Source organism: Tachysurus fulvidraco, chromosome 13 (genome assembly GCF_022655615.1).
Source record: "Tachysurus fulvidraco isolate hzauxx_2018 chromosome 13, HZAU_PFXX_2.0, whole genome shotgun sequence".
In the NCBI taxonomy this organism is placed as follows: domain Eukaryota; kingdom Metazoa; phylum Chordata; class Actinopteri; order Siluriformes; family Bagridae; genus Tachysurus; species Tachysurus fulvidraco.
The window spans coordinates 4,000,287-4,054,839 of NC_062530.1; the positions used below are offsets into that span (position 1 = coordinate 4,000,287).

The 54,553-nt window shown below is 35.1% G+C and overlaps 3 protein-coding genes across 13 annotated transcripts; 1 reads left to right on the forward strand and 2 right to left on the reverse strand.

The window, feature by feature from the left end:
- The first annotated feature begins 389 nt into the window (after window positions 1–389).
- LOC113650788 lies at window positions 390–32,922 on the forward strand. Of its 11 annotated transcripts, none has more exons than XM_047822624.1 (94): window positions 390–681; window positions 831–899; window positions 1,022–1,110; window positions 1,224–1,422; window positions 1,521–1,631; window positions 2,432–2,500; window positions 2,810–2,898; window positions 3,012–3,210; window positions 3,310–3,420; window positions 4,571–4,639; window positions 4,931–5,019; window positions 5,133–5,331; window positions 5,430–5,540; window positions 6,646–6,714; window positions 7,007–7,095; window positions 7,209–7,407; window positions 7,506–7,616; window positions 7,725–7,829; window positions 8,000–8,088; window positions 8,207–8,405; window positions 8,500–8,613; window positions 8,755–8,868; window positions 9,035–9,123; window positions 9,793–9,991; window positions 10,090–10,203; window positions 10,334–10,447; window positions 10,569–10,657; window positions 10,827–11,025; window positions 11,104–11,217; window positions 11,335–11,448; window positions 11,568–11,656; window positions 11,827–12,025; window positions 12,106–12,219; window positions 12,344–12,457; window positions 12,577–12,665; window positions 12,835–13,033; window positions 13,110–13,223; window positions 13,348–13,461; window positions 13,584–13,672; window positions 13,843–14,041; window positions 14,121–14,234; window positions 14,353–14,466; window positions 14,586–14,674; window positions 14,844–15,042; window positions 15,119–15,232; window positions 15,357–15,470; window positions 15,593–15,681; window positions 15,852–16,050; window positions 16,129–16,242; window positions 16,361–16,474; window positions 16,594–16,682; window positions 16,852–17,050; window positions 17,127–17,240; window positions 17,365–17,478; window positions 17,601–17,689; window positions 17,860–18,058; window positions 18,137–18,250; window positions 18,369–18,482; window positions 18,602–18,690; window positions 18,860–19,058; window positions 19,137–19,250; window positions 19,375–19,488; window positions 19,608–19,696; window positions 19,867–20,065; window positions 20,144–20,257; window positions 20,376–20,489; window positions 20,609–20,697; window positions 20,867–21,065; window positions 21,142–21,255; window positions 21,374–21,487; window positions 21,607–21,695; window positions 21,866–22,064; window positions 22,141–22,254; window positions 22,390–22,503; window positions 23,003–23,091; window positions 23,258–23,444; window positions 23,566–23,679; window positions 24,846–24,959; window positions 25,084–25,172; window positions 25,338–25,524; window positions 25,647–25,760; window positions 26,913–27,026; window positions 27,151–27,239; window positions 27,404–27,590; window positions 27,713–27,826; window positions 28,978–29,091; window positions 29,216–29,304; window positions 29,468–29,654; window positions 29,777–29,890; window positions 31,043–31,156; window positions 31,281–31,369; window positions 31,534–31,720; window positions 31,841–31,954; window positions 32,041–32,922. In XM_047822624.1, the coding sequence occupies exons 1-94, from the start codon at window positions 451–453 to the stop codon at window positions 32,056–32,058; spliced, it is 11,856 nt and encodes a 3,951-aa protein (XP_047678580.1). In that variant the 5' UTR covers window positions 390–450; the 3' UTR covers window positions 32,059–32,922. The 11 variants fall into 11 exon arrangements, with proteins under 11 accessions (XP_047678580.1, XP_047678581.1, XP_047678584.1 ...); XM_047822625.1 differs by having other exon boundaries at window positions 390–669; XM_047822628.1 differs by lacking the exons at window positions 21,374–21,487; window positions 21,607–21,695; window positions 21,866–22,064; window positions 22,141–22,254.
- A 1,290-nt stretch (window positions 32,923–34,212) lies between these two features.
- LOC113650741 (cytochrome c oxidase subunit 5A, mitochondrial-like) lies at window positions 34,213–37,083 on the reverse strand. Its single transcript, XM_027159231.2, has 5 exons — window positions 36,925–37,083; window positions 35,876–35,992; window positions 35,188–35,309; window positions 34,672–34,789; window positions 34,213–34,323 (listed from the first exon to the last, which is right to left on the reverse strand). Exons 1-4 carry the CDS (start codon window positions 36,995–36,997, stop codon window positions 34,676–34,678), a joined length of 426 nt encoding a protein of 141 aa, XP_027015032.1. The 5' UTR covers window positions 36,998–37,083; the 3' UTR covers window positions 34,213–34,323; window positions 34,672–34,675.
- A 6,935-nt stretch (window positions 37,084–44,018) lies between these two features.
- On the reverse strand, window positions 44,019–46,074 carry LOC113650804 (ribonuclease P protein subunit p25-like protein). Its single transcript, XM_027159344.2, has one exon. It carries the CDS (start codon window positions 45,236–45,238, stop codon window positions 44,549–44,551), a length of 690 nt encoding a protein of 229 aa, XP_027015145.1. The 5' UTR covers window positions 45,239–46,074; the 3' UTR covers window positions 44,019–44,548.
- Between the last annotated feature and the right edge of the window lie 8,479 nt (window positions 46,075–54,553).

Consider the following 54,553-nt stretch of genomic DNA (forward strand, 5'->3'; position numbering starts at 1 on the left):
CAAAAACAACTCAAATATGCAACTGATAAAAAAAATAATAATTCACACTAAAGTGAATACATATCTGTTAAGCAGGTTTTAGATTTGTTTTCAGATTGAAATAATTTTGGGGACAGTGTTCAGTATTTTACAATAATCCCCAACACACATTTATATACAACATTATATGTTACTGAAGTTCCACTATGGTATTGTGTAAGAAATGAATTATATTTTGACTTTTTTTTTTTTTTACTGTCAATTAAATGAGGTTTCTGGAGTTTCGTGCAAATGTCAGATTTCTTGCCAAAGAGCTAACAAGTTTAAACAAGGTTATACAATTAAATGCCTTGGGGAGTTCCAACCCATCAGTGGTACACTATAAAACTCTGTACACACTCTCAGGCAATTGTTCTGTTCTCACAGAATTTTGCCTGGTGTGTGCATCTTCCCATCCTGCTTATTGCCAGCATGAGTTGTGGAGGACGAGGAAGGGGTCACCATGGCCATCATGAACACCATGGCCATCATGAACATCATGAACACCATGGACACCCTGGCCACCATGGCCACCCTGGCCACCCTGGCCACCCTGGCCACCCTGGCCACCCTGGCCACCCTGGCCACCATGGCCACCATGGCCACGGCCATCATGAGCATCATGGACACTTTGGACTCCTCCAACCTCAGGTTGTGATTTGTGTAAGTACTGTACTGAGAGTAATATATTTTTTGCTTTGGTTTGTAATAGCCAATTATATATAGACAAAAGTCCAGAATTATACTGTCTAATGAAAACCTTTCAATAACGAAGGCAGTAAAAATATCATTATATTCTCTCTTTTTTTCAGGGCTCGAAGCAAACAACCACAACCAGCTTTAAGATTCCAGCTGAGGTTTCAAAAGCAATCATGCAGCCTGTGAGTTAAACAGCACACTATATATATATATATATATATATATCATCTCCATCATGATGCTAAATATATATAAATTTGTCAATCTGTGTCTTGATAACTGTAATTGATTCAATGTACTGCAGAGCATTCCCTATGTCGGACCAATAGCTGGAGGTTTAAAACCAGGGACTCGTTTTCATGTCGAAGGAACTGTTCACCCTAATGCCAAAGAGTAAGCTATCATTTATTTGTTAAAGAAAATCATACAGAAGTCAACACATTTTTAAAAGACTAACAATATTAAATTGCTTATAATACTGTATGATCTACTTTTTTCCTACACAGGTTTCAAATTAACTTCAAAACAGGGGTAAACCCTGCCGATGATGTCGCCTTTCATTTCAACCCCCGGATCGGTCAATATGTTTACATGAACATCTTCAAAAATGGGAAATGGCAGAAGGAGGAATTGGGTCCTGATAAGCCCTTTATTAGGGGAGCATCCTTTAAATTACTGTTTCTCATTAATACGGATTTCTATGAGGTGGGTTTCTTAAAATAAATCACTAATCATTGATGAACAAAGTATTCAAGAAAAGTCTGAGAAAATGCATGAAACTATGAAATGAATCTATTCTGCAGGTTCATGTGAATGGACAGCCTCTCTACAAATTCAAACACCGTATTCCTTTCCAGAGCGTTACCACACTTGGAATAGTCGGAGATGTTATAATACACTGGATGGGTTTTGAAGTAAGTAAATCAGTTTATTGGGATGTCATGATGAGTTCTGTTTCAAATGTCAATTTTTTTGGTGTAACGGGATAGAGAAAAATAGCCCTGTTTTATGTTAAATAAAACTTATTGAAATTGTTCCCATTCATTCATTCATTCATTTTCTACCGCTTTATCCGAACTACCTCGGGTCACGGGGAGCCTGTGCCTATCTCAGGCGATAGTTCCCATTATTTTCAACAAAAATAATATAACAAGATTACTCACACAGGACATCTGGCATTTCTTAAATTTTCTGTTGTCGATCGTTTTACTTGGTTTTCATTTTTATGTCCATTTCTGTTGTTGAAAATGACCATCTTTAATGGATATGCTTTTGCCATTTACATAGATAGATAGATAGATAGATAGATAGATAGATAGATAGATAGATAGATAGATAGATAGATAGATAGATAGATAGATAGATAGATAGATAGATAGATAGATAGATAGATAGATAGATAGATAAGCAAAGGGAAATTATGTAATAACACTGTAATTATACAAAAGCCTTTTCATTAATTCATTCATTTTTAAAATTTCATTGAAATGAACAGTTAGCACACACATTCACACTCCAACCACTCAGTGTTCAACATAATCTACCCCATGTCTTTACTCAGTATAACATATTATGTTAGATACATAGTTATACACACATGAGAGGCGCCACCTTTGTTATAAACTATAACATGTTCTCTTTCCAGTGATATCTGATCAATAATGAAGGCAGTAACAATGCAAATCATCCTAATGTCTTTTTTTTTATTAAATAGGACTTTAGACAAATTGTCACAACCACCTTCACCATCCCAGCTGAGATTTCAAAACCAGTCATGCAGCCTGTGAGTTAAACAGCACGCTATAAATAAAATTATTATTATTATTATTATTATTATTATTATTATTATTATTATTATTATTATTATTATTATTATTATTATTAGTAGTAGTAGTAGTAGTAGTAGTAGTAGTAGTAGTAGTAGTAGAATGAGTAATATTAGTAGTACAGTAGTATTAGTAGTAATAGAATGAGTAATATTAGTTGTAGCAGTTATTTTAAATAATGCTAATCATCTCCATCATAATGCAAAATAAATGTGAATTTTGTCTTTCTATGTCTTATTAACTGTAATTGATTCAATGTACTACAGAGCATTCCCTATGTCGGACCAATAGTTGGAGGTTTAAAACCAGGGACTCGATTTCATGTTGAAGGAACTGTTCACCCTAATGCCAAAGAGTAAGCTATCATTTATTTGTTAAAGAAAATCATACAGAAGTCAGCACATTTTTAATAGACTAACAATATTAAATTGCTTACAATATTATATGATCTACTTTTTTCCTACACAGGTTTCAAATTAACTTCAAAACAGGGGTAAACCCTGCCGATGATGTCGCCTTTCATTTCAACCCCCGAATCGGTCAATATGTTTACATGAACATCTTCAAAAATGGGAAATGGCAGAAGGAGGAATTGGGTCCTGATAAGCCCTTTATTAGGGGAGCATCCTTTAAATTACTGTTTCTCGTTAATACGGATTTCTATGAGGTGGGTTTCTTAAAATAAATCACTAATCATTGATGAACAAAGTATTCAAGAAAAGTCTGAAAAAAATGCATGAAACTATGAAATGAATCTATTCTGCAGGTTCATGTGAATGGACAGCCTCTCTACAAATTCAACCACCGTATTCCTTTCGAGAGCGTTACCACACTTGGAATAGTCGGAGATGTTATAATACACTGGATGGGTTTTGAAGTAAGTAAATCAGTTTATTGGGATGTCATGATGAGTTCTGTTTCAAATGTCAGTGCTATACGTAATACTGAGAAAACTTTTGACACGTGCATTTTTATGCCACGATCAACTGAATGATATTTTGGATTTATTTATTTTGTAACATCATTTGTGTTCCTAATTGACTGTGGAGTTTATAAATCAGCTAAAATAATAAAATCCCCTCTCCTGTTGCTCAAGACTGAAAGAGGAGAGCGCAGGTAGGTTGGAAAAGGATGAGAATTATTGGTTAGAGAGAATGTGAAAAAGTATTAATAATTAATAAAAAAAATAAGTAAAAAAACAATAATAACAACTTGTGCTTAGAAGAAGGTACGATAGTATTGTGTAATTCAGCTAACGCCACTACACATTTAATGTAGCTAGCTTGCTAATTTATTCAAATTTTTTCCATTTTTTTGGTGTAACGGGTTAGGGATAAATAGCCATGTTTTATGTTAAATAAAACTTATTGAAATAGTTCCCATTATTTTCAACAAAAATAACAAGATTACTCAGACAGGACATCTTGCGTTTCTTAAATTTTCTGTTGTCGTTCATTTTACTTGGTTTTCATCTTTTTGTCCTTTCTGTTGTCGAAAATGACCATCTTTAATGGATATGCTTTTGCCATTTACATAGATAGATAAATAGATAGATAGATAGATAGATAGATAGATAGATAGATAGATAGATAGATAGATAGATAGATAGACAGATAGACAGATAGATAGATAGATAGATAGATAGATAGATAGATAGATAGATAGATAGATAGATAGATAGATAGATAGATAGATAGATAGATAGATAGATAAGCAAAGGGACATTATGTAATAACAATGTAATTATACAAAAGCCTTTTCATTAATTCATTCATTTTTAAAATTTCATTGAAATGAACAGTTAGCACACACATTCACACTCCAACCACTCAGTGTTCAACATAATCTACCCCATGCCTTTACTCAGTATAACATATTATGTTAGATACATAGTTATACACACATGAGAGATGCCACCTTTGTTATAAACTATAACATGTTCTCTTTCCAGTGATACCTGATCAATACTGAAGGCAGTAACAATGCAAATCATCCTAATGTCTTTTTTTTTTTTTTTTTTTAAATAGGACTTTAGACAAACTGTCACAACCACCTTCACCATCCCAGCTGAGGTTTCAAAAGCAGTCATGCAGCCTGTGAGTTAAACAGCATGCAATAAATAAAATTATTATTATTATTATTATTATTATTATTATTATTATTATTATTATTATTATTATTATTAATAGTAGTAGTAGTAGTACTAGTAGTAGTAGTAGTAGCAGTAGTAGTAGTAGTAGTAGTAGTAGTAATAGTAGTAGTAGTAGAATGAGTAATATTAGTAGTAGTAGTTATTTTAAATAATGCAAATCATCTCCATCATAATGCAAAATAAATGTGAATTTTGTCTATGTCTTATTAACTGTAATTGATTCAATGTACTACAGAGCATTCCCTATGTCGGACCAATATCTGGAGGTTTAAAACCAGGGACTCGATTTCATGTTGAAGGAACTGTTCACCCTAATGCCAAAGAGTAAGCTATCATTTATTTGTTAAAGAAAATCATGCATAAGTCAACACATTTTTAATAGACTAACAATATTAAATTGCTTAAGATATTATATGATCTACTTTTTTCCTACACAGGTTTCAAATTAACTTCAAAACAGGGGTAAACACTGCCGATGATGTCGCCTTTCATTTCAACCCCCGGATCGGTCAATATGTTTACATGAACATCTTCAAAAATGGGAAATGGCAGAAGGAGGAATTGGGTCCTGATAAGCCCTTTATTAGGGGAGCATCCTTTAAATTACTGTTTCTCGTTAATACGGATTTCTATGAGGTGGGTTTCTTAAAATAAATCACTAATCATTGATGAACAAAGTATTCAAGAAAAGTCTGAAAAAATGCATGAAACTATGAAATGAATCTATTCTGCAGGTTCATGTGAATGGACAGCCTCTCTACAAATTCAAACACCGTATTCCTTTCGAGAGCGTTACCACACTTGGAATAGTCGGAGATGTTATAATACACTGGATGGGTTTTGAAGTAAGTAAATCAGTTTATCGGGATGTCATGATGAGTTCTGTTTCAAATGTCAGTGCTATACGTAATACCGAGAAAACTTTTGACACGTGCATTTTTATGCCACGATCAACTGAATGATATTTTGTATTTATTTATTTTGTAACATCATTTGTGTTCCTAATTGACTGTGGAGTTTGTCATAATAAATCAGCTAAAATAATAAAATCCCCTCTCCTGTTGCTCAAGACTGAAAGAGGAGAGCGCATGTAGGTTGGAAAAGGATGATAATTATTGCTCAGAGAGAATGTGAAAAGTATTAATAATTAATAAAAAAATAAGTAAAAAAAAATAATAATAAAAACTTGTGCTTAGAAGAAGGTACAATAGTATTGTGTAATTCAGCTAACGCCACTCCACATTTTATGTAGCTAGCTTGCTAATTTATTCCAATTTAGCCAATTTTTTTTTGTGTGTGTGTAACGGGTTATAGAAAAATAGCCCTGTTTTATGTTAAGTAAAACTTATTGAAATAGTTCCCATTATTTTCAACAAAAATAACAAGATTACTCACACAGGACATCTTGCGTTTCTTAAATTTTCTGTTGTCGTTCGTTTTACATGGTTTTCATCTTTTTGTCCATTTCTGTTGTCGAAAATGACCATCTTTAATGGATATGCTTTTGCCATTTACATAGATAGATAGATAGATAGATAGATAGATAGATAGATAGATAGATAGATAGATAGATAGATAGATAGATAGATAGATAGATAGATAGATAGATAGATAGATAGATAGATAGATAGATAGATAAGCAAAGGGACATTATGTAATAACACTGTAATTATACAAAAGCCTTTTCATTAATTCATTCATTTTTAAAATTTCATTGAAATGAACAGTTAGCACACACATTCACACTCCAACCACTCAGTGTTCAAACTAATCTACCCCATGTCTTTACTCAGTATAACATATTATGTTAGATACATAGTTATACACACATGAGAGACGCCACCTTTGTTATAAACTATAACATGTTCTCTTTCCAGTGATACCTGATCAATAATGAAGGCAGTAACAATGCAAATCATCCTAATGTCTTTTTTTTTTATTATTAAATAGGACTTTAGGCAAACTGTCACAACCACCTTCACCATCCCAGCTGAGGTTTCAAAAGCAGTCATGCAGCCTGTGAGTTAAACAGCACGCTATGAATAAAATAATAATAATAATAATAATAATAATAATAATAATAATAATAATAATAATAATAATAATAATTATTATTATTATTATTATTATTATTATTATTATTATTATTATTATTATTATTATTTGTAGTAGTAGTAGTAGTCGTAGAATGAGTAATATTATTAGTAGTAGTTATTTCAAATAATGCTAATCATCTCCATCATAATGCAAAATAAATGTGAATTTTTTCTTTCTATGTCTTATTAACTGTAATTGATTTAATGTACTACAGAGCATTCCCTATGTCGGACCAATAGCTGGAGGTTTAAAACCAGGGACTCGATTTCATGTTGAAGGAACTGTTCACCCTAATGCCAAAGAGTAAGCTATCATTTATTTATTAAAGAAAATCATACAGAAGTCAGCACATTTTTAATAGACTAACAATATTAAATTGCTTATAATACTGTATGATCTACTTTTTTCCTACACAGGTTTCAAATTAACTTCAAAACAGGGGTAAACCCTGCCGATGATGTCGCCTTTCATTTCAACCCCCGGATCGGTCAATATGTTTACATGAACATCTTCAAAAATGGGAAATGGCAAAAGGAGGAATTGGGTCCTGATAAGCCCTTTATTAGGGGAGCATCCTTTAAATTACTGTTTCTCGTTAATACGGATTTCTATGAGGTGGGTTTCTTAAAATAAATCACTAATCATTGATGAACAAAGTATTCAAGAAAAGTCTGAGAAAATGCATGAAACTATGAAATGAATCTATTCTGCAGGTTCATGTGAATGGACAGCCTCTCTACAAATTCAAACACCGTATTCCTTTCGAGAGCGTTACCACACTTGGAATAGTCGGAGATGTTATAATACACTGGATGGGTTTTGAAGTAAGAAAATCAGTTTATTCATATTCATTTGATTATTTGTCATATTTAGTTATGTTTAGGTGGCTGCATATTTAATGATTGTTCTTGGTTTAATAATTTTCTTTCTAGAAATGGACAAGTCCTTATTTGTTCAAAGAGAGCAAAGTCATACTAATGGGATGTAGAGGCTGGACATTTATTCCATTACAGATTTCCTACCTAATCAGTAACCCAGTGAGTAAAATAGCCTTGGACAAACAGGATTAGAATATGTCTGAAAGTTTGTGTTTATTTCACACATGTGGATTTATAAAATTGGAAAATATTCATTTTATCCATAAATCTTGGAATATTTCTTAACTGACATGATGGGTAGATTTTTACATTGTCTGTTCTCTCTCAAGGTACTTCCCTATGTGGGTGGATTCCCAGGAGGAGTAAAACAAGACAGAGCTGTAGTTTTTCAAGGGACTGTTTCTGCAGATGCAAATTGGTACAGTATGCTCCTAAAACACTTTGAATGAAAAAGAAAAGAAAAAAAAACACCATAGTACTACTTCTCCAATTATAAAAAGAGCACCTTAAAATTCATGGAATTCTTTTTCTTGAAGGTTTGTAATAAATTTCAAAGCGGGTCCATCTGATGGTGATGACATTGCTTTTCATTACAACCCTCGCTTTGGTGATCTTACCACCATGAACAGCTTCAGAAACGGAAACTGGGAGATGGAGGAAAAAACTGCCCATAATCCCTTCACCAAGGGAGGAGCCTTCATAATTCTTGTAATCATCAATTCCGAGGGCTATGAGGTATGTTTATTTTTTATTTTTTTTAGAATTTATAGAGGATTGTTGTAATTATTGTAATGTTTTAGTCAAAATCTAATTCATCATCTTTCTGCAGGTCTTCGTGAATGGTTTAAGACATTGCACCTTCAAGCACCGCATTCCTCTGGAGAAAGTATCTACTATTAACGTTCGTGGAGACATTTCCCTCCTCGCCTGGGGTTTCATTGATGTATGTTTACAATTTCAGTGTTATTAATGGTGTAGTTGCAAGCTAAATATATGTTTTATGTTTGCATGTATTTATTTATTTTCTTACAAACATATTTCCTACATTTCAGTAACATGCCTGTTATCTTTATTTTATCTTCAGGGCTGGAGTACTACTTCATCCTCAAAGGAGCTCAAGAAAATCACAAGCACACAGAGCTCAACCTCGAGTTTCAAATCTTCACATTTAGAGATTTCACATCCAGTCATTAGCCCTGTAAGAAAAAACTTTATACCATAGAAAGGAAAGTCACATGACAGAAGGAAGCTTTTGTCTCAGCCAGCTTTACTCTTTGATAGAAGTCTTTTATATATATTTTTTTCATTCTATCTAAGAATATTTGTTCTGCTAGTATCTGATGCGACACATGTTTTGTCACCAGGCACTTCCCTATGTGAGTCAAGTACCTGGAGGCTTACATCATGACAGGGCTATATTCCTCCAAGGCACGATTCCTGCGGATGCTAAAGGGTATGCTTCCAAATTAAGACAATTCACTTATAGCAATTGTTATGTACAGTGGTATGCTTATGTATTTACTCTTATTGAACATATTTTGTACTTATGTTGCAGCCTACATTTGAATATAAATATTTTACTCTTAAATTTACACATCTATTAAATTTTTAATTAAATGACACATTTGAAGGTGAAAAATACTAGACATTGCAAAATTATTTGTCTTGCATACAAATAAGCAGATATGTATTGTTTGCATTATTATTATCTTTAATTTTACAGGCCATGGTTTGGTAAAACCACTATTTGCACCTATTACGTCCACTAAGTTTGTGTCAAATTGTCACCCCTCCATTTATGTTTTTTGAAGTGCTAGATGTTACATCATTCACTGAATCAGGTTTTAAGACCTTAGCCTATTTAGCTAAGAATTTTGTTAGCGACTAGCTATGGGATAGGCAGCATGTGCAAGAGATGTGAAAGCAAGCCTCATCTAAAACCAGTCATGTAGCTGCATCCTGAAATGTCTGCACGTTTTACTTTACAAAGTAAATATCTAAGATTTATATACAGACTCAGATTCTTACTCAGACAAATGTAAGAAGGGTACTATATACATACTATAACTATAAAACATGATAAACAAATGTATATGTTATATACTTTTGTTTTTCTTCACAGCTTTACTATAAATTTCAAGACAGGGCCTTCTAATGGTGATGACATCGCTTTTCAATACAATCCTCGCATTGGTAATTATACAGCCCTAAACAGCTTCAGAAATGGAAACTGGGATAAACAGGAAAATGCACCTGATGAACCATTTACCAAGGGAGGAGACTTCCAAATGATTGTAGCCTTCAACTCTGAGGGTTATCAGGTATGTAATTTATTAATAATTTCAAAAGATTATTGTCTATGTAATTCAGTAATTGACCAAAAAGAGTTGAAATAATCAACGACAAATCCTGCCTGCAGGTCTATGTGAATGGATTAAGACACTGCACATTCAAGCACCGAATTCCTCTAGAGAAAGTATCAACACTTGAAATCCGGGGTGATGTTTCTCAACTCCTATGGGGTTTTCTAGATGTATGTTGAACAATGTTATACTATTATTGGCATAGATACAAACTGATTACATTTTTTTAATGTTTTTTTGTTTGTTGAAGATGTATTTCAAGATGTATGTGAAGGACAAATTATTTTATTCTGCATTCAGGGCTGGAGTACTTCTTCATTCTTTATAGAACTTCAGAAAATGCCAATCACACAGATTGTATCCACAATGTTTGGATCTTCACCTATCCAGATTTCACAACCAATCAGCAACCCAGTAAGTTGAACAATATAACACATCAAAACAAAAGCTGGATTTCAGGAAATACCATTTAAAGTCTACCAACACTATAACAACAGGCAAGAGTAATGAATTTTTTAATACCTGCTCTCTCCAGACTTTTCCCTATGTGGGTAAAATACCAGGAGGGATTAAACAAGATATGGCTGTATTCTTTCAAGGGACTGTTCTTCCAGATGCCAAAACGTAAGGTTTGATGCTCCAGTGATTTGAAATATAGAAATCATAATGGACACATATTCCAACCACAAAAGAGTGAAGAGTTAAATCTTTGATAGTGAGCACATGCATGTTTTGTTTGTCTTACACACTGTAGTTTAGTTTAGACATTTGAAAGGTTTGTTTTTCTCAACAGCTTTGCTATAAATTTCAAAACGGGGCCGTCTGCTGGTGATGACATCGCTTTTCATTTCAATCCTCGCATTGGTGATTGTACCGCCCTGAATAGCTGCAGTAATGGAAAGTGGGATAAAGAGGAAAAGGCACCTGATCAACCCTTCACCAAGGGAGGAGACTTCCAAATGATTGTAGCCTTCAACTCTAAGGGTTATGAGGTAATTTATTTGCTAATCTACAGATATTCATTTAAATAAAGGAACAACATTAACTGTTTTTTCCCCTCCTTTCTGCAGGTCTATGTGAATGGAATAATGCATTATGTGTTTAAGCATCGCATACCTTTAGAGAAAGTTTCAACAATTGAAATCCCTGGAGGTCTTTCCAAGCTCATGTTTGGCTTTTTATATGTATGTTTACCACTTTTATTGGCATAGATACAAACTACTTATATGGTCATTGTTCATTATTATTTTTTTCTGCTGAAACTCAAAGAACTTGATAATTTTTTTTCATTTTATTTCCAGGGCTGGAGTACTTCTTCATTCTTTACAGAACTTCAGAAAATGCCAATCACACAGAGTGTATCCACAATGTTTGGATCCACACCTTTCCAGATTTCACAACCAATCAGCAACCCAGTAAGTTGAATACATGAGATGAAAGCAAAAGCTGGATGGAAGGAAATACCCTTTAAAGTCAACCAACACTATAACAAAAAGTTAAAGTCATAAATGATTTTCATACCTGCTCTCTCCAGAAATTTCCCTATGTGGGTAAAATACCAGGAGGGATTAATCAAGATATGGCTGTATTCTTCCAAGGGACTGTTCTTCCAGATGCCAAAACGTAAGGTTTGATGCCCAGTTGATTTGAAATATAGAAATCATAATGTACACATACTCCAACCACAAAAGAGTGAATAGTTAAATCATTGAATAGTGAGCACATGCATGTTTTGTTTGTCTTACACACTGTAGTTTAGAAGAGACATTTGAAACGTTTCTTTTTCTCAACAGCTTTGCAATAAATTTCAAAACGGGGCCGTCTGCTGGTGATGACATCGCTTTTCATTTCAATCCTCGCATTGGTGATTGTACCGCCCTGAATAGCTGCAGTAATGGAAAGTGGGATAAAGAGGAAAAGGCACCTGATCAACCCTTCACCAAGGGAGGAGACTTCCAAATGATTGTAGCCTTCAACTCTAAGGGTTATGAGGTAATTTATTTGCTAATCTACAAATATTCATTTAAATAAAGGAACAAAATTAACTGTTTTTTTTTTCCTCCTTTCTGCAGGTCTATGTGAATGGAATAATGCATTATGTGTTTAATCATCGCATACCTTTAGAGAAAGTTTCAACAATTGAAATCCCTGGAGGTCTTTCAAAGCTCATGTTTGGCTTTTTATATGTATGTTTAACAGTTTTGTCCCATTAATAGCATAGATTCAAACAATTTATATGGTAATTGTTCATTATTATTTTTTTCTGCTGAAACTTATGGAACTTGCTAATTCTTTTAATCTCATTTCCAGGGCTGGAGTACTTCTTCATTCTTTACAGAACTTCACAAAATGCCGATCACACAGAGTGTATCCACAATGTTTGGATCTTCACCTATCCATATTTCACAACCAATTAGCAACCCAGTAAGTTGAATACATGAGATGAAAGCAAAATCTGGATGGAAGGAAAAACCATTTACAGTCAACCAACACTATAACAAAAAGTTAAAGTCATAAATGTTTTTCATACCTGCTCTCTCCAGACATTTCCCTATGTGGGTAAAATACCAGGAGGGATTAAACAAGATATGGCTGTATTCTTCCAAGGGACTGTTCTTCCAGATGCCAAAACGTAAGGTTTGATGCTCCAGTGATTTGAAATATAGAAATCATAATGTACACATACTCCAACCACAAAAGAGTGAAGAGTTAAATCTTTGAATAGTGAGCACATGCATGTTTTGTTTGTCTTGCACACTGTAGTTTAGAAGAGACATTTGAAAGGTTTGTTTTCTCAACAGCTTTGCAATTAATTTCAAAACGGGGCCATCTGCTGGTGATGACATCGCTTTTCATTTCAATCCTCGCATTGGTGATTGTACCGCCCTGAATAGCTGCAGTAATGGAAAGTGGGATAAAGAGGAAAAGGCACCTGATCAACCCTTTACCAAGGGAGGAGACTTCCAAATGATTGTAGCCTTCAACTCTAAGGGTTATGAGGTAAGTTATTTGCTAATCTATAGATATTCATTTAAATAAAGGAACAACATAAACTTTTTTTTCCTCCTTTCTGCAGGTCTATGTGAATGGAATAATGCATTATGTGTTTAAGCATCGCATACCTTTAGAGAAAGTTTCAACAATTGAAATCCCTGGAGGACTTTCCAAGCTCATGTTTGGCTATTTATATGTATGTTTACCACTTTTATCCCATTAATGGCATAGATACAAACTACTTATATGGTAATTGTTCATTATTATTTTTTTCTGCTGAAACTTATGGAACTTGCTAATTCTTTTCATCTCATTTCCAGGGCTGGAGTACTTCTTCATTCTTTACAGAACTTCAGAAAATGCCAATCACACAGAGTGTATCCACAATGTTTGGATCCACACCTTTCCAGATTTCACAACCAATTAGCAACCCAGTAAGTTGAACAATACTTGAGATTAAAGCAAAAGCTGGATGGAAGGAAATACCATTTAAAGTCAACCAACACTATAACAAAAAGTTAAAGTCAGAAATGTTTTTCATACCTGCTCTCTGCAGACATTTCCCTATGTGGGTAAAATCCCAGGAGGGATTAAACAAGATATGGCTGTATTCTTCCAAGGGACTGTTCTTCCAGATGCCAAAACGTAAGGTTTGATGCCCAGTTGATTTGAAATATAGAAATCATAATGTACACATACTCCAACCACAAAAGAGTGAATAGTTAAATCATTGAATAGTGAGCACATGCATGTTTTGTTTGTCTTACACACTGTAGTTTAGAAGAGACATTTGAAACGTTTCTTTTTCTCAACAGCTTTGCAATAAATTTCAAAACGGGGCCGTCTGCTGGTGATGACATCGCTTTTCATTTCAATCCTCGCATTGGTGATTGTACCGCCCTGAATAGCTGCAGTAATGGAAAGTGGGATAAAGAGGAAAAGGCACCTGATCAACCCTTCACCAAGGGAGGAGACTTCCAAATGATTGTAGCCTTCAACTCTAAGGGTTATGAGGTAATTTATTTGCTAATCTACAAATATTCATTTAAATAAAGGAACAAAATTAACTGTTTTTTCCCCCTCCTTTCTGCAGGTCTATGTGAATGGAATAATGCATTATGTGTTTAATCATCGCATACCTTTAGAGAAAGTTTCAACAATTGAAATCCCTGGAGGTCTTTCAAAGCTCATGTTTGGCTTTTTATATGTATGTTTAACAGTTTTGTCCCATTAATAGCATAGATTCAAACAATTTATATGGTAATTGTTCATTATTATATTTTCCTGCTGAAACTTAAAGAACCTGCTATTTCTTTTAACTACAGGGCTGGAGTACTTCTTCATTCTTTACAGAACTTCACAAAATGCCGATCAGACAGAGTGTATCCACAATGTTTGGATCTTCACCTATCCATATTTCACAACCAATTAGCAACCCAGTAAGTTGAATACATGAGATGAAAGCAAAATCTGGATGGAAGGAAAAACCATTTACAGTCAACCAACACTATAACAAAAAGTTAAAGTCATAAATGTTTTTCATACCTGCTCTCTCCAGACATTTCCCTATGTGGGTAAAATACCAGGAGGGATTAAACAAGATATGGCTGTATTCTTCCAAGGGACTGTTCTTCCAGATGCCAAAACGTAAGGTTTGATGCTCCAGTGATTTGAAATATAGAAATCATAATGTACACATACTCCAACCACAAAAGAGTGAAGAGTTAAATCTTTGAATAGTGAGCACATGCATGTTTTGTTTGTCTTGCACACTGTAGTTTAGAAGAGACATTTGAAAGGTTTGTTTTCTCAACAGCTTTGCAATTAATTTCAAAACGGGGCCATCTGCTGGTGATGACATCGCTTTTCATTTCAATCCTCGCATTGGTGATTGTACCGCCCTGAATAGCTGCAGTAATGGAAAGTGGGATAAAGAGGAAAAGGCACCTGATCAACCCTTTACCAAGGGAGGAGACTTCCAAATGATTGTAGCCTTCAACTCTAAGGGTTATGAGGTAAGTTATTTGCTAATCTATAGATATTCATTTAAATAAAGGAACAACATTAACTTTTTTTTCCTCCTTTCTGCAGGTCTATGTGAATGGAATAATGCATTATGTGTTTAAGCATCGCATACCTTTAGAGAAAGTTTCAACAATTGAAATCCCTGGAGGACTTTCCAAGCTCATGTTTGGCTATTTATATGTATGTTTACCACTTTTATCCCATTAATGGCATAGATACAAACTACTTATATGGTAATTGTTCATTATTATTTTTTTCTGCTGAAACTTATGGAACTTGCTAATTCTTTTCATCTCATTTCCAGGGCTGGAGTACTTCTTCATTCTTTACAGAACTTCAGAAAATGCCAATCACACAGAGTGTATCCACAATGTTTGGATCCACACCTTTCCAGATTTCACAACCAATTAGCAACCCAGTAAGTTGAACAATACTTGAGATTAAAGCAAAAGCTGGATGGAAGGAAATACCATTTAAAGTCAACCAACACTATAACAAAAAGTTAAAGTCAGAAATGTTTTTCATACCTGCTCTCTGCAGACATTTCCCTATGTGGGTAAAATCCCAGGAGGGATTAAACAAGATATGGCTGTATTCTTCCAAGGGACTGTTCTTCCAGATGCCAAAACGTAAGGTTTGATGCCCAGTTGATTTGAAATATAGAAATCATAATGTACACATACTCCAACCACAAAAGAGTGAATAGTTAAATCATTGAATAGTGAGCACATGCATGTTTTGTTTGTCTTACACACTGTAGTTTAGAAGAGACATTTGAAACGTTTCTTTTTCTCAACAGCTTTGCAATAAATTTCAAGACGGGGCCGTCTGCTGGTGATGACATCGCTTTTCATTTCAATCCTCGCATTGGTGATTGTACCGCCCTGAATAGCTGCAGTAATGGAAAGTGGGATAAAGAGGAAAAGGCACCTGATCAACCCTTCACCAAGGGAGGAGACTTCCAAATGATTGTAGCCTTCAACTCTAAGGGTTATGAGGTAATTTATTTGCTAATCTACAAATATTCATTTAAATAAAGGAACAAAATTAACTGTTTTTTTTCCTCCTTTCTGCAGGTCTATGTGAATGGAATAATGCATTATGTGTTTAATCATCGCATACCTTTAGAGAAAGTTTCAACAATTGAAATCCCTGGAGGTCTTTCAAAGCTCATGTTTGGCTTTTTATATGTATGTTTAACAGTTTTGTCCCATTAATAGCATAGATTCAAACAATTTATATGGTAATTGTTCATTATTATATTTTTCTGCTGAAACTTAAAGAACCTGCTATTTCTTTTAACTACAGGGCTGGAGTACTTCTTCATTCTTTACAGAACTTCACAAAATGCCGATCACACAGAGTGTATCCACAATGTTTGGATCTTCACCTATCCATATTTCACAACCAATTAGCAACCCAGTAAGTTGAATACATGAGATGAAAGCAAAATCTGGATGGAAGGAAAAACCATTTACAGTCAACCAACACTATAACAAAAAGTTAAAGTCATAAATGTTTTTCATACCTGCTCTCTCCAGACATTTCCCTATGTGGGTAAAATACCAGGAGGGATTAAACAAGATATGGCTGTATTCTTCCAAGGGACTGTTCTTCCAGATGCCAAAACGTAAGGTTTGATGCTCCAGTGATTTGAAATATAGAAATCATAATGTACACATACTCCAACCACAAAAGAGTGAAGAGTTAAATCTTTGAATAGTGAGCACATGCATGTTTTGTTTGTCTTGCACACTGTAGTTTAGAAGAGAAATTTGAAAGGTTTGTTTTCTCAACAGCTTTGCAATTAATTTCAAAACGGGGCCGTCTGCTGGTGATGACATCGCTTTTCATTTCAATCCTCGCATTGGTGATTGTACCGCCCTGAATAGCTGCAGTAATGGAAAGTGGGATAAAGAGGAAAAGGCACCTGATCAACCCTTTACCAAGGGAGGAGACTTCCAAATGATTGTAGCCTTCAACTCTAAGGGTTATGAGGTAAGTTATTTGCTAATCTATAGATATTCATTTAAATAACGGAACAACATTAACTGTTTTTTCCTCCTTTCTGCAGGTCTATGTGAATGGAATAATGCATTATGTGTTTAAGCATCGCATACCTTTAGAGAAAGTTTCAACAATTGAAATCCCTGGAGGACTTTCCAAGCTCATGTTTGGCTATTTATATGTATGTTTACCACTTTTATCCCATTAATGGCATAGATACAAACTACTTATATGGTAATTGTTCATTATTATTTTTTTCTGCTGAAATTTATGGAACTTGCTAATTCTTTTCATCTCATTTCCAGGGCTGGAGTACTTCTTCATTCTTTACAGAACTTCAGAAAATGCCAATCACACAGAGTGTATCCACAATGTTTGGATCCACACCTTTCCAGATTTCACAACCAATTAGCAACCCAGTAAGTTGAACAATACTTGAGATTAAAGCAAAAGCTGGATGGAAGGAAATACCATTTAAAGTCAACCAACACTATAACAAAAAGTTAAATCCATAAATGTTTTTCATACCTGCTCTCTCCAGACATTTCCCTATGTGGGTAAAATCCCAGGAGGGATTAAACAAGATATGGCTGTATTCTTCCAAGGGACTGTTCTTCCAGATGCCAAAACGTAAGGTTTGATGCCCAGTTGATTTGAAATATAGAAATCATAATGTACACATACTCCAACCACAAAAGAGTGAAGAGTTAAATCATTGAATAGTGAGCACATGCATGTTTTGTTTGTCTTACACACTGTAGTTTAGAAGAGACATTTGAAACGTTTCTTTTTCTCAACAGCTTTGCAATAAATTTCAAAACGGGGCCGTCTGCTGGTGATGACATCGCTTTTCATTTCAATCCTCGCATTGGTGATTGTACCGCCCTGAATAGCTGCAGTAATGGAAAGTGGGATAAAGAGGAAAAGGCACCTGATCAACCCTTCACCAAGGGAGGAGACTTCCAAATGATTGTAGCCTTCAACTCTAAGGGTTATGAGGTAATTTATTTGCTAATCTACAAATATTCATTTAAATAAAGGAACAAAATTAACTGTTTTTTTTCCTCCTTTCTGCAGGTCTATGTGAATGGAATAATGCATTATGTGTTTAATCATCGCATACCTTTAGAGAAAGTTTCAACAATTGAAATCCCTGGAGGTCTTTCAAAGCTCATGTTTGGCTTTTTATATGTATGTTTAACAGTTTTGTCCCATTAATAGCATAGATTCAAACAATTTATATGGTAATTGTTCATTATTATATTTTTCTGCTGAAACTTAAAGAACCTGCTATTTCTTTTAACTACAGGGCTGGAGTACTTCTTCATTCTTTACAGAACTTCACAAAATGCCGATCACACAGAGTGTATCCACAATGTTTGGATCTTCACCTATCCATATTTCACAACCAATTAGCAACCCAGTAAGTTGAATACATGAGATGAAAGCAAAATCTGGATGGAAGGAAAAACCATTTACAGTCAACCAACACTATAACAAAAAGTTAAAGTCATAAATGTTTTTCATACCTGCTCTCTCCAGACATTTCCCTATGTGGGTAAAATACCAGGAGGGATTAAACAAGATATGGCTGTATTCTTCCAAGGGACTGTTCTTCCAGATGCCAAAACGTAAGGTTTGATGCTCCAGTGATTTGAAATATAGAAATCATAATGTACACATACTCCAACCACAAAAGAGTGAAGAGTTAAATCTTTGAATAGTGAGCACATGCATGTTTTGTTTGTCTTGCACACTGTAGTTTAGAAGAGAAATTTGAAAGGTTTGTTTTCTCAACAGCTTTGCAATTAATTTCAAAACGGGGCCGTCTGCTGGTGATGACATCGCTTTTCATTTCAATCCTCGCATTGGTGATTGTACCGCCCTGAATAGCTGCAGTAATGGAAAGTGGGATAAAGAGGAAAAGGCACCTGATCAACCCTTTACCAAGGGAGGAGACTTCCAAATGATTGTAGCCTTCAACTCTAAGGGTTATGAGGTAAGTTATTTGCTAATCTATAGATATTCCTTTAAATAAAGGAACAACATTAACTGTTTTTTTTCCTCCTTTCTGCAGGTCTATGTGAATGGAATAATGCATTATGTGTTTAATCATCGCATACCTTTAGAGAAAGTTTCAACAATTGAAATCCCTGGAGGTCTTTCCAAGCTCATGTTTGGCTATTTATATGTATGTTTACCACTTTTATCCCATTAATGGCATAGATACAAACTACTTATATGGTAATTGTTCATTATTATTTTTTTCTGCTGAAACTCAAAGAACTTGATAATTTTTTTCATTTTATTTCCAGGGCTGGAGTACTTCTTCATTCTTTACAGAACTTCAGAAAATGCCGATCACACAGAGTGTATCCACAATGTTTGGATCCACACCTTTCCAGATTTCACAACCAATCAGCAACCCAGTAAGTTGAATACATGAGATGAAAGCAAAAGCTGGATGGAAGGAAATACCCTTTAAAGTCAACCAACACTATAACAAAAAGTTAAAGTCATAAATGTTTTTCATACCTGCTCTCTCCAGAAATTTCCCTATGTGGGTAAAATACCAGGAGGGATTAATCAAGATATGGCTGTATTCTTCCAAGGGACTGTTCTTCCAGATGCCAAAACGTAAGGTTTGATGCCCAGTTGATTTGAAATATAGAAATCATAATGTACACATACTCCAACCACAAAAGAGTGAATAGTTAAATCATTGAATAGTGAGCACATGCATGTTTTGTTTGTCTTACACACTGTAGTTTAGAAGAGACATTTGAAACGTTTCTTTTTCTCAACAGCTTTGCAATAAATTTCAAAACGGGGCCGTCTGCTGGTGATGACATCGCTTTTCATTTCAATCCTCGCATTGGTGATTGTACCGCCCTGAATAGCTGCAGTAATGGAAAGTGGGATAAAGAGGAAAAGGCACCTGATCAACCCTTCACCAAGGGAGGAGACTTCCAAATGATTGTAGCCTTTAACTCTAAGGGTTATGAGGTAATTTATTTGCTAATCTACAAATATTCATTTAAATAAAGGAACAAAATTAACTGTTTTTTTTCCTCCTTTCTGCAGGTCTATGTGAATGGAATAATGCATTATGTGTTTAATCATCGCATACCTTTAGAGAAAGTTTCAACAATTGAAATCCCTGGAGGTCTTTCAAAGCTCATGTTTGGCTTTTTATATGTATGTTTAACAGTTTTGTCCCATTAATAGCATAGATTCAAACAATTTATATGGTAATTGTTCATTATTATATTTTCCTGCTGAAACTTAAAGAACCTGCTATTTCTTTTAACTACAGGGCTGGAGTACTTCTTCATTCTTTACAGAACTTCACAAAATGCCGATCACACAGAGTGTATCCACAATGTTTGGATCTTCACCTATCCATATTTCACAACCAATTAGCAACCCAGTAAGTTGAATACATGAGATGAAAGCAAAATCTGGATGGAAGGAAAAACCATTTACAGTCAACCAACACTATAGCAAAAAGTTAAAGTCATAAATGTTTTTCATACCTGCTCTCTCCAGACATTTCCCTATGTGGGTAAAATACCAGGAGGGATTAAACAAGATATGGCTGTATTCTTCCAAGGGACTGTTCTTCCAGATGTCAAAACGTAAGGTTTGATGCTCCAGTGATTTGAAATATAGAAATCATAATGTACACATACTCCAACCACAAAAGAGTGAAGAGTTAAATCTTTGAATAGTGAGCACATGCATGTTTTGTTTGTCTTGCACACTGTAGTTTAGAAGAGAAATTTGAAAGGTTTGTTTTCTCAACAGCTTTGCAATTAATTTCAAAACGGGGCCGTCTGCTGGTGATGACATCGCTTTTCATTTCAATCCTCGCATTGGTGATTGTACCGCCCTGAATAGCTGCAGTAATGGAAAGTGGGATAAAGAGGAAAAGGCACCTGATCAACCCTTTACCAAGGGAGGAGACTTCCAAATGATTGTAGCCTTCAACTCTAAGGGTTATGAGGTAATTTATTTGCTAATCTACAGATATTCATTTAAATAAAGGAACAAAATTAACTGTTTTTTCCTCCTTTCTGCAGGTCTATGTGAATGGAATAATGCATTATGTGTTTAAGCATCGCATACCTTTAGAGAAAGTTTCTACACTTGAAATCCCTGGAGGTTTTTCCAAGCTCATGTTTGGCTTTTTATATGTATGTTTACCATTTTTGTCCCATTAATGGCATAGATGCAAACCACTTATATGGTAATTGTTCATTATTATATTTTCCTGCTGAAACATAAAGAACCTGCTATTTTTTTTAACTACAGGGCTGGAGTACTTCTTCATTCTTTACAGAACTTCAGAAAATGCCGATCACACAGAATGTATCCACAATGTTTGGATCCTCACCTATCCAGATTTCACAACCAATCAGCAACCCAGTAAGTTGAATGCATGAGATGAAAGCAAAATCTGGATGGAAGGAAAAACCATTTAAAGTCAACCAACACTATAACATCAAGTTAAAGTCATAAATGTTTTTCATACCTGCTCTCTCCAGAAATTCCCCTATGTGGGTAAAATACCAGGAGGGATTAAACAAGATATGGCTGTATTCTTCCAAGGGACTGTTCTTCCAGATACCAAAAAGTAAGGTTTGATGCTCCAGTGATTTGAAACATAGAAATCATAATGTACACATACTCCAACCACAAAAGAGTGAAGAGTTAAATCTTTGAATAGTGAGCACATGCATGTTTTGTTTGTCTTACACACTGTAGTTTAGAAGAGACATTTGAAACGTTTCTTTTTCTCAACAGCTTTGCAATTAATTTCAAAACGGGGCCGTCTGCTGGTGATGACATCGCTTTTCATTTCAATCCTCGCATTGGTGATTGTACCGCCCTGAATAGCTGCAGTAATGGAAAGTGGGATAAAGAGGAAAAAGTACCTGATCAACCCTTCACCAAGGGAGGAGACTTCCAAATGATTGTAGCCTTCAACTCTGAGGGTTATGAGGTAATTTATTTGCTAATCTACAGATACTGATTTAAAAAAAAGAACAACAGTAACTGTTTTTTCCTCCTTTCTGCAGGTCTATGTGAATGGATTAAGGCATTGTGTGTTTAAGCATCGGATACCTTTAGAGAAAGTTTCAACACTGGAAATCCCTGGAGGTCTTTCCAAGCTCATGTTTGGCTTTTTATATGTATGTTTAACAGTTTTGTCACATTAATATCATAGATGCAAAATATTTACATGGTAATTGTTTTTTTTTTGTTTGTTTGTTTGTTTTTTTGCTGAAACTTAAAGAACTTGCTAATTTTTTTCATTTTATTTCCAGGGCTGGAGTAGTTCTTCATTCTTTACAGAACTTCAGAAAATCCCAGTCCCACAGAGTGTATCCATAATGCTTGGATCCACACCTTTCCAGATTTCACAACCAATCAGCAACCCAGTAAGTTAAACAATACAAAAGATGAAAACAAATGCAGGGGGGCACGGTGGTTTAGTGGTTAGCACATTCGCCTCACACCTCCAGGGTTGGGGGTTCGATTCCCACCTCCGCCTTGTGTGTGTGGAGTTTGCATGTTCTCCCCGTGCCTCGGGGGTTTCTTCCAGGTACTCCGGTTTCCTCCCCCAGTCCAAAGAAATGCATGGAAGGTTGATTGGCATCTCTGGAAAATTGTCCATAGTTTGTGATTATGTGAGTGAATGAGAGTGTGTGTGCCCTGTGATGGGTTGGCACTCCGTCCAGGGTGTATCCTGCCTCGATGCCCGATGACGCCTGAGATAGGCACAGGCTCCCCGTGACCCGAGAAGTTCGGATAAGCGGTAGAAAATGAATGAATGAATGAAAACAAATGCCACAAAATGGCAGGAAGAATTCAGTCATCTGACATAATCTATAACAACAGGCAAAAGTAATTTGTTTTTTTAATGTGTGCTGTCTTCAGGCAGTTCCCTATGGGTGTAAAATACCAGGAGGGAGTAAAACAGATATGGCTTTGTTCTTACAAGGGACTGTTCTTCCAGATGGCAAAGGGTATGGTTTGATGCTAAGTTTAATGGAAATATAAAAATGATGTACACATACTGCAACCACAGAAGAGTGAAGAGTAAAACTTCACATGCATGTTTTTTTCTGCCTTACACACTGTAGTTTAGCCTAGATTGTTAGATATTTGAAACATGTTTGTTTTTCCTTCCAGATTTACAATAGATTTCTCTGTTGACAACGACGTCGCTTTTCATTACAAACCTCAAATTGGTCAACATACCACTCTGAACAGCCTTAGAAATGGCAACTGGGACAAACCTGAAATGGCCCCTGATAAACCCTTCACCAAGGGAGGAACCTTCCAAATGATTGTAGCCTTCAACTCTGAGGAATATCTGGTGTGTTTTTAGGATAATTTCAATTTACCAGTCAGTTTTATTGTATTTAAATCAAAAGGTTATGAGGTCTATTGCATAATTTATTCAAAATATACTTTAAAACATTTCCATGGTCTTACAGGTTATTGTGAATGGAATACGCCACTGCACATTTAAGCATCGCATTCCTTTAGAGAAAGTTTCTGCAATTTTAGTTCATGGAGATGTTGCCATTCAGCTCATTGGTTTTGTTGAAGTAAGTAAAACATGTTTGTCTCTTGAAAATGTTCAATCTGGTAGTTTCATTAATTAGCACATTTCTATTTTTCTTTTTATTAAAACTAGGGAATTGCATAAATAATAAATGAGCAAAGCACACATGGGCGAGATGTTCCAGAGGCTGAAAGTTTTGCAGCAATAATTTTTTTGAAAGTGTGGATCGATGTCAAAATAATCTCTTGTGAAATTTGATATTACCTTGTTATCATTGTTTTTGTACAAACTATACAATTTGGGACATGACGCGATCCCTATTTGAGGCTCTGAGGTAGACAGGCCTCGCAGCAAATTTATTTTGAATCAAAAATCGTAAAGTAAATATCTGAACATGAGATGTTATAGTATTTAAAAATTACCTTGGATTTTTATTTTCTGGACATTTACAGACAATTATAATCATAAAATTATTTGCTAATTACACTTACATGTAACAATTATACAATAACATCTCAGGTTCAGATATTTACTTTACCTTTTTTGATTCATAATAAATTTACTGCGAGGCCTTTTTGGATACTTCTCGTGACAATGGAGACAATAAAAAAAAAAAAAAAAATCCTATGCAGAAATGCAGAATGTTGTGATAAGGCCGTCCATAAGCTACAAATTACCTTCCGGGCAGATATTTGTTGAAGAGTAGCTTGTCTGTGCAACACTACACTAGAAAAGCTTTAATATTTTTTAGCTTGCTTTATGATTCTCAGTTAGAGAGACTCAATGGAGGGATTCGGAGGAACATAATGTTACTTTTCTTACACTTATCTTATGGGCTAAGGGTCAAACATTGGTTATTCATATTTACTCCTGTTTTTGATTAGAGTACCTTTTAGGAGGTATGGTGCTTTTTACCTTCTTCTGGATTACAGCTTAATTTGTGCTGGAAATGGAAATCTTTGTTAAACTGATTTACTGCTGAATTGTGTGTTTAAGCATCGCATACCTTTAGAGAAAGTTTCAACACTTGAAATCTCTAGATGTCTTTCCCAGCTCATGCTCATGTTTGGTTTTATATATATGTATGTTTAACAGTTTTGTCCCATTAATGGCATAGATGCAAACTAATTATATGTTTACTGTTTAATATCATTATTTTTTCTGCTGAAACTTCAACGAACATGCAATTTTTTTTACTTTTATCTCCAGGGCTTGAGTACCTCTTCATTCTTTATGGAACTTCAGAAAATCCCAGTCCCACAGAGTGTATCCATAATGCTTGGATCCACACCTTTCCAGATTTCACAACCAGTCAGCAACCCAGTAAGTTAAACAATACAAAAGATGAAATCAAATGCCACAAAATGGCAGGAAGAATTCAGTCATCTGACATGATCTATGACAACAGGCAAAAGTAATTTGTTTTTTTAATGTGTGCTGTCTTCAGGCAGTTCCCTATGGGTGTAAAATACCAGGAGGGAGTAAAACAGATATGGCTTTGTTCTTACAAGGGACTGTTCTTCCAGATGGCAAAGGGTATGGTTTGATGCTGAGTTTAATGGAAATATAAAAATGATGTACACATACTGCAACCACAGAAGAGTGAAGAATAAAACTTCACATGCATGTTTCATCTGCCTTACACACTGTAGTTTAGACTAGATAGTTAGATATTTGAAACATGTTTGTTTTTCCTTCCAGATTTACAATAGATTTCTCTGTTGACAACGACGTCGCTTTTCATTACAAACCTCAAATTGGTCAACATACCACTCTGAACAGCCTTAGAAATGGAAATTGGGACAAACCGGAAATGGCCCCTGATAAACCCTTCACCAAGGGAGGAACCTTCCAAATGATTGTAGCCTTCAACTCTGAGGAATACCTGGTGTGTTTTTATGATAATTTATATTTACCAGTCACGTCTTTTTGTATTTAAATCAAAAGGTTATGAGTTCTATTGCATAAATTATTCAAAATATACTTTAAAACATTTGCATGGTCTTACAGGTTATTGTGAACGGAATACGCCACTGTATATTTAAGCATCGCATTCCTTTAGAGAAAGTTTCTTCAATTTTAGTTCATGGAGATGTTGCCATTCAGCTCATTGGTTTTGTTGAAGTAAGTAAAACATGTTTCTGTCTCTTGAAAATGATCGATCTAGTAGTTCAATTAATTAACACATTTCTATTTTTCTGTTATTTAAAACTAGGGATTTGCATAAATAAAAAATGAGCAAAGCACACATGAGCGAGATGTTTCAGAGGCTGAAAGTTTTGCAGCAATAATTTTTTTGAAAGTGTGGATCGATGTCAAAATAATCTCTTGTTAAATTTGATATTACCTTGTTATCATTGTTTCTGTACAAACTATACAATTTGGGACATGATGCGATTCTACACTAGACATTTTACCTACCAGTCTGATCAACAGAAATCTTAACAATTTAAAGCACACTGTCTCCACCTCCTTAGTTTTCAGACATTTACAGACAATTATATTCATAAAATTATTTTCTAATTATCCTTATACTGTATGTAACAATTATACATCAATGTCCAGAAAACAAAAATCCAAGGTAATTTTTAAATACTATACCATTTCAGGTTCAGACATTTACTTTACCATTTTGATTCATAATAAATTTGCTGCAAGGCCTGTTTGGATACTTCTCGTAACAATGGAGACAAAAAAAATCTTTTTTTTTTTTTTTTTTTATGCAGAAATGCAGAATGATGTGATAAGGCTGTCCAGAAGCTACAAATTAACTTCTGGGAAGATATTTGTTGAAGGGTAGCTTGTCTGTGCAACACTACACTAGAAAAGCTTTAATATTTTTAAGCTCAAAGGAGGGATTCGGGGGAACATAATGTTACTTTTCTTACACTTGTCTTATGGGCTAAGGGGCAAACATTGGTTATACATATTTACTCCTGTTTTTGATTAGAGTACCTTTTAGGATGTATGGTGCTTTTTACCTTCTTCTGGATTACAGCTTAATTTGTGCTGGAAATGGAAATCTTCGTTAAACTGATTTACTGCTGAATTGTGTGTTTAAGCATCGCATACCTTTAGAGAAAGTTTCAACACTTGAAATCTCTAGATGTCTTTCCCAGCTCATGCTCATGTTTGGTTTTATATATATGTATGTTTAACAGTTTTGTCCCATTAATGGCATAGATGCAAACTAATTATATGTTTAATGTTTACTTTCATTATTTTTTTCTGCTGAAACTTCAACGAACCTGCAATTTTTTTTACTTTTATCTCCAGGGCTTGAGTACCTCTTCATTCTATATGGAACTTCAGAAAATCCCAGTCCCACAGAGTGTATCCATAATGCTTGGATCCACACCTTTCCAGATTTCACAACCAATCAGCAACCCAGTAAGTTAAACAATACAAAAGATGAAATCAAATGCCACAAAATGGCAGGAAGAATCCAGTCATCTGACATGATCTATAACAACAGGCAAAAGTAATTTGTTTTTTTAATGTGTGCTGTCTTCAGGCAGTTCCCTATGGATGTAAAATACCAGGAGGGAGTAAAACAGATATGGCTTTGTTCTTACAAGGGACTGTTCTTCCAGATGGCAAAGGGTATGGTTTGATGCTGTTTAATGGAAATATAAATAATGATGTACACATACTGCAACCACAAAAGAGTGAAGAGTAAAACTTCACATGCATGTTTTATCTGCCTTACACACTGTAGTTTAGACTAGATAGTTAGATATTTGAAACATGTTTGTTTTTCCTTCCAGATTTACAATAGATTTCTCTGTTGACAACGACGTCGCTTTTCATTACAAACCTCAAATTGGTCAACATACCACTCTGAACAGCCTTAGAAATGGAAATTGGGAAAAACCTGAAATGGCCCCTGATAAACCCTTCACCAAAGGAGGAACCTTCCAAATGATTGTAGCCTTCAACTCTGAGGAATACCTGGTGTGTTTTTATGATAATTTATATTTACCAGTCATGTCTTTTTGTATTTAAATCAAAAGGTTATGAGTTCTATTGCATAAATTATTCAAAATATACTTTAAAACATTTGCATGGTCTTACAGGTTATTGTGAACGGAATACGCCACTGCACATTTAAGCATCGCATTCCTTTAGAGAAAGTTTCTGCAATTTTAGTTCATGGAGATGTTGCCATTCAGCTCATTGGTTTTGTTGAAGTAAGTAAAACATGTTTCTGTCTCTTGAAAATGATCGATCTAGTAGTTCAATTAATTAACACATTTCTATTTTTCTGTTATTTAAAACTAGGGATTTGCATAAATAAAAAATGAGCAAAGCACACATGAGCGAGATGTTTCAGAGGCTGAAAGTTTTGCAGCAATAATTTTTTTGAAAGTGTGGATCGATGTCAAAATAATCTCTTGTTAAATTTGATATTACCTTGTTATCATTGTTTCTGTACAAACTATACAATTTGGGACATGATGCGATTCTACACTAGACATTTTACCTACCAGTCTGATCAACAGAAATCTTAACAATTTAAAGCACACTGTCTCCACCTCCTTAGTTTTCAGACATTTACAGACAATTATATTCATAAAATTATTTTCTAATTATCCTTATACTGTATGTAACAATTATACATCAATGTCCAGAAAACAAAAATCCAAGGTAATTTTTAAATACTATACCATTTCAGGTTCAGACATTTACTTTACCATTTTGATTCATAATAAATTTGCTGCAAGGCCTGTTTGGATACTTCTCGTAACAATGGAGACAAAAAAAATCTTTTTTTTTTTTTTTTTTATGCAGAAATGCAGAATGATGTGATAAGGCTGTCCAGAAGCTACAAATTAACTTCTGGGAAGATATTTGTTGAAGGGTAGCTTGTCTGTGCAACACTACACTAGAAAAGCTTTAATATTTTTAAGCTCAAAGGAGGGATTCGGGGGAACATAATGTTACTTTTCTTACACTTGTCTTATGGGCTAAGGGGCAAACATTGGTTATACATATTTACTCCTGTTTTAGATTAGAGTACCTTTTAGGATGTATGGTGCTTTTTACCTTCTTCTGGATTACAGCTTAATTTGTGCTGGAAATGGAAATCTTTGTTAAACTGATTTACTGCTGAATTGTGTGTTTAAGCATCGCATACCTTTAGAGAAAGTTTCAACACTTGAAATCTCTAGATGTCTTTCCCAGCTCATGCTCATGTTTGGTTTTATATATATGTATGTTTAACAGTTTTGTCCCATTAATGGCATAGATGCAAACTAATTATATGTTTAATGTTTACTTTCATTATTTTTTTCTGCTGAAACTTCAACGAACCTGCAATTTTTTTTACATTTATCTCCAGGGCTTGAGTACCTCTTCATTCTTTATGGAACTTCAGAAAATCCCAGTCCCACAGAGTGTTTCCATAATGCTTGGATCCACACCTTTCCAGATTTCACAACCAGTCAGCAACCCAGTAAGTTAAACAATACAAAAGATGAAATCAAATGCCGCAAAATGGCAGGAAGAATTCAGTCATCTGACATGATCTATAACAACAGGCAAAAGTAATTTGTTTTTTTAATGTGTGCTGTCTTCAGGCAGTTCCCTATGGATGTAAAATACCAGGAGGGAGTAAAACAGATATGGCTTTGTTCTTACAAGGGACTGTTCTTCCAGATGGCAAAGGGTATGGTTTGATGCTGTTTAATGGAAATATAAAAATGATGTACACATACTGCAACCACAGAAGAGTGAAGAGTAAAACTTCACATGCATGTTTTATCTGCCTTACACACTGTAGTTTAGACTAGATAGTTAGATATTTGAAACATGTTTGTTTTTCCTTCCAGATTTACAATAGATTTCTCTGTTGACAACGACGTCGCTTTTCATTACAAACCTCAAATTGGTCAACATACCACTCTGAACAGCCTTAGAAATGGCAACTGGGACAAACCTGAAATGGCCCCTGATAAACCCTTCACCAAAGGAGGAACCTTCCAAATGATTGTAGCCTTCAACTCTGAGGAATACCTGGTGTGTTTTTATGATAATTTATATTTACCAGTCATGTCTTTTTGTATTTAAATCAAAAGGTTATGAGTTCTATTGCATAAATTATTCAAAATATACTTTAAAACATTTGCATGGTCTTACAGGTTATTGTGAACGGAATACGCCACTGCACATTTAAGCATCGCATTCCTTTAGAGAAAGTTTCTTCAATTTTAGTTCATGGAGATGTTGCCATTCAGCTCATTGGTTTTGTTGAAGTAAGTAAAACATGTTTCTGTCTCTTGAAAATGATCGATCTAGTAGTTCAATTAATTAACACATTTCTATTTTTCTGTTATTTAAAACTAGGGATTTGCATAAATAATTAATGAGCAAAGCACACATGAGCGAGATGTTTCAGAGGCTGAAAGTTTTGCAGCAATAATTTTTTTGAAAGTGTGGATCGATGTCAAAATAATCTCTTGTTAAATTTGATATTACCTTGTTATCATTGTTTCTGTACAAACTATACAATTTGGGACATGATGCGATTCTACACTAGACATTTTACCTACCAGTCTGATCAACAGAAATCTTAACAATTTAAAGCACACTGTCTCCACCTCCTTAGTTTTCAGACATTTACAGACAATTATATTCATAAAATAATTTCCTAATTATCCTTATACTGTATGTAACAATTATACATCAATATCCAGAAAACAAAAATCCAAGGTAATTTTTAAATACTATACCGTTTCAGGTTAAGACATTTACTTTACCATTTTGATTCATAATAAATTTGCTGCAAGGCCTGTTTGGATACTTCTCGTAACAATAGAGACAAAAAAAATCTTTTTTTTTTTTTTTTTTTTATGCAGAAATGCAAAATGATGTGATAAGGCTGTCCAGAAGCTACAAATTAACTTCTGGGAAGATATTTGTTGAAGGGTAGCTTGTCTGTGCAACACTACACTAGAAAAGCTTTAATATTTTTAAGCTCAAAGGAGGGATTCGGGGGAACATAATGTTACTTTTCTTACACTTGTCTTATGGGCTAAGGGGCAAACATTGGTTATTCATATTTACTCCTGTTTTTGATTAGAGTACCTTTTAGGAGGTATGGTGCTTTTTACCTTCTTCTGGATTACAGCTTAATTTGTGCTGGAAATGGAAATCTTGGTTAAACTGATTTACTGCTGAATTGTGTGTTTAAGCATCGCATACCTTTAGAGAAAGTTTCAACACTTGAAATCTCTAGATGTCTTTCCCAGCTCATGCTCATGTTTGGTTTTATATATATGTATGTTTAACAGTTTTGTCCCATTAATGGCATAGATGCAAACTAATTATATGTTTAATGTTTACTTTCATTATTTTTTCTGCTGAAACTTCAACGAACCTGCAATTTTTTTTACATTTATCTCCAGGGCTTGAGTACCTCTTCATTCTTTATGGAACTTCAGAAAATCCCAGTCCCACAGAGTGTTTCCATAATGCTTGGATCCACACCTTTCCAGATTTCACAACCAATCAGCAACCCAGTAAGTTAAACAATACAAAAGATGAAATCAAATGCCGCAAAATGGCAGGAAGAATTCAGTCATCTGACATAATCTATAACAACAGGCAAAAGTAATTTGTTTTTTTAATGTGTGCTGTCTTCAGGCAGTTCCCTATGGGTGTAAAATACCAGGAGGGGGTAAAACAGATATGGCTTTGTTCTTACAAGGGACTGTTCTTCCAGATGGCAAAGGGTATGGTTTGATGCTGAGTTTAATGGAAATATAAAAATGATGTACACATACTGCAACCACAGAAGAGTGAAGAGTAAAACTTCACATGCATGTTTTTCTGCCTTACACACTGTAGTTTAGACTAGATAGTTAGATATTTGAAACATGTTTGTTTTTCCTTCCAGATTTACAATAGATTTCTCTGTTGACAACGACATCGCTTTTCATTACAAACCTCAAATTGGTCAACATACCACTCTGAACAGTCTTAGAAATGGCAACTGGGACAAACCTGAAATAGCCCCTGATAAACCCTTCACCAAGGGAGGAGCCTTCCAAATGATTGTAGCCTTCAACTCTGAGGAATATCTGGTGTGTTTTTATGATTATTTATATTTACCAGTCAGTCTTTTGTATTTAAATCTAAAGGTTATGAGGTCTGTTGCATAAATTATTCAAAATATACATTAAAACATTTCCATGGTCTTACAGGTTATTGTGAACGGAATACGCCACTGCACATTTAAGCATCGCATTCCTTTAGAGAAAGTTTCTTCAATTTTAGTTCATGGAGATGTTGCCATTCAGCTCATTGGTTTTGTTGAAGTAAGTAAAACATGTTTCTGCCTCTTGAAAATTGTTCGATCTAGAAGTTTCATTAATTAACACATTTCTATTTTTCTTTTTATTAGAACTGGAGAATTGCATAAATAATAAATGAGCAAAGCACACATGGGCAAGATGTTCCAGAGGCTGAAAGTTTTGCAGCAGTAATTTTTTTGAAAGTGTGGATCGATGTCAAAATAATCTCTTGTTAAATTTGATATTACCTTGTTATCATTGTTTCAATACAAACTATGCAATTTGGGACATGATGCGATTCTACACTAGACATTTTACCTACCAGTCTGATCAACAGAAATCTTAACAATTTAAAGCACACTGCCTCAACTTCCTTAGTTTTCAGACATTTACAGACAATTATATTCATAAAATTATTTCCAAATTATCCTTATACTGTATGTAACAATTATACATCAATGTCCAGAAAAAAAAATCCAAGGTAATTTTTAAATACTATTTACTTTACCATTTTTGATTCATAATAAATTTGCTGCAAGGCCTGTTTGGATACTTCTCGTGACAATAGACACAAAAGAAAATCGCTTTTTTTCCTATGCAGAAATGCAGAATGATGTGATAAGGCCGTCTAGAAGCTACAAATTAACTTCTGGGCAGATATTTGTTGAAGGGTAGCTTGTCTGTGCAACACTACACTAGAAAGTCTTTGGTGTCTTTAAGCTTGCTTTATGATTCTCAGTTAGAGAGACTCAATGGAGGGATTCGGGGGAACATAATGTTACTTTTCTTTCACTTGTCTTATGGGCTAAGAGGCAAACATTGGTTATTCATATTTACTCCTGTTTTAGATTAGAGTACCTTTTAGGAGGTATGGTGCTTTTTACCTTCTTCTGGATTACAGCTTAATTTGTGCTGGAAATGGAAATCTTTGTTAAACTGATTTACTGCTGAATTTGTCTGTTAATTCTAAATAAAAACACAGGTATTCTGAAGGTTCAGTCTGATGATTTTTTGTTTTTCACCAAAAAAATTCAATAACTAAAGCTTCTCTATTCCAATCATTTGAATTCTAAAAAACAATACACCATTATTCACGTAAAATCTTTGTGAATAATTGCTCCTAGTGATGAAATTCTGCAACATGTGGGCATTTCCCCTTACAATTAAAGAGAAAATCCTAGTAAAGATAAAATTTATTTATAAAGCATCTGTGCCTGTTGCATTTAGAGATATGCTAACATTACAGAAATGGAGCCGAATTGCCATAGCAGAAGAAATCGTATAATTTGGTGCCATTACATTTCTCCGCTGTCAAAGATTTTTAAATTCACATTATATTTTGACAATCAGTCTTCAAAAGAATGTGTCACCTAGTAATGAGTTTAAGCCCCACCTCCTCTCTACGATAAAAGTTGTACTTTCCTTGCTCAGAGATGCTCTAAGATTGGTCCTTAATCATTCTTAAGAATAGATTCTTAGTTAGACCTTTTAATCTAATTAAGGAGCTCTCTAAGATCATTCTTAGAATATTTGTGAACACAGGCTCTGGATGACTGAATACTTACTATGGTGCCAGACTCACACTTGCTCTCTGCAGATTTCTCTGTGGATGGTCCCACATGGATCCATGTCCAATCTTAACCACAAAGAGTTGGTGTGAGTGCAGTTTTTCATTCCAACCGAGCAGAAGCCACACCTGATTCCACCTGTTTAATCAGTTCTTCTTGGCTTTTAATATACTCTGATGTAGCTTCTGCTTGGTTAGAATGAAAACATGCACCCACACCGGCCCTTTGTGGATTGGACATGGATCCCCTAAAGATTTCTGTGGGTGATTCCACATGGATGCTTTAAAGATTAATCCATGTTCATGCCCAAGTCTCACCCTTTCATCAAGTAATAGCTTCATCTGTATACAGAAGTCTTGGACCTGAGTAATATCATTGTATTCATACATAACTCCTTTTCAACAAGCTTACTAACTTGTGTTTTGGTAAGTTAGTGTACAAGGTAAGTTAGTGTACCAGTGTTTTGGTAAGTTAGTGTACAAGTTTGGCTTGGAAGTGGTTATATGATTAATATGTATTCCATATCTACAGATGGATTTCCAGTAATATAAATATAATAAACAGTAATAATAATTAAATACATTTTTAATGTTTTGTAATAATAATTTAGGATAACCCATGATAGCAAACATCAAACTGCTCAGTATGGTATATGATTTGAATGCACTTTTGGAAGGGTGTCAACACATGAACTAAGAAAAAGCCCAAACCAAGTTAAATATTGCTCTGTTTATTAAGTCAAAAGTTTGAGGTATTAAACATCATAACTTCATGAAACCAGGACATTAGGAAACAAGTGCAATGACTTCAGACGTGTCTCAAGACCTGTAAAGGATGAGATTAAGATATTACCAACCATTTGTTTAAAAAAAAAAATAGAAAATTGAAAAGGAAAAAAAGAAAATTGCTTGTATCTTTAGTGTTTATCTTGTACCAGGATACTCCTATGTTAAAATACATTGGTCCTACAAAAAATGTGCATAAGCTGGAAAGTCTGAGTTTCATGCTACTCCAGAGAGCAAGTGATCATACAGTCAATAAGATTAAATAGCAAAAGGTGTTTTTTTTTTGTTGCTGATGAGGCCAAATGTTAAAACAAATAAAAAAAAATAATAATTAATGAAGCACGATTCAGGCAACAAAAGACAATGCAAATGACATTAATAAATGCACCTGTTTAGGCTTTATCAATGCCAAGTTCCTCAGGGGTCGAGATGCCCAGCTCCATAAGGGTGGGGCGAAGCTCTTGAATCATGTATGGATAGATCTCTTTATGTGGTCCAGATTTATCCTGAGAAAGCGATTAATAAAGACAAGTTGTGAGTGGAGCAGACAGAAAAAAAATATGCTTTAGAATTTCTAAAGCTTAATCTGTATTTCCATCCAAACACTTCAACACTCAGATCTTAATCTCAATTTGCCCTCAGTGTACTAAATTCCTAATTATAAATGTCCTAATATAGAAAAACTCTCAAGCCGTTAACAGTAGATTAATTCCTTCGAAATCATATTAATCATTCTTGAAATGCAGTCACGGAAGTCCGGAGTGGTTTGTGGGAGGATTCTTCAAAAAGAAAAAAAAATCTTACAATTATTTAAAAGATTAAAACAAGACATACTGAAAAAGATTAGTCCTGTTTAAATCTGGTGATAAAAGGACATGAACGGTGCTTGATTTCACACACCCACCTTCACTGCTTCTAAGATGCGGACCGCACTGGCCAAGTCATTCAGCCTTCTGCAGGCTCTCAGTGCAGAGTCAAGGATCTTTGGTTCAGGGACCAGGTCATAGCCGATCAGTGTGTTCACACCTGAGAATCAAAATTTAAAAGAAAATAAACTTTATTATTAATGCATACATAAAGGGAAGTCGTGGCCTAATGGTTAGAGAGTTTGACTCCTAACCCTAAGGTTGTGGGTTCGAGTCTCAGGCCAGCAATACCACGACTGAGGTGCCCTTGATCAAGGCACCAAACCCCCTCTCAATTGCTCCCCGAGCACCACAGCATAAATGGCTGCCCACTGCTCCGGATGTGAGTTCACGGTGTGTGTGTGTGGGTGTGTGTGTGTGTGTGTGTTCGCTGCTGTGTGTGAGCACTTTGGATGGGTTAAATGCAGAGAACGAATTCTGAGTATGGGTCACCGTACTTAGCCCTATGTAACGTCACTTATCACTAGTGTTGCATTATTTGAGGAAATGTGGATAATAAGGTCATGGATCGAGATGACAGGCTAATTATTTTTGTAAAACTAGCAAATAAATGCTTTTACAAACTGAGTAAAGCCTTAAACTAAAATTTGCATAATGTTTTTCTCCTCTTATAATACAGCAATCTGCAAAAAATTAGGCCACTGACCAAAGCAGCATGCACCTTACCTTTCCTAAGTTCCCAGTCATCAAGGTTGGGCTTGTTGAAGTAAGTGACCCAGCGAGCGTCAAACTCCTCATCTGTCTCCGCTTTGGCATGAGAGTAGCATCGGGAGGCCAAAGGGGCTGAGGAAAGAGAAAATAAACACACAATAACAACATTCAACACCTAAGATGCATTATAATCAGTATACTAATAAAATATGAAGGAGGATCCGTTAGAGGACCGTCACGTTGTGCATGACCAAAAGGTTACTCACGGTTGACTAAGGACTAGAATTCCTTAGGTTTATTTTAGGGCGTAAACATTAGTTTGTCTCCTTATGCACAGAGTCAGGAGAAGCGATAGGATGTGTACATTGTTCTGAATTGACATAATAATCACTAATACTATTATTATTCTTTTATATTCATGTAAATTCCCATGCGAATGAATCCTATATAGTCTTCAGAATACTTACACAGACAAGACAAAGATATGACATGGAAGATTTTTGGAAATTTTACTTTCGTTTTAATTCAAATTTTAATCCTGTGATATCTAGAAACCGTGCTGTATTTAAACAACGGGTGAAACCTTTAAAGTTTTACAGCTTTGTTTAAGAAAATCCAGAATGTACAAAAAAAAGGCTCTTTGTTTTCACTGATATTAAATAAATAACTTAGAAAAAAATGAGTTAGTGCACAGTGTTATACTAGTGCAGTATTAACACACACACACATTCAAACACTTTTACTCACTTATAACAAATAAATTTAATTACAGATTATTTGGTTATTTTATGTAAATAAATAAAGAGTTAAGTGGAACTCATTGCTCGGTCATCACAAGGGCATGGACTGGTATGCTAACATGCTAACTACAGGATGTGACGTGATAAACACGTTATTTTGAAATACACAGACATTAATAAAAGTTTATTTGATATAAAGATGAAGTTATCTGGACAGAGTTAAAGGTTTTAAACATTTAGCTTCTCTGGAATCCTAGCAACAGAGAGGAGCTAAGAAACAATGAGCTTAATAAACATCCATATAATCACTTACATTACACTTACCTGTGCACTGAGGACCTGCTCGTGCTAAACTCCTGATGCCGGCCGCAGAAACACGGATAACGGCAGAAAACATATTAATGCTCGCCTGCCCTAAAGGTTGAGTACTCGGGCATACAGGTTAGGGGAAGATATTATGGTGTGCGCATGCGTAGTGCACATTCAGGAATGGGCGGCACGTGGTAGCAGACGCTCGAGTTGCCAGATTTGCTATTTTCGATCCTATGAAAACGGAGGTTTTTTTTTTGACAATTTACATATTTTTATTATTACCGTGTTTGGGGAAGGATATAAATATGAAACAATTTGCACAACGATGATCCGTTCACACGTGGAATTTAATTAAAAACGCAAATAAATTATTAATTAATGATTCGTTCACTGTTTACGTTTTTTAAAACTGTCTAAGAAGCAATTTAGCTCATTTTCTTGCGTATGTTATAGCCACAATAAACTGTCATTCCTCTACCACATTTAACACCAACATGAAGAAAACAAACAAATTAATTTATCATCGATTATCCAAAGATCAATGATTCACTGTATTTATTAGCATCTCGGCTACAACGGACATTTTCCCCACAAGACCACCAGAGGGCAACCTTGTGCATATGTTTTCTTTAATTTACTTTTCTGTGCATAACATTTTTGTCTTACGGTTTATTGTTTCCTTTGCACTCTAAGCAATATCATTACGAATATCAATTATATAGTATGTATTTTAAAATAAATATAGATTTTTTTTAAATAATAGATTAAAATTACTTTTAAAAAAGGAGTAAAATGCCTTATGGTCTGTATATATATACACACACACACCATAAGGCATTTTAATATATATATATATATATATATATATATATATATATATATATATATATATATATATATATATATATATATATGTATGGTATGTAAATATGGTATTTACATACAGTAACGGGAAAAAAACGTTTATACACTTTATATATATATATATATATATATATATATATATATATATATATATATATATATATATATATATATATATATATATATTAAAATGCCTTATGGTGTGTGTGTGTATATATATACAGACCATAAGGCATTTTACTCCTTTTTTAAAAGTAATTTTAATCTATTATTTAAAAAAAATCTATATTTATTTTAAAATACATACTATATAATTATGTACATACCATATATATGTATGGTATGTAAATATGGTATTTACATACAGTAACGGGAAAAAAACGTTTATACACTTTATATATATATATATATATATATATATATATATATATATATATATATATATATATATATATATATATATATATATATATATATATATGTGCAACTGTAGTTTAGAATTACCCAAATACAGAAAAAAACATATGTATGTAAAACTTAAACATATAAACATTTTTTCTCATGCATGAAATAATATTGAAATCTTTGAACTATTTAGTAAAATTGTTTATTATTAATAAAATAAAAAAAAATATTATTCATTCATTCATTTTCTACTGCTTTTCCGAACTTCTCGGGTCACGGGTATTATTATTATTATTATTATGATTATTATTATTGTTAGGGGGTGCTGTATATTACTCGTTACTTCAGTCTTTTCACCACCAGATGGCAGCAGTGAGTACGAATTCTGTCATTGAAGTAACAGCGCTGACCTTTATTCATTGCAATATAGCTGTACATAATATTATCTTGTTAGTCCATCGTTGATTATTCAATCAGTATATATTTTCATACCAAATTACTTAGTTTCAGTAAGACTCTCGGACTAAAGGTGACGTCAAACACATCATATCTCCCTCACATTTTCTTAATTAACACACTTAATAAAGGGATTTGTTGGGAATACTTTCTATAAAGGCCATATCTGTTTTTAAAAGATCTTTAAAGCTCAGAACTTTAAAGAACTCAAAACTCCCCAGGAGTCCATATCGGTTCAGACCCCAACGCTGACAGCTTAAAAAAAATACAGAAAAACGGATAACGGCAGAAAACATATTAATGCTCGTCTTCCCTAAACGTTGGGTACTCAGGTATACAGGTTAGTGGAAGATATTATGGTGTGCGCATGCGTAGTGCACATTCAGGAATGGGTGGCACGTGGAAGCAGACGCTCGAGTTGCCAGTTTTGCCATTTTCGTGCCTATATGAAAACGGGTGGTATTTTCACAATTTACAGGAACTAAGCGAAAAGCACGACTGAACGGAAACAATACATGTTTTTATTATTACCGTGTTTGAGGGGGAAAAGGATATAAATATGAAACAATTTGCACAACGATGATCCTTTCACACGTGGAATTTAATTTAAAAACGCATATAAATTATTAATGATTCATTCACTGCGTTTTTTAACTGTATAAGAAGCAATTTAGCTCATATTCTTGCTTATGTTATAGCCACAATGAACTGTCATTCCTCTACCACATTTCAATGACATCAACATGCAGAAAACAGAAGAAGAAAACAAACAAATTAATTTATCATCAATTATCCAAAGATCAATGATTCACTTGTATTTATTAGCATCTCGGCTACAACGGACATTTTCCCCACAAGACCACCAGAGGGCAACCTTGTGCATATGTTTTCTTTAATTTACTTTTCTGTGCATAACATTTTTGTCTTACGGTTTATTGTTTCCTTTGCACTCTAAGCAATATTTACGAATATACGATAATATCTAAATATATAAATGAAATAGTATGTATTTTAAAATAAATATAGATTTTTTTAAACAAATGATTTCTTTTATTATACTTTTAAAATACCTTTTAAAGAAGGAGTAAAATAAATATAGATTTTTTTAAACAAAAGATTTCTTTTATTATACTTTTAAAATACCTTTAAAGAAGGAGTAAAATGCCTTACGGTGTGTGTGTGTGTGTGTGTGTGTGTGTGTGTGTGTGTGTGTGTGTGTGTGTGTGTGTGTGTGTGTGTGTGTGTGTGTGTGTGTGTGTGAAACCCATACATATAAATATATAAACATCTTTGAACTATGTAGTGAAATAATTTATTATTATTATTATTATTATTATTATTATTATTATTATTATTATTATTATTATTATGAGTTGGGTGCTGTATTAGGTGCTGTATGTCACTTGTTACTTCAGTCTTTTTACCACCAGATGGCAGCAGTGAGAAGGAATTTTGTAATTGAAGTAACAGCGCTGATATTTATTTATTGCAATATAGCTAAATATGGTAGATAATATTATCTTATTAGTCCATAATTGATTATTCGATCAGTATATTATTTATACCAAATTAATGCTTTAACTGCAAACATGTTCGAGTTTCAGTAAGACTCTCAGACTAAAGGTGATGTCAAAAACATCATAGCTCCCTCACATTTTCTTAATCAACACACTTAATAAAGGGATTTGTTGGGAACACTTTCTATAAAGGCCATATCTGTTTTTAAAGGAGTCCAGGAGTAAATTTAATACATTATACATAACACATTGTCAATATCAAAGTAACTCAGTTACAGAGTTTTATTATATTACATACACACTCAGGCCTATTACCTATTGTGTACATTCCCCTCATTATAAATACAACCTATATGTTTTAACCCACTGTAACATGCAACTTGTTTACATGCATCATTTAACAGAAACTAAGATATTTATAAACATATTCTAGCAAAAGACTGTATAATAACCTATAAGCTACTTGTTAAATAGGATATAATTTTAAAATGACTATTAAACCTCCAGCATTTAAAATATTACTTTCTCTACAATGGTATCAAATCTATAATTCCATTCTAAGTACGAAATAAAACACTGAATAATAAACCGTTGACTAAACTGCAGATGCTATAAACAGACTATTTAAACTGGAATTGAGTTTTTCTGCAATGAGCTTTATATTGTGTTCCAAACATAATTTAAAGGCGCAATAAACATTGCGATAAAGTGCAATGCATCTTCATGAACACTTATAACAAAATGTATTATACTTGCAAATATGCTTAATATCTTATGAACATATTCATAGCTTGTTATAAATATTGCCTTTATGAAATATCTTAACAAATTGCTTTCCGGTGATAAGTTTAAGAGGTTGCATTAAAGATAAACTCATTGTCTAAACATTCATTTACATCAATTCACCTCGGTGCTTATTTCTCCAGTGAAGTCATTAGTCAATTAGTTTTAGCCTCTAAAAGGAGAACGCTGTATTCTGTTAGAAAGAGAAAGGGAGGAAATAAGAGAGAGAGAGAGAGAGAGAGAGAGAGAGAGAGAGAGAGAGAGAGAGAGAGAGAGAGAGAGAGAATGAAAGTGAAAAATGGCCCTCTAGGCCTGTCCTGGTGAGGGAGTGAGAGAGAACAGTGCCTTGAGCAGTCAAACACTGGCTGTAAACATCAGCCCAGTAAATATTCAATTTAAAGGATTTTCAGATAAGAGAGTCTGAAAAATTGAGGCAGTGGCCATTCTTCTAGATAAGAAAAGACTGCACCATCTGGAAGGAGGAAGATAGCGAACTTCCACACTATCCCAGAGCCCTCAGTCCCAGCCACTAAAGAAAGAGAGGGAGAGACAGCGAGCACAGAGAGGGAAAGAGAGAGAGAGAGAGAGAGAGAGAGAGAGACAAAAAAGTGTACTTACTGTTATCAGAGGGTCACCTGAATTTATTTTCATCCGTGGAAAGGCCATGGAAAGATTGGCTCTGCAAACATTAAATACAAAAGAATCGCTCATAGGTATGACTCTTCTTCGTCTTCTTCTTCTTCTTTTTCTTCTTCTTCTTCTTCTTCTTCTTCTTCTTCTTCTTCTTCTTCTTCTTCTTCTTCTTCTTCTTCTTTCACACCTCACACATGACTTTACAGTCACAACCATCAAAGCTTCTTGAAAATGTTTCATGTTGTCTGAGTCCTTTTATAATATCTTCAATGCCATACAGCTCACACAAAACCATCTCATAACAGGAGGGCATGTATAAAAACAAAATAAAATTTGAAAGTTTAAAATTAAAATATTATTAATCTCTAAAATCTTCCCCTAATGATCAAGCCTGAGGTGACGGTGATGAGGAAAAACTTCCTGAGAAACATCGAGAGGAACCAAACTACTCATTTTGATGAAACTGTACAGGAAATAATGTAAATGTAAATAATTTTCTTTGTACAACAGTTTGTAGTCGAGTGGAATTGTGTAACCAAGATCTAATTACAGACTTAACACTAATTCCTTCCTGCAGAAGTCTTCAAATGTTCACCGATGAAGACCTGAGCACAAAGCTGACTGACGCAACAGTGGTTCAAAGACGGAGTGACAGACGTCCCCATACACAGCAATCCCATTAGTGTTGTATAGTAAGAACATTTGGGTGCAAAATTTATAGGACAAATGTTAGGACGCAATAAATTAATGCTTGTTTTTAGAACAATACCTTAATTTTCATGAACAACAAATATGGCACGGTAAACAAATAATTTATTTAAAGTATTTGTTTTGATAAGTTTGCATCTAAATGTCATGTGTAAATAGTTTATACTCAAACTGATTAAACCACCTGTTTCCATCTTCTGAGCAGATTGTGTTTTTTTTTTTTTTTTTTTTTTTTTGTAGTCATTTAAAATAAAAAGATCATTATCTTACTTAGAAACTATGGGGTATATAAACTTTTGCATCAGGGTCTAGAATTCAGGTGCTTTGAAAGAAATATTTGCTCTTTTTATTTTTTAATATTTAAACAATGCACTAAATGCATTAAGATATCAGGATAATTTTCTGTACAGTATTTACAGACAGTATTTTCGTACAGAATTAGCTTCACAATTCACCGCCATCACTTCTTTAACAATGACATTGTGCAAGGCTCCTAATTCATATTATCTGATATTCCTGGTGTTTTGTCTCCTTATATTATCTAACTTTCAACGTAAACAAACAGGTCTTTTGTGTTTGGGACAAATTTAACATAATCAGTATCATTCTTAAAAAATTAGTTATATATATATATTTAAACACCTTAGTACCTTCTCCACCTATGAAAATGATTCATTTGCTGTGTGAATTAAATAATCTCAAGTCTACTGTTTACTTCTTTTCTAATCACATCTCCACTCATTCTACTCATTGCTCGCCAGATATACCAGCTGATATAAGGTATGTGAGATAGAAACTGAGGCCTATATACAGTATATATAGTGTGCTGGATGAAAGCTGTTAAGTCAGCGATAAACACTCACAGATAACCTTTAGCACGTCCTCACAACTGGAAAGTTTGTTCCGTTCGAGTTTTTTTAGCAACTGCAATCACTTCACAATCCTAACCCTTGGTTCAGCAGAGCACTTTCTTTCTCTCCTCCGAACTGAACAGGGAGGTTAATTGTATGTCTACTGAAGACAATAGAACCTCGGGAAACCATTAAAGACCACTCAAATACCACTCAGTGTTTCTAAGAATTGCTTTGTATTTCATCCACAGGCCAATGCAACCCTGTAATGAGACTGCAAGGACGCTGGCAAAATTGAATCCTTTTCGTTGCTATGTATTATACAAATCCATTACATGGGTGTGAGCGATAAATTAAATGCATTAAGTGATCTTTAAGCCTCAGAGATTTTCATTACGATCATAAGAAATATCCTCAGGTTACATTTCAAAAAATGTATTATAAAGTCACTCATGGTTCAAGAACTTCACTCGGATGAGATGCCCTGTAGACACACTGTCATCTTTGTCCTATAATGATGGATGTCCTATCTTAACACCCTGTATCTACTGTATAACCACTGCAGAAAAGTCAGTTCGGAGAGCATGTAGGCTTTGATCTGCACCAGGAAACTTTAGATTTGATAGTGATCAAAAAATCGATTGTCAAAAAAAATTGTTTAGTCAGTGAGATTTGGTCAACTTAATAATGAGAGGTGTGACTAATTTATATACATTATATTATATATATATATTATTCCTATATGTCACTTTTTTATTTCTGTCTTTCACCCTAGGCACCATAAACACCAGATTATCAAATCTTTGTAGAAAACAAACACACACAAATATCTGTATTTTTTTCCAATATGAACAGTAAAACTTATTTATTTGCTTGACTTCATCATTTATTGTCTTAATGGAAACAAATCATTCTGTTTTTTTTTAATTTAATACAGTATTCTTTTGTATGTCTGTGATTATGACAAAGTGAACTCACAGACCACTCATTCAGTTATTTTAATCTAATGCTTTTTTTTCCCCTGGTGGTAAAATCCGCTCACCTTGTGATGAAGAGTTACACTTTTATGCAAAAGAGTTTGTGCTAATTAAGTATGAGTATACGTGTTTAATTACAACGGAGAAAACTTTTCACACTACTCACATCCATAGAAACATTAAGCACCGGCAGTGAAAAATGGAGAGAGAAGTGGTGGTACCATACGGTGGCAAAACGTGCAAGTGTACATGTATACTGTAATAGAAATGAGCAGATAAACTTATCCAGTTCAGCTGAAGGCTTGATTTCCATTTGTCATTTCAGTCAAAAGCACAGTCTGTAAACATTATAACAAACAGCAAACAAACTACCTTCAGATTTCCTCTGCAAAAGCTTTGCAGTCTCAGCAAGTGGTTCTGACATCCCCATTAGCCAGAATGGTTAATTTATAGAGATTCCACCTTGAGGGCAAAATCTTTTTGACTGCGTTTCACTCTGTATGACATTGTAGTCAAACTGCCTCTTTCCTGCGTCACTACACACTGCATCACTATCTTGTCTTTCCTCCCAGAGCACGCTCTGCATCTCAGGGGGCTGATATCCTGGCTCAAGGGGGTTCAGCGGGTCCTTGGAGAGAAGGATACTGATAGATGGCACAGTCCTGTGGACGGTCATTTTGGCACCGCCTCCTTCCTGACTCTCCCACAGCTCCCGAATACCTTTATAGCGCAGTTTAGTCAGCTGGTGGAGTCCACCCACTTTTCTCTTCATTATCTCTACACAAGTGATGGTTTTGGTGACAGCCCGACCCGACCCAGTGAACACCACCTGTCTCAGTCCGACCTGTTCGCTGTTTCCTTCCTTGCACTGCATCCGTGCCATAGCAAAGCCCATCAGGTTGCGGATCTTGCTGCCTTCTTTAACACGCATCTCCAAAACGCCTGGGAGCAGCCCAGGAAATGGGCATGGGCTATCCTCCTCTGTCCGAAACACCCTCTTAAAGCCAGCTGCAAGACCTTGATTCAGAACTGGACTGTGAGAGGTCAGGACAGGAGGTGCTGTGGTGTGATGAGTGGCAGTTGTCTCACCCAGGAAGGGTACATGATCATCTTTCACAATGTTCAGATCCATAAGCGCACTTATGTATCCTCAGGAGCTTTAACCAGACAAGCTGAGTCTCTGAAACAATTCCAGCTATAAACTCTTCGAGCATGCTGCAATTATTCCCACATTTCGGATTTTTTTTTCAGTTACACACAATCCAACCAGCACGCTGATGTTTCGATTGGTAAAACAATTTCTCTCTCCTAGTTTTACTTAATCTAGTTTTACATAATTTATCATAAGCATTTTTTGTTTATGTTCAAAAACATTAAAATGTCACCTAATCAATTAGCTGCCCAATAAAGACTATCTAAAACTGCTTGTCAATTAGTTCTGACAAACAATGACAAATTAAACAGCAAATTCATGCAGAAATTATTTCCAAAATCTTAATGTAATGCTGCAAATGTCCTCTGTCTTCAAACTGAAAGACATTACCTCTTCTTTAGAGTCCTGAAGATTTCCCATAAACAAATTTCATGACGCAATCTTCCGATGAACTTTATAAACTCTCCTCTTGTGTGTTTCTTCTTTCTTCAAACCTGGAGGCTTATAGGATATTAGTCATCATTAGGGAAAATAACTCAAATAAAATGTTCATCAAGATGTACTGTAACTTTACTCTTCTGTAGTGCCCTCTGATCCTCTTTGCTATCCTGACTTCTTTTCTCCTTGCTTGAAACCATGAAGCAGCACCTCTGATGGAAATATTGCTTTTTTTCTCAGTCTTCTGGCAGCTTCAGGCTTGGTTGGGACATGCACCGCATTCTCTTAAGGTTTTTTCAAGTGACAAAGTCAGCACTCCAGTCCCTTTCAAAGATGCAGAGAGGAGCAGCACTGGTACATAAATGCGAGTGGGGGGAGAGTCTGTACGAGTTAGTGGGGAATAGGCAAGGGGGTGGCTCAAGACTGAAATATTTCATCCTCCTTAAAGGTACAGGAGCCTCCTTTGAATGACAAAATTTCTCCCTTCACTAGCTAATTCACATTGGCTGAAAGTAGGTGGAAGTCTATTCCTTTAAGACCAAAGGCACAGGTTTAAGCAACTTGTTTCAATCTGTTTAGAGGACGTTCCAGTGCATGTGCTCAATGTACATGACTCATTAACCTGCAACTCTGAAATAGGGAGTCAGTCAAGCTTGTAAAAGTGCAATTTCAGCGGGTGTAGCAATGAATGAAATTATCTCACTTCTAATTGAAAACATCCTTCACGCTCCTGCTGAAAGTCATGGGCATTAAATTGCACTGTACTTAGCCTTTTTTTTCTTGTAGATGTATTTGCACTTTACTATTAACATAATGTTAATGTTTTTAGCATTGAGATGACCTCCTTGGGAAAGTTGGCAGTGAACAAGACTGATTCTTATACAGTATAAAAAAGCTATCTAGGGATTTCTAACAACGGGTCTCACTGAATTGTTGGACCAAATGGTGGCATATATTTTCGGGTACTTTGCAGGAATTGTTCAAATTATTTATTGCAATTATTATATATTAGTGCAAGCATGCCAACCACCACCAACACCACAACTAACAACAACAACAACATGAGAAGCAACAATAAATTGATGTCACCAAAAAAAAGAAAAAAAGGGTCAGAAGGACTGACGGAACAATCCAAGGGGAGAAGAAAAAAAGCCCGTCTGAGATGGAAGCTATCCTGCTGGGTCGTAGTTTTTGGGCGGAATCATTCTGCCACAACCGAGGATGGAAGGAGACATGATATGCATGATAGCTTCAAATGAAAGGGGTTTGATAAATAATGAAGACAAAAGACAGAAAAAGACGATAACTAAACAATACAAATGACAACAATACAAATGACGACACTTAACAATGACTAAACATAACAAAGGGTAAACGTAACTAATGATTCCGCGCTGCCATCGGCAACGCGGCTCACTTAAATATAAAAGACAATGATGACACAATATGGATCAGGTGTAGAGACAGGGAGGAGCAGACGAAGGCGGGGCACACACGTGACTAGGAAGATAAACAAAGGCACGTGGCCAAAAGTCCGGGCTGAGTCCTGACAATTACATTATATTATATTATATTATTCATTCATTCATTTTCTACTGCTTTATCCGAACTACCTCGGGTCACGGGGAGCCTGTGCCTATCTCAGGCGTCATCGGTCATCAAGGCAGGATACACCCTGGACGGAGTGCCAACCCATCGCAGGGCACACACACACACTCTCATTCACTCACGCAATCACACACTACGGACAATTTTTCCAGAGATGCCAATCAACCTACCATGCATGTCTTTGGACCGGGGGAGGAAACCGGAGTACCCGGAGGAAACCCCCGAGGCACGGGGAGAACATGCAAACTCCGCACACACAAGGCGGAGGCGGGAATCGAACCCCGACCCTGGAGGTGTGAGGCGAACGTGCTACCCACTAAGCCACCGTGCCCCCCCTTATATTATATTATATTATATTATATTATATTATATTATAAAAAAGATCGTTTCATTAGGAAATGCAGCTTTGTTGCGGAATAAATATTTTTTTTTAAACAACCAGTTACTGTGACTAGGTACTGTAATCTGCTACAAGATACAAAGTATCATGTTTGGTACTTCTCACTATGGTGTATTATTTTAGCTCCATTTTTGTATTGGTACTGTTGTTACATTTACGGCATTTGGCAGACGCCATCATATTATATTTATATCATTGTTATACAACTAAATAATTGAGGGTTACTCAAGAGTGTTGCTCAAGAGCCCAAAAGTGGCAGCTTAGAGCAGTGGTCCCCAACCCCCGTGCCAAATGGTACCGGGCCGCAGAAAAGAACATTAAATTATTTCCATTTTATTCACCGTGGTGTATTTCTCTCGGGTTTGTGCGACTTTACATGGACGAGAGGTTAACTGGGAGCTGAGAGACGTCACCTAAAGCCGCACCAATACCGCACATGTGCAAAATATCATGATATCAGGCCGGGTTTAGGTGACGTCTGGATCTGAGCGGCTGCAAGCGGCAGTGGCGTTGTAGCTTTGGGGGAGAGAAGGTGTGTATCGCTCTTCTCTCTGTTAACCGCTACTTTCTCATGTTTAACAGTGCTTGGTGTACGTGTATATTGTGTTTGCTCAAATTTAACCCACAAATTAGCAAAAATGAGTACGAAACAGACGTCGTTAGAAAGTTAGGAACTCTGGCGGTGTTCTGGATTAAAGTCATGGCGGAATACCCTGAGGTGTCACCACAGCACTTAAATCCCTATTGCCATTTCCGACATCCTACAGTATCTGTGTGAAGTGGGGTTTTCTGCAGTCACAGCAACCAAAACAAAACAACGGAATAAACTGGACATAAGCAACACACTTCGGGTGTCATTGTCTCCTATTACCCCAGATGGAACCGTCTCGTTGCAAAGAAACAAGCTTAGGGTTCTCATTGATTTACATTGTAGTGAGTTAAAAAGGCATGTTTAAATAGAATTAAATTAAAATGATTAATTTTAATTTAATTGTATAGCCGCCGCCACCAACCCCCCACCCCCAGCGGGCCGCGGTAAAATGATCAAACATTGACCGGTCTGTGGCGAAAAAAGGTTGGAGACCACTGGCTTAGAGGACTTGGGATTCAAACTCACAACCTTCTGATCAGTTATTTGTCTTAACCACTGAGCTTAGTTCCCCTTCTCAACATCCTGACTGATTTTGCTGTTTCGGCTGATTTGGTACATCATTTGCATTTAATGACATCTACAAAACTCTGTAAAAGGAAAAATGCACACAGGGCTACTAAACTACTACACAAACAAACAAACAAACAAAAAAACAATGAGTGGAAGTTAATTAGTCACACATAAGAAAACGGTCTGACATGACATACTACACTTCCTGATATAGTGCAAATGATTTAATTAGATGCAATAAGATCTTCAGATAAGGAGAATTAGAGAATGCATCAATTAGAGAAACTGGTATTTTGAAATTTAAAATTGTTAAAAGTGCTGGAAATGTGGGATCTAAAAAGTTATTTTGAAAAAATAACTTTAAATATTCTTTCCCTAATAAGTGAGATAGTAAATGTGTTAAATCTTCCACCAGCTGAGGTATTAATTTACAGTTTACAGCTCTTTTTTTATGGACAACAGCTCACCCTCTGCTTGTATAATTTCTTTGTTCGTAATTGAATCATTAGCTTTATTTATTTTATAATTTAGGCCTATATCATAAAGCTGCACAACTGTTTTTCACAAAATGTTCTGGATGTTACTTTTAGTCCCCGAACCTAGTGAACTAGTAATAGAATAGGTTTAAAATGTGGGTATACAGTATGTAATAAAAACAATTTACAAATCAGTAAATGAGGCTTTGAAAATTTTGAGAATTTGAACATTTTAATTTATTTAAGTTTTTTTTTTTATGCCTTATATCGTGGTAAAGACTATTCTGGGAGTAAAGGAGGACTGCATGCTGGATGCGATGCCACATTTTTACAACACACACATACACACACACATGCACACACTAGCAGTACAGAAGATTGGAGAGAACTTAAAAACCTAGAGTAAACCCACATGGGGAGATTTTAATCCTCCACAAAGACAGTAACCCAATCTCAGGATCTCAGGATCGAACCAGCTTCTATGAGATGTGCTGCTTTCTGTTGATTCAAATAATATAAAAAAATAAATAAATACAATTCGGTCTCTCTCTCTCTCTCTCTCTCTCTCTCTCTCTCTCTCTCTCTCTCTCTCTCTCTCTCACATCACACTTTCTTAATCAGTTATCTTGTTAAAAACTGACTCATGGTTCTGTCTTGTTGTCATGACATTTCTTACAGTTTAAGTAGTGTTGTGGAAGTTTTGAGGTTCGAGAGAATTAAAGCATAAAATATCACACCTATAGGCACGGTATAAAGAGTATAAAGGTTTCACGGTTTATTGCGTTCAGCTTTGCAGAAGGACCCAACACTCTACGTGTAAAATCAGAAAGGAAGGGCCCCGATTATTGATAACATCAGGATTTTATAGACAGGAAAAAAATGAAACAGGACATGTAAAACCAAAACATCATCCACCATTGGCTTGGAAGCATCGCCTGCTCATCTTCTGACCAAACTAATCCCATGGGAACAGAAAAGGTCTCACGGGGAAGGTCTGATTAAAAGCAGTTTTATGAAGAAACAATTGCAATCTCTAGTCACAATAACTACCAGAAATGGGAAGTACAGAAGCCTAGAAGGACAAATTCATGTGAACATCTCTAAAGTAAAAATTTCCACTACAGTAGACTTTTTTTTAAGTCATGACAGTATATTAGCCACGTACATCTGTGTTCTCTGTTTGGGACTGTTACTTCATGGCTCTACCTGCACAGACGGTTATACTCTCTAGGGGACAGCTGGCTTAGTCAGCCTAGGTGATGGACAGGTAAGTAAATGTGTAAAGGCAGGCCAATCAGTCTGAAACAATGAGCTGTCTCAGTGAAAGAGAAAGAAAGAGAGAGAGAGAGAGAGAGAGAGAGAGAGAGAGAGAGAGAGAGAGAGAGAGAGAGAGAGAGAGAGAGAGAGAGAGAGAATAGAGTTTACTACATTTTCTATTTTCAGCTTGTTACTAAATATAGTCCATTTGGTAGATGAATAAAGAGTGATTTAATTCCTCAGGTATTTTCAAGAATTTTATAGTATAATATAAGAATAAATAATGTCAAATAATATTGCAGAATCTGTGTATAAAATTCTGACAAATAACAAGTATTCTTGTCACTTTGTGGTGTTTTGTGACTGTATACTGATCAGCACTATATTATTTTATGTAGCTGTCTTGTAGCGTTCTGCGTTGTCTGTAGGTTGCACACAAGCATTTTATGTCAGTGGTTTAAATTTTTCATTTTAGCTCTTAATTCTTTGTTGTTTTATGCAGATCTGTGTCTGGATGTAACACCAGGGTTGTAGAAGGAACACTGTGTCATTTCACCGTGTATTGCTTCAGCTATATATGGTGGAAACGACAATAAAAGCTTCTTGACTTGATTAAAATTGATTTGTAGCTTGTATGTTAAAGCAAATAAAGAAAACCACTGGAAAAATCTTAGCAGGAATATCCGAATATTCACAATAGCAGGTTTTGTGACTTTTTTCAGTATGGGTTGCAGGACAGGATTTATGAATATCAGCTAATTCTTTGTCTCTGGGACAGCATTTGTTTTGTAACTCTAGCATTTAATTAGAAAATTAAACAATTCCCAATTTATTCATTTTTCCTATCTGTTAAAGATTAAACATATTTCTTTGTTGTATTTATTTAGTATTTGAATAAAGTGACCTGTTTTTTTGTAGAATCAAATAAATAAATAAATAAATAAATACATAAATTTTTTAATTATATATATATATATATATATATATATATATATATATATATATATATATATATATATATATATATATATATATATATATATAATGGTGGCATGTATAGAGTGCTGTCTCACCCAACAGTGTGAAATCTGACATAAGTGGTCAGTTGGGTTGAGATCTGATACCTGTGAAGGTCATATGATTTCCATAATTTTCCCCCACAAGAAACTAACAACTATAACAACCCCTCGTACACTGTAGATGGAGGCAGAGTCATCCTCGAATAGATTCTCTCATCAGGACAGAAATATTTCATCACAGACAAAATGTGATCAGAACCAAACCGTTCCAGCAAGAAATAAATGATCTTAGATTTTACTTTAATTGCGCATCCATCTGTAGAGAGTGAAATAAATGTGTACAGGACTTTTAAGGCTTTGCTTGAACTCAGATATTTGCCCTTGCTTCTGAACTAAGAGGAGGTCCCAAAAGATAGCAATATTACATTGAGTTTGGATCAAATGGTTTCGAAAATCCCAGTGTGCCAACAGATTTATAGTGTCAGACCCCCTGATACAGAGCCAGATGCTATTTTTGTCGTAAAAAAAAACAAATTGGGAGGGGCATCAAAATTTATACTGAATGTGCGATTGAGTTTAAAGAGTAGATCAGTTTAGATTCTACTTGTCTTACCTTTGTTTTTCTGTGTGTGTCTGTGTTTGTGTGCAGTATCACATTTTTATATCTGATTATTTCTTAGTTACATGCACTTTGTCCGTAGAGGTTTATATGTCAACAAGCTTTCTCATTAATTCCCAAAGAGAGCAGGAAGGAGGGGGAGATGTGAAGCAGAGTGATCATTCGTCTGTTTGGGAGAAATTACCCTCATCATTCATAAAGAGATACACAGCTGCCTGAGGGAAACCATCTCTCTCTCTCTCTCTCTCTCTCTCTCTCTCTCTCTCTCTCTCTCTCTCTCTCTCTCTCTCTCTCTCTCTCTCTCTCTCTCTCCCCCTTTGCAGCTCTCTCACTTTTTCTGTATTTTTATCTGATATCTGACAAATAAAATGAATAATCCCATATTACTTTTGCAGCATGTTCCTACACTGTGACAGATTTAATTTGTACAACAGAAAAAGCTTTCAAATGATAAGTGAGGATGGAGTCTTTCAGTACATATGCAATAGTGAACTAATCATGTCAACTGCTACCATTTGTGCTTCAAAATATCTGGAAATAGTTATGTATCAGGAGCAGGGGAAATAAAGTGAAGAAGAAGAAGACGAAGAAGAAGAAGAAGAAGAAGAAGAAGAAGAAGAAGAAGAAGAAGAAGAAGAAGAAGAAGAAGAAGAAGAAGAAGAAGAAGAAGATTTTTATTATTTAATAAATGCTGTTATCTCAATATAAGATTTGTATTAGCTAAGGAAGCTAAGGAAAGGAAAAAAGTCACTGGAATAAAAAGAAAACTTGAAGCTATTATCCACTATTCCATTTTTCTCAAGCAAATCTATTCATATCCACTTTTCTCAAACAAATCTATGTTATGTTAACCAATATTGCATAAACTTAACATTTGTCATGTAACCCTAGCGAGCTAGCAGAAATTAGCTTGTCTGATATTTCTTTTAAAACTTTTGCTTAGATCAGTTCAATAAAACTCCCAGCAGGTTTTTGTGAGAGACAGACATTCTATCACACACAGAGAAAAACATGGACTCAAGTAGCCTTTCCTTTCAAGGAAAAGTAGCTTTAGTCTATTTTCTGCTAGATTTTTAATGAAAAGTTTTGTTCACTAGCAACAAAATGAGAGATTGGGGAAGCAAGTAATACCTTCAGCCACAACCAGACAATGTGCATTCATCATCCATATGACAGCTTCACAAACTTCAAAATAAAACCACAGAATGTATGTGTGTGCGTCTGTGTGTGTGTGTGTTTGTGTGGGTCTGTGTATGTGTGTGTGTGTGTGTGTGTGTGTGTGTGTGTGTGTGTGTGTGTGTGTGTGTGTGTGTGTGTGTGTGTGTGTGTGTGTGTGTGTGTGTGTTTATACATCACTCCCTGCCTTGCCTTCAAGGGCAAATAAAATTCAGAGAACGTACCAGACCACAAATATCAATAATCATTCACCCATCCAGTGATGTCACCATTTAAGCCTTTATGAGCTACTTTGATGCATCTAGTGAAAAAAGAAAGGGGCAAGCCAGAAAGAAGGATGGGGGGATGATAAAATGAAAAATGGGAAAAAAAAAATGAGGTTGCCTGGAGCAGAAGGGGTGTAATTAACATGCCATAACTCCAGAAACACCTCTGTCTCATTAACTCTCCCTCTGTGACTCTCTGTTTTTTTTTTTCAATTTTCTCCTGTTTAACACTGCAATGCAGATGTGAGCATTGTACCCTGACAGAGGAAAAAAAGTGTTTATTATGCAATAATGTTGTCGGATACCTTCAAATCTGACAGGAGTCTGACTGCAAAGATAACCAAAAGTGTATCAGAAATTCATGATATTTATATATATATATATATTTTCCCCCTTGCATCTCAGAGTTTAAACAGAATGAATTTGATCGAATTTGATAAGTGAGTCATCTCCAAAGCTATTTCAAGCATCCGCTCCAAAAGCACTCTAAAATCCTGGCTTGGTAAGCAAATGAATACATTGAAACAAAGCGTGATTTGCATTCTCATTTTCTAAATGAGTTTGCACACTGTTGTTACCTCTGAGTTCACTTAAACACTTCTCTATAATTGTTGTCGTTATCTGCTAATGGCAGCTGCGAAGAGAGCCTCTTTCCCCTATGAGCTCTGCTACCTCTGTTGGGGTTTATTGATAATTTCTGATAAAAACAGGCTGTTAATTCAGGATGCTGACATGCAGATGTGAGGTGGGACTGTGTACTGGCTAATCATTTACTTAATTATTTATTAATTTATTGAATATTAAATTAATATTCTCTATATTTAAGTCTAACTCTAATGAAGCCATTGTCATATACTTTGGTGGTTGATAACT

What these genes read in the sequence shown, in the direction of transcription:
- LOC113650788 (XM_047822624.1), top strand. Translation starts at nt 451, where the DNA reads ATGAGTTGTGGAGGACGAGGAAGGGGTCACCATGGCCATCATGAACAC. An exon ending in GTTCACCCTAATGCCAAAGA is followed by an intron (nt 7,096 to 7,208) that starts GTAAGCTATCAT and finishes TTTCCTACACAG; the next exon opens with GTTTCAAATTAACTTCAAAA. An exon ending in TCAACTCTGAGGAATATCTG is followed by an intron (nt 31,721 to 31,840) that starts GTGTGTTTTTAT and finishes ATGGTCTTACAG; the next exon opens with GTTATTGTGAACGGAATACG.
- LOC113650741 (XM_027159231.2), bottom strand. Translation starts at nt 36,997, where the DNA reads ATGTTTTCTGCCGTTATCCGTGTTTCTGCGGCCGGCATCAGGAGTTTA. An exon ending in TGACTGGGAACTTAGGAAAG is followed by an intron (nt 35,310 to 35,875) that starts GTAAGGTGCATG and finishes TTTGATTCTCAG; the next exon opens with GTGTGAACACACTGATCGGC. An exon ending in GCATCTTAGAAGCAGTGAAG is followed by an intron (nt 34,790 to 35,187) that starts GTGGGTGTGTGA and finishes TCGCTTTCTCAG; the next exon opens with GATAAATCTGGACCACATAA.
- LOC113650804 (XM_027159344.2), bottom strand. Translation starts at nt 45,238, where the DNA reads ATGGATCTGAACATTGTGAAAGATGATCATGTACCCTTCCTGGGTGAG.